The sequence below is a fragment of the Spea bombifrons genome, chromosome 12, assembly GCF_027358695.1.
Source record: "Spea bombifrons isolate aSpeBom1 chromosome 12, aSpeBom1.2.pri, whole genome shotgun sequence".
Classification (NCBI taxonomy): Eukaryota; Metazoa; Chordata; class Amphibia; order Anura; family Pelobatidae; genus Spea; species Spea bombifrons.
In genome coordinates, this window is record NC_071098.1 from 31,211,507 (window position 1) to 31,276,606 (window position 65,100).

The 65,100-nt window shown below is 44.0% G+C and overlaps 5 protein-coding genes across 9 annotated transcripts; 3 read left to right on the forward strand and 2 right to left on the reverse strand.

Annotated features, from left to right (window-relative positions):
• Window positions 1-12,644: 12,644 nt before the first annotated feature.
• MAG (myelin associated glycoprotein) lies at window positions 12,645-37,494 on the reverse strand. Of its 3 annotated transcripts, XM_053452230.1 has the most exons (12): window positions 37,443-37,494; window positions 25,711-25,758; window positions 20,403-20,475; window positions 19,840-20,208; window positions 19,422-19,718; window positions 18,768-19,025; window positions 18,066-18,326; window positions 17,372-17,659; window positions 17,141-17,237; window positions 15,484-15,571; window positions 14,625-14,664; window positions 12,979-13,116 (listed from the first exon to the last, which is right to left on the reverse strand). In XM_053452230.1, exons 3-11 carry the CDS (start codon window positions 20,449-20,451, stop codon window positions 14,626-14,628), a joined length of 1,746 nt encoding a protein of 581 aa, XP_053308205.1. In that variant the 5' UTR covers window positions 20,452-20,475; window positions 25,711-25,758; window positions 37,443-37,494; the 3' UTR covers window positions 12,979-13,116; window position 14,625. The 3 variants fall into 3 exon arrangements, with proteins under 3 accessions (XP_053308203.1, XP_053308204.1, XP_053308205.1); XM_053452228.1 differs by lacking the exon at window positions 14,625-14,664 and having other exon boundaries at window positions 12,645-13,116; XM_053452229.1 differs by lacking the exons at window positions 14,625-14,664; window positions 37,443-37,494 and adding an exon at window positions 25,963-26,072 and having other exon boundaries at window positions 12,645-13,116.
• A 1,891-nt stretch (window positions 37,495-39,385) lies between these two features.
• Window positions 39,386-41,163, reverse strand: LOC128470355 (protein FAM187B-like). Its single transcript, XM_053452231.1, has 2 exons — window positions 39,969-41,163; window positions 39,386-39,814 (listed from the first exon to the last, which is right to left on the reverse strand). Exons 1-2 carry the CDS (start codon window positions 40,787-40,789, stop codon window positions 39,481-39,483), a joined length of 1,155 nt encoding a protein of 384 aa, XP_053308206.1. The 5' UTR covers window positions 40,790-41,163; the 3' UTR covers window positions 39,386-39,480.
• A 507-nt stretch (window positions 41,164-41,670) lies between these two features.
• On the forward strand, window positions 41,671-49,229 carry LSR (lipolysis stimulated lipoprotein receptor). Of its 2 annotated transcripts, XM_053451976.1 has the most exons (10): window positions 41,671-41,870; window positions 43,652-43,993; window positions 44,499-44,618; window positions 45,719-45,775; window positions 46,671-46,817; window positions 47,078-47,263; window positions 47,485-47,541; window positions 47,787-47,915; window positions 48,003-48,667; window positions 48,997-49,229. In XM_053451976.1, exons 1-10 carry the CDS (start codon window positions 41,819-41,821, stop codon window positions 49,030-49,032), a joined length of 1,791 nt encoding a protein of 596 aa, XP_053307951.1. In that variant the 5' UTR covers window positions 41,671-41,818; the 3' UTR covers window positions 49,033-49,229. The 2 variants fall into 2 exon arrangements, with proteins under 2 accessions (XP_053307951.1, XP_053307952.1); XM_053451977.1 differs by lacking the exon at window positions 45,719-45,775 and having other exon boundaries at window positions 41,672-41,870.
• Window positions 49,230-51,136: 1,907 nt separating this feature from the next.
• LOC128469635 (cytochrome c oxidase subunit NDUFA4-like) lies at window positions 51,137-53,081 on the forward strand. Its single transcript, XM_053451454.1, has 4 exons — window positions 51,137-51,291; window positions 52,426-52,514; window positions 52,596-52,656; window positions 52,812-53,081. Exons 1-4 carry the CDS (start codon window positions 51,250-51,252, stop codon window positions 52,866-52,868), a joined length of 249 nt encoding a protein of 82 aa, XP_053307429.1. The 5' UTR covers window positions 51,137-51,249; the 3' UTR covers window positions 52,869-53,081.
• A 1,630-nt stretch (window positions 53,082-54,711) lies between these two features.
• FBL (fibrillarin) lies at window positions 54,712-58,097 on the forward strand. Of its 2 annotated transcripts, none has more exons than XM_053451453.1 (9): window positions 54,712-54,760; window positions 55,582-55,767; window positions 55,879-55,986; window positions 56,090-56,184; window positions 56,262-56,432; window positions 56,557-56,689; window positions 56,937-57,049; window positions 57,138-57,283; window positions 57,367-58,097. In XM_053451453.1, exons 1-9 carry the CDS (start codon window positions 54,751-54,753, stop codon window positions 57,389-57,391), a joined length of 987 nt encoding a protein of 328 aa, XP_053307428.1. In that variant the 5' UTR covers window positions 54,712-54,750; the 3' UTR covers window positions 57,392-58,097. The 2 variants fall into 2 exon arrangements, with proteins under 2 accessions (XP_053307428.1, XP_053307427.1); XM_053451452.1 differs by having other exon boundaries at window positions 54,736-54,760; window positions 55,582-55,776.
• Window positions 58,098-65,100: the final 7,003 nt, after the last annotated feature.

Below are 65,100 nucleotides of genomic sequence, written 5' to 3' on the forward strand. Positions count from 1 at the left end.
CTCCCTCCTCCTCCCCATCTGTCAACAGCCGCAAAATCAGTGGAGATAAGAAAATGGCTGAAGAAGGTAAGTGAGCAGGTGGGGGGTCAATTACAAGACAGAGGGGGGGGGGTGAAAGGGCACAGACAGGACTGGAAATATATAAATAGATTCAATATTTTACCCAAAAAAGATAATTTCTTTGTGATCCACATTTCCACAATTTCCACAGATTTGCCCGGATGAAATAACAAAACTTTTGTAAAGTAGATGAATATTTTACTAGGAAATGACAATGATTTGTTTTTTTCTTACCGATTTCATAGTATTGTGAAACCGTCAGGCAGGGCTGGTCGCCGCACTCAACCAGAGAGACTTCGCATGTCTTGGAATTCCGACCGTAGCCGGCGTAGCACTGGTAGCTGTGAGCTAAGATGTATAATCAAAGATTGTTTTTCTGTGTTAAACAACATGTGAGAAGAAACCATTCCAACAACTTGATGTAATCATTATTTTAAAACCTTTAAACAAGGCTAGACCCTCATGGAGGAACTAGTCAACGTCTTCCCACCATATTTCTTGTAACCAAGGCCAAGGACCAAGTGTGGTTTGATGCCAGGTAGAAGAGATGGTAGACTACGCAACGCAAAGGACTCTTATCCGCTGTCATAGTCTATGTTGCTATCCCTCTCTCCTGGCTGTTGACCATGATCATTGCCGTTGACCATGGTCTTTTGTTTTTTGTCTTTCCCCTTGTCCAAAAAACATCTACTTGACCATAAGAGAGAAAGCTCTACGATATGATCATTATAATATGTAGTTTCTCAAATCCAACATACCTGAGTCCAGCAGAGCCAACGAGATGAAAACAGCGATGGTCAACAAAGACATGGTGGTGGTAAAATGGAGCTTTGGCTGAGAAGATGCGTTCTAGCAGGAGAACTGAATGTTTCGCTTAAGTTAGAGCCATTTATATACAGTCTACTAGAGCGAGGCTAAGCCAAATTAATAAAATCTCAAGGTTGGTTTTATTTACTATCCCCTTAGGTATCCGGGCTATTTCTTATTTGGTTTGTAATTAAGTTAATTAGTTAGCTGTGAGTTTCATAATTAGTTTTCTCGCAACTTCCTTGCCAAAACCAGTCATTGTTATCGCCTTTGGCGTAAGGAAACTACTTAAGCTCGCGTAGTGGAGACGTTTTGTCCTATAGAATCTTTTGTGCTTCTTTTGTTTGTTTCAGTTGAGAATTCTATCGCATCATTGGGTTGAATTTTATGTAACTGTTCAAGGCGTCTTAGGATAGATGGCAAAGTGTCGATTTGCCAATCAACTTGCCAAGAACTCCCTGTGTAATCACCTTATTGGCTTTCAGCACCGCTGGTTGGAGAGCTCAGGGGTATAATTGTATGAAAAATAGTTCTTTATTTTTCACCTAAACAAGGCATCAAAAGTCAGGACAATATTAAAGATTCATTAAGGCGCCATGTTTCCTTCCCCCTGGTCTTACAGAGCCAGACCAGACCTAATGATGTTTCCAAACACCACAGTACAGTGTGAGTATGTGTTACAATATGGTCTATTCTGAAAGAGCTAGTATGGACTTCATACTGAATCGTAACTCTTTTCCAGTGCCTATGTCCGATGTCAATTAGGTCATAAAGTATAAATAGGTCCTGAAACTTTTGTCTAATTGACCTCAACTGATTTCTTGGCTTATAGTCGTTGGTAGAGTCCCACTCTTTATCAAACTACCCTGCCTTAAGGCATTTCTGGTAGAGGTGATTTATATTAGGGGCATTTATACTGTCGACGGGGATTGGTTGATTATTAAGCCTCCCTACCACTATTAAAAGGTGACCCTCAGAGTCAATAGTTTTATCTATTAGCTCAAATGGCCAGTCCTTTGGATCAACACAGAGACCCCTCTAGCTTTGCTTTGTTTGCCATAGAGGCGAGGTGAAATTAGTTTAATGAGAGCACGCAACTGCTACCATCTTCTTAATGCTTAAGGTCGTCTTTTATATGGGTAACTCTACTGGTCACCATTCTGGTACCAGCTTAGTAGAGTTCTTCTTTTGTGGAGATCAACTCCTTTAACCAATGGATAACCCACTTATGGACCCCTTCTTCTGAAGAGATCAAAACTCTAATGGAGCCCTCACAGGAAAAAATACATTTTGCCAGGAAGCCCCATCTGAGTGAAGGGGTTGAGTAACATCCCTCGGAGAACAGCAGTCGGTCATTATATCTCTCGCCATTATCATTCATTATTCTTTTTCTTGGTAGAGGTGAATTAAGGTCATCATATCTCCTTAATTAGAAGATGGCAGGTTTTGGGGTTTGGTAAGTCTATGTGATCTCAATATGATGTCTCCAAACTCATCAAGACCTCATGAAACATTCAAAGAGCAATGAACACTATGGGACGTCCTTCATATAATTCAAAAGAAAGCCCAAAGCTCTGTGGGAAGGACAGAGATGGGTAGAGGGTTTAACAAATCCAAACAGTATGGTTTATATGTCATGTTCGATGAGTGTCCAGTTCAGCACAATGAAGGACCTCATTAATGATGGACCGTGTTCAAAGGAAGAATAATAAGGGCAGTGAGTCCAGGCCGAAAAAAAACACAGAAAGGCTTTATTACAATAAGCCCAAAGTACCCCTATTAGGAGGACTAGTCTATGTTTGGACCCAAATCTCTGTATCCCACCATACTCCCCCGATGCCCCTCTTTCCTCCCCTGATGCCCCTCTTTTCTAGGAGGTCAGAATGTTTGCTGGGTATGAGGGGATCGCAGGGTTCTACAGCCCTAAACGCCCCAATAATAGAAACAGCAGGAATGGGTTAATAAATTACACTGAGACATAATTTAGCTTGAAGCTGTTTATTTTCTGTATAGTTTGATGATTAGATAAAGCTTGTTTAATGATTATTAGATGGCGGTGATGATCATATATCTAATTGCAGGTGCGTTGAATTATTTCATTGTAGCAGGGAGGTCTTCTTCAGTCGCGCAGAATGAATTCACCGAAGAAGAGGCAAACTCCTTGTTCTGCTATGGGGTGCATTCAAATTTAACGCGGTTCTTCTCTACGATACCAAAAAGAGCGCTAAAGCCGTAATCACAACCTAAGTTACTAATGCAGGCTTTAAGAGACTTATCAATCACTTGGAGATCTGGGGGAGAGAAGAAATGCATGGAGTTAAATCAGTAGTACGGTCAGCAATCACCCCAACCGCGTCTCCACCATGAAGATCCTCCAGCTATACAAAGAATGATGGCGGCCCAGAAATCCTGCAGCGCTCAGTCAAGGGGACGAGCAGCTGGCTGTGCATTACAGGGTTTGTAGTTCATCGGCAACCGAAAACCAGCACTTTTTACACGATTTCTGGTTCCCTGCATGGTCACTGATGCCCCATGTCTGGTCTGAGGGATCTCGACACGTCCACGAGAGACACTGACTGCGTAACGGCGAAATACATCGATGTTTTTCACGAATTGACCATAATTACCTTGCATCTCCGCAGTCCCAATATACTCCACACATTTCGTTTCTCCTCCCGTGCACATAATTGTCTTATCGGTCACGCACTCCTCCAGACTACCTTTCTTAAAGCAGGACGGGCAGACCACCCCGTTAGGCTCAGTGTTATCAGGGGGAACTGAGGAAAAAATATATACATGAAACAGACAATCTTAGATATAAATCTGCTTTCCGTAAAGATCCCTGTGGACCTAGAACTTCAGCACTGCCATAAAGCAATCTACAGGATGAGGTTTGGTGCTGGTGGGCGGCGCCTAAATGTCACATGATCACTGAAAATGGAGAGCCCCGTATCCACAATAACAGAAAGATTAATTTCACATTCAAAAACAAAATGCATCTTTGAAACACAACATTACTGAATTTCGCAATATTTTTACTTAAAATATATTTAATGGGCACATTTAATTTCATTCTCCGGGAATACGGGTTAATCAGTCACTCATACTGTTGTTATTATAAAATAAGACGTACTTGTATAAGCGTCGTCATTGCATTTGTCACCGGTGCAGCAGGCAAACGACACTCTAATTTTCACGCTATCCTGGGTAAGACTAAGCAAATCTCCGCAGGGTGCGCCGTTAGAACAATTTTTGTAGATTGTAGGATAAATCTTTCCTTCTGTAGTAAAAAAATGTAGAAACCAAAATGTTTGGGGGTGTTTTATTCAAACTAAAACATTTGACTTCTACTTCTTCAAACGCTAAGTTTCAAGCGCGTTCAAAAAAATATATATAAATATATATAAAATATAAACTGAAATCTAGTCATATTTAGCTGAAATCGGATTTTCCTCCTTAAAATCCTCCCTTGATAAATTTTGAATTCAAATCATGGCTTTTTAACAAAAATTGACTGTTTGCTGAGTACGAATCTCCAAAAACGAGGGCGATCACAGACAAAACAAATCGCAAAACCGCCGAACGTTCGTCAAATAAAATTTCAAGTCATCTCTCCCTCTCACATATTTTCTTGGACGTTTGCCAGTAATTAGGCTTAAACAAGGATTATTTTATAAATTAGAGTAGCTTTTTTCTATGCAGCAGGACACTGTCTCACATACTGACTCCCCCTCCCCCCTCCCGCTCCCTGGTAACATGGTCTCTGCCAAGAAATCAGTGAAGAAAACAGCTGGGGAAGCTAAGTGAGCAGGTGGGGTGGGGGTCATATACAAGGCGGGGGGGTGCAAGGGCACAGACAGGACTGGAAATATTATATAAATAGATTCAATTTAGCCAAAAATATATATTTTTTTATCCATAATTCAACAGTTTGTTGCACAGATTTAAAAAAAAAGTTGTATAGTTAAAAAAAAAAAAAAATCCCCAAAAATCCCAAAAAGAAGATTCACCTGAAACCGAATTCTCGCAAAGACAAACATTTCATTAGGAAATGACAATTACTTAATTTTTCTTACCCATTTCATAGTATTGTGAAACCGTCAGGCAGGGCTGGTCGCCGCACTCAACCAGAGAGACTTCGCATGTCTCGGAATTCCGACCGTAGCCGGCGTAGCACTGGTAGCTGTCAGCTAAGATGTATAATCAAAGATTGTTTTTCTGTGTTAAACAACATGTGAGAAGAAACCATTCCAACAACTTGATATAATCATCATTTTAAAACCTTTAAATAAGGCTAGACCCTCACGGAGGAACTAGTCAACGACTTCCCACCATATTTCTTGTAACCGAGGCCAAGGACCAAGTGTGGTTTGATGTCAGGTAGAAGAGATGGTAGACTACGCAACGCAAAGGACTCTTATCCGCTGTCATAGTCTATGTTGCTATCCCTCTCTCCTGGCTGTTGACCTTGATCGTTGCCGTTGACCATGGTCTTTTGTTTTTGTCTTTCCCCTTGTCCAAAAAACATCTACTTGACCATAAGAGAGAAAGCTCTACGATATGATCATTATAATATGTAGTTTCTGAAAGCCAACATACCTGAGTCCAGCAGAGCCAACGAGATGAAAAGAGCGATGGTCAACAAAGACATGGTGGTGGTAAAATGGAGCTTTGGCTGAGAAGATGCGTTCTAGCAGGAGAACTGAACGTCTCGCTTAAGTTAGAGCCATTTATATACATTTTCTACTAGAGAGGGGCGAAGCTAAACTGATGCCACGTCAAGGTTTTATTATCCCCTCAGGTACCAGTGATATAAAGTGTATATTGGCTATTTCTTATTTAGTTTGTCATTAAGTTATTTAGTTAGCTGACGGTTAGAGAGTCTCAACATCTTCGCCAAAACCGAGTCAGCGTGACCGCCTTTGGCGTAATGAAACTACTTGAGCTTGCGTAGTTGAAATGTGTTGTTTGTTTCAGTTGAGAATCTATCGCATCATTGGGTTGGATTTTATGTAACTTCTCAAGGCGTCTTAGGGAAGACAGCAACGTGTCAATTTGGCTGACCTTTCCCACTTCTTTCAAATATCCAGCTCCGTGTATCATCACCTTATGGACATCCCAAACTGCTGGTGAAGAGGGCTCATCATTTTTCACCATTTTTTTTTCCAAGGCATCAAAGTCTGGTCAATATTAAAGATTCATTAAGGCGCCATGTCTGATAATGACAGTTTATGAAAACTTCATCAGTCCTCTTGATATGTCTCTATGTATTAATGTGTATTTGTTATGTGTGTGTTAATTACCCCATTTACATTGTACAGCTCTGTGCAATTTGTTGGCCTTAAAAAGGTCTTTAAGCACCCAGTATGTCCCCTTTCCCTCTGATACTGGAGCCGACAGACTCTAGGGGTAACTCTACTGGTCGCCATTTTGGTACCAGCTTAGTAGCTTTCTTCTTTTGAGATCGACTCCCTTAACCAAGGGGGTTACCCACTCTCGTAGTTTATGGAGAGATCAAAACTTTAATGGAGCTCTCATAGGGAAAAAAAAAGTTTTGTTATATCTCCTGAAGTAGAATATGGCAGGATTTGGGGATGGCAGGTTTTTCGGGATTGAGAAGTCCATGTGATCTCAGTATGATGTCATATGTTTACTCTCAGCCCTCATCGAGCCCTCATAAAACAATGAAAAAGCAATGAACACAAAGCTCTGTGGGAAGGACAGAGATGGGTAGAGGGCTTCACAAATCCAGTATGGTTTATCTGTCAAGCTCAGTGAGTGTCCCTTTGACACGAGGCAATGAAGCACCTCATTAATGATGGGTCCATCAACCCTGAAAGAAAATATTTTTCGACATTAAAAAGACTGAGATATACCTTTGCTTAAAGCTGTTTATTTTTTCGTTTGATGATTAGATAAAGCTTGTTTAATGATTATTAGACCGCGGTGATGATCATATATCTAATTGCGGGTGCGTTGAATTGTTTCATTGTAGCAGAGAGGTCTTCTTCAGTCGCGCAGAATGAATTCACCGAAGAAGAGGCAAACTCCTTGTTCTGTTATGGGGTGCATTCAAATGTAACTTGCTTCTTCTCTATGACACCAGGAAGAGCGCTAAATCTGAAAATGCAGCCTAGCTCACTAACGCAGCCTTTGAGGGAATAATCTACCACCTTGAGTTCTGTGGGAGAGAAGAAATGCGTGGATTTTAGTCAATGGCACTAGGTTAGCATTCACCTCAACCGTGCTTAGATCATGAAGATGCTCCAGCTATGGTGGAAAGCGTGTCCCGCTAGATGATGGCGACCGAGAAATCCTGTAACTCTCAACAAGATGAGCAGCTGGCTGTGCGTTGTTGGGTTTTAGGTCCACTGCTGAAAGGCAGTGTTTCTTTTTTTTTTTTTTTACCTATTCCCGATGTTCAAGTTCCCTGCTTGGTCACTGATGCCCAAGGCGCCCTAGGTCCAAGCCAGGAGCGGCCATCTGGCACATCAGGCAAATGCTCGTTGGGCCACTGGCCCTCAACACCCCATATTCATCAAAATGTAGCGACGTAGCCGATGTAGCACTGGTGGCTGTGAGCTAAGATGGGGAGCCGGAGATTACTTTTCTAATGTTAAGTAATGCATGGAAAGGAACCATCCCTAAAAACTTGATATAATCATCATGTTAAGACATGGTTTTATTAAGTGTAACATTCGGAATTATCTAAAACCTTGAACTGTGGGGCGTTCCTCAGAAATTAGAATCATCATGATTATTATCTGATTATTATTTTTTACTATCTAGACCCTAATTGAATATCTAACCTACTTTTCCCACCGTAGCACTGTCAATCCTTGTAGCCAAAGCCAAAGACCAACAAAAGTTTGATGTCTTAGAACACAGGTAGAAAAATGGTAGACTACGCAACCCAAAGGACTCTTATCCACTGTCAAAGTCCACGTTCCCTTGGTCTGGCTGTTGACCTACGTTCCCTTGGTCTGGCTGTTGACCTACGTTCCCTTGGTCTGGCTGTTGACCTACGTTCCCTTGGTCTGGCTGTTGACCTACGTTCCCTTGGTCTGGCTGTTGACCTACGTTCCCTTGGTCTGGCTGTTGACCTACGTTCCCTTGGTCTGGCTGTTGACCTACGTTCCCTTGGTCTGGCTGTTGACCTACGCTCCCTTGGTCTGGCTGTTGACCTACGTTCCCTTGGTCTGGCTGTTGACCTACGTTCCTTTGGTCTAGATCATTGACCATTGTCCCATGAGATGAAAAGAGTGATGGCCAAAGGAGAAGTTCAATGTAGCTTGAAGATGGATGAGAAGATCTGTTCTAGCTGTAGTCTTGTTTATGCTAGACCCATTTCTATACATATTCTACTAGAGGGGAGAGAAGACAAATTAATGACATGTCAAGACTTTATGAAATATTCCCTCGGGCACTTTAATTAAAAACGAGGCAAAGATTATCTTGGCTGTACCTTATTGGAATTGTTATTGTAGTTCCATCATTTGTTCTAATTAACATTAGCCCCTCCGGGCCATTATGACTTTTGAGTTATATAATTAAATAAATTACTCTAATAATGTTGGCTTTGCAAGGACTCTTTGAGTTTGAGTCATTGCCCATAAGAACCATAAGTTAACTTTACACATCTATAGGCCCTATAGTATTATAAATGTCATTTATGTGATACCTTAAAACCAGTGGTGGATCCTCGCCTAGGTTGACTAGGAAGGAAGGTCCAGGAGGGGCGGAAGTCCTCAAGCTGCAAAACTCGGGGAGGGGGCAGATTGACCTATTAGGCGATCAGGACCCTCAAGTCCCACTACTCATTGGTCTGGTTTCAAGGAAAATCTTTGATCCCCCCAACTGGCCCATTTTCACTATGGAGGCTCAGCACAGCCTCCATTGGCTGCATTGGAAGGTCCTGCTCGCCTTTAATACATGGGGCGCTGGATATGATGGATTTTAATGTATTGAAAACGCCAATCATGGACGGGGCATCCAGGGGAGGCTGGGGTAAATACATCAGTGCTCATAACTCGATTCTATTTAGGTCACCATTAGAAAACATTATATTTTAGCCGGTACTGGAGGCCCAATATAGAATGTTAATTTCCTCTTGATGTATTATTGTCACAAAGTAGATCCATAGCCAGTATTGGGCTGAAATATCACGATTTTGTATTTGTTACAGGTACATATGCGCTTATGTTCTAAGATTTTGTAAAAAGCTACAACTAAACATAAGCTTGTCTGGAAAATAACATTTCACGCAGTCACCAAATCATCAAGAAAGAGTCAATTCTCACAAAGACAGCCAAATCCAGGACATTTTTCCTTAAACCTGCAAGTTTTGGGGAATTATTGGCCACCAACACATTATAGCCTAGTCTAGCACTCACGAGGTTAACCGGACGCTTGGAGAGGATGAGGAGTTACCAAATATGAAGTCATGTTGGATGCGACCCAGACTATAAACACCTGATGGGTAGAAGCATAGGGAACATATCTGTTTACCCAGCTGGAAAACGTCCATTAATTACCGTCTGTGCTTATTTAAGAGAAGAGGTCCAAAAGACAATGGCTTCGGATGCATCACTAATTAAATGTATTGTTTGTGCAATCATTAAAGTAATTGCTTTGTTATTTTGAAACTGCAAAGTTGATCAGACCATCGGGGGGAGTGGATTTCAACGATAATTTTCTGCAAAGGACCAAGGGGGGGGTCTTTAATAACATAAAGGGTTTTTCCAATTGAAATTTGAATTTGTGGGTTTTTTAGAACGTTTCCCTTTTTTTGTATTTTTTTGGGTCTTTTTCCAATGATTACCATGCGTCGTATCATTAAGGTCAAGGGGCAGGCCGGCAATTTTTGGACAAATAGAAAACCAAGCCTGGAAGCCATTGAGCAGTAAATTCACCTGAAGAGGACTCAAAAACTCATCACTGTCAGGAAGGAGTTAAAGGAACAAATTTACTAATGGAAAGGAACGTCCACAAATTCTATTTTACTTAAGCGTACCGACCCAAAGCTGCGTTGTCTCACCTTATCTTCTGGACCATACCATTCATAGACTGCAGCACCGTCGCTGGTCTTAAATATATAAATTTTTTTATTTAAATTTATTTTTATTTAAACTACGAAAAGCATGGCCAAAAAAAAAAAAAAAAAAGAATACCCAAAAATTTAAAAAAATGAATACCCAAAAAAAAAAATTCAAAAACTGATAGAGTCAGCCATGGAAAAAAATTTATTTCACTGAAATAGGAACATGTTAATGCATTACATTGTGAAAGAAGATTTACCAAAAAAAAAAATACATTTTTTTTTGTTGTTGAAATTCAGAGAAATACAGGTTTAACCCAGATTAACCCTATGGGTTCCAGATAGCAACACATTATAAAACAGTTGTTTGATCAGCCCCGGGATGCTCTGATTTATAATTAGTGATAAGACAGAGTCCCTGGCTGCGTTATCTTTGCGTCTCGGATATGATGGCCGAAAGAGGATGATGGGAGTTGTAGTTCAGTAACACCCAGGGACGTTGCCTGTTGACCCTCAATCGGGTATAAATGGGGTGAATACCGTGCTCCAGCATCACGTCGCAGGCTGTAAGGGTATAATATATATATATATATAGAATGTATACAAGGCAAACAAAGCGCCACCTACTGTACACTTAGAAGAAAGACAAAAAAGTATTATTGTACAGTTTTTTCAACTTTTTACACGTTACATAAATAACTTATCTTGAACTCTGACATTTAGTAACAAGCGACAAAGAGATACAATTCAATAAATAAAAATAAAAATTTACAGTTTAAAGTATGTTAAAATTCTAGAACAATATCTGAAACTTTATATAGCTGGGACTCTTTGAATAAAATGTTGTGAAAAGTCAGAAAAATATGTGTTTTTTGTTTTTTTAAAGAGGTTGCGGTGTATTTTTATTATTCTAAATATATTCATTGGGTAATCCTTTCGGAATTTCCCTCTCGATAGAATAAAATGCAAAAAATGATTACTCTTAAATAAAATTATTAACCGATGTCTCAACTGAATAAATCCCCCGGGTTCTAAGACTGTTTGAATTGGTAAGAAAATAGAAATTAATAGAGAATATAATTATTTTATTATACTTTGCAAGGGGTCTGAAACTCCCTTTTTTATAGGATACTATTAGAAAATATTATATTGTAGCTGGTACCGGAGGCCCGATATAGAATAATAAAATATCATGATTTTGTGTTTCTACACATATAATAATAATAATAAATAAAATGGACTATTAACCCCTTAATGACAACGCCCGTACATGTACGGGCTCAAAATGCATTGTTTTCAATGGGTTTAGGGACTGCCCATTGTCCTTAAGGGGTTAAAACACTAGAACGTTGAGGCCAGACATGGTGACATTCTACGGATGGAACCTCGGTGCTGGATAGCGTTTGAAGAACGCACAGAGCTATTTGTTGAAAGCTCAGATAAGACGCAGCTCTGACCCGAGGACGCATTTAGTTGGAGAAGGAACACGAGGAACGTCCACCTTCTCCAAACCTCTACGTGGACCTGAAGGCATCTCAATGGAGAACAAGTGAGAAGACTTTTCAAAGGGGCTCGTCTCTGCGACTAATACCAAAAAAAGTATCAACAAGAGACAGAAAAAACATTAGAAAAAGATAGAAAAATCTCTAAAATTAAATACATTTATTAGGCATTAAGTTTACCAAATCCATGTTCTTTAGGGGGGGGGGTATATGGCTTTCTTAATATATATAATATAGGAGCGCATGTGTGATCATCTCCGCGTGTATTTTGTAGGACACGCTTACATTTTGCGTGTAAGGTATAGGTTTGTTCATACAATGGCATACGTCTGCCTAATGGAGTAAGGGGGCCAAGTCGGTTCTCGTGATGCACTAAAGGGATGAAGCTATCATCCTCTCTAGGATCCTCTATAGAACTTCTATAATTCACTAGTAACAAAGTAACCTAGAGTGTTAATAAGCCAGATACTACCGTGAAGAACATCTTCTGGAGCCCTGTACTATGTATTAAAAAAAACTTTAATAATTTAACTTAATGTTTTAATTGGGATATTTGGGGGAATATGTGAATTCTACTGGAACGACATAGATTTCTAGTATAGAGACGCACGCACGTCAAATACAGGATACAGGCCGGTGGTCCTAAATATTTTCTGTGATGGCCTCTTACAACCCACGCACACACAGGTTAGATTAACCCCCTTGGCGAGGGTGCGTATCACATGAATAATGTTGCGAAAAGGTTGCTATCCCCCCTCTAGCCGCCGAGGATTAAATATCTCTACGCAAGCTATTGAGTTACTTGGCAAGAAGAAGGAGTTACGATTCCCAGCATGTAGGACTAAATATAACTCCAGTCCCAATCATTATGTTTTCCAGCAACTGAAGAATAGGAGAAAAGAGATCCTATAAGCTAGATACAGACAACATGTGGCTGTCAGGTCATTGTTGGTTGAGAAACGTAGGGGCTTGGGGTCAACTATGGGTGGAAAGTCATCGACTAACAGCACAAATCATTTCTACAGAGATCCATTCGCCATACATAACGAACCGGTGCGTCCAATTAAATGGTTGTTATGAGTGGAGAACACATCTGTCAGTCCCACATCAATAAACAAATGCAAGAAGATGTAATCGGTTGGGGTATTTTGGACTTATTGCTAAAATATAGAGTTTGCAGCTTGGTACCATGACATCATGACAATAAAGTCCCATTCCAGTCTTCCAAACTATTCACTAAGCTCTTGGACGTTGGAACCCAACAATCTAGAACTTTGCATCATCATGACGTGGATTCAGGTTGGTAACTTTGTAACACGGAATGGGAATATGTATCAAAGCTTTCCTTGGTGAAAGGTCTATGGCAGATAAGACCAGATGTATGGAATTTATAATGTATCCTTGCGTTGGTTTGTTTGTCACCAACAAAGCTTTGATACCTTCAACAATTTAAAAGGTTTTAGCGTAAGACATGCCACCTGCGTGATATTTCATGGCGGTAACAGAATGTGGGTAACAGATGTGTTTGTGCTGTTAGATAATGGGTTGTCATTTGACTCGAATCTCTGCGTATTCTGTAAGTTCTTCTGAGGTGAAGCCGTCTTTTACATTCTTCTTTGAAAAGTCAATGTTTGCATAGTCAGTGTCCACAGCCGGAGGTTGCTGTCTCTTGTTCAGCAGGACTCTTTCCGAAATGCTGAGGAACTGGTTCTAAAAAACAGAGGGAGAAAAATCAAATCTCAGACTGAGACAAAGAAATATAATACTCTCGGTGGCTTCTTGAAGCATTAAGCGGTGGCCTGTAAGGGCTCGTCATTCCATAGAGGAACATTCATTCTGTGAATGCATAAGGGATTCTAATTCAATGCCCCTTCCAAAGTTAGATAAAATCCTAATTAAGTGTTGGTGATAATCCCCGGGAGGTAAGGCGTCTCCAAGGGCTGGAGGTACCAATGTGTGGAAACCACAACCATAGTAAAGTTATTCTATAGAATGCATAGAGTACGTGTACTAAAAAAAGGAATATATGCTATATAAAATACCATGAGCTGGAGAGATGCTCTCTAATCTCAGAAAGAAAGAAAGAAAGAAAGAAAGAAAGAAAGAAAGAAAGAAAGAAAGAAAGAAAGAAAGAAAGAAAGAAAGAAAGAAAGAAAGAAAGAAAGAAAGAGAAAAAAGGAAGGAAGGAAAGAAAGAAAAACAAGGAAAGAGAAAGAAAGAAAGAAAGAAAGAAAGAAAGAAAGAAAGAAAGAAAGAAAGAAAGAAAGAAAGAAAGAAAGAAAGAGAAAGAAAAAAGGAAGGAAGGAAAGAAAGAAAAAGAAGGAAAGAGAAAAAGAAAAAGAGTAAAGGAAGAAAAGAAAGAGAATGGTAGAGAAACAGATAGGAAAAGCACGAGAAATAGAGAAAAGATGAGTGAAAGAGAGAAGCAACATTGAAAAGAGAGCGAGAGATGGGGAGAGGAGGTGGCTGCGCTGTCTTTAGTAATGTAAAGTGCAGCTATTATTGATTCTATGCCAATAAAGTTAGTTAATGTTGTGAGTGTACACTCACACTAATGTATCCTACAACGAAACACAGAAAATTTGGTGTTACTTCAATAATACATCATCTTTAACGTATATGTGTGAACACACTACACTAAAACACGCAACAAAACACCAACATGGAGACAGAGGTGCCACTAAAACGAATATTATATAGTCAAGAACATGCAACAAGGGAACAAACAACATGTCGTAACTACGAAGGAACCTATAGATCAACTAAGAAAAAGGGGACACGGTCTCAGGAACGTCCCAGGGGTATCCAGGGGTATGTGACACGGGGGGCAATTCACAGCCTGAAAGGAGAGGCTCTGGAGTAACATGGCTGTGGCTGGCCAACATAAACTACCTCCACGTGGTTAACTCTCTTACTACTGGTCAACTACAGGTCATGGAGATCCATGGAGTGGTTTCTGTGAACTACACAATGATATAATCAAGTAATAAAGTAATAAAAGCCACTAAATTCCAGGTCACGTGATAAGCCAAAGGTGCTCCATAGTCCCCATTCCATGTGAAGCCAACGAACCGCATTTGTTTGATGTAACGATCTCAGATCAATTTAACTTTGGTGCTTTTAAGAAACTTGCTGATTCTGGTGTTTTTTTTTTCCTGATACACGGGACAAATACTTCACAAATAAGACAAATGACACACAAATTGTTTGCTGCGTACCTTAGCGATCCGTTCCTTCCAACGAGCAAATCTCTCCTGACTATTGAAGAAGGAAGACCAGTCACTGACAAGTGGGGTTCCCAACTGGTCATGACATAACCTGACTATATATCTATACAAATCCGACCCAAATTGTAAAAAACTTAAATATAACAGAAAAAAAATTATAAACAATTTGAATTCCAATCCAGTCAGGAGTAAAAAAAATAATGGTCAACATCTCCATCAAACCTGACAGCCTTTTATCACTCTTAAGTTTTGTTATTTCTTTTTTTTTTTTGCTGATAATTTCAAATTTCATGTTATTTAAAAAAAATCAATACAGAAAAATATCTTTTTAATAATTAAAAAAAATGTAAAAATAGTAGTCAACATTTCAATATCATTGCATTTTTTATCATTATTATAAGAAGGTTTTGTTATTTCCTAGATGTCATTTCAGATTTTTTTTACATTTTTGCTGATAATTTCAAATAACATTTTATTAAAAAAAATTCTAATACAGGAAAATGTTTTTTTTTTTAAAAAAAGAATGAATTCCAGTCCAAATAGGACTGAAAAAAAAAAGCGTTCAACATTTCAATTAAATCTTGCATCTTTAATTATGATTATAATTAGGTTTTGTTATTCGCTAGTTATCATTTGTTTTCTTTTTTATATTTTTGCTGATAATTTCAAATCGACTGATTTTTTTTTTTTTTAAACTTAAATAAAGAATTATTTTTTTGTTTCCAAAAATTTAGACATTTCCAAAAATAGTAAATTAAAAGAGTAAATGAAAGACCACCCTTAAGGCGAAAATTATGTAGGTGGCCAGGTTCCCATCAAAAAAAGTTCTATGATATTAAGAAATTCCTACCTCTACTTTTCCAAGGTTTTTCTTGCTGGAAGAGGACATCGGAGAGGTCTCTGTCTGAATGAAACTAGAACTCTCAGGCATATTCTTTCTACAATAAAACACAAATTCCCAACGTTAGAGGAAAACATTTCTTTAGTGATAACATTTTTTGGACTCAAGCACGGAATTATCGGAGGGTTTCGTTCGGTTAGATTCCATTTCTAAGGTCCAAGAAACCAACGATTCCGAGCTCGTATGATAATACCGATACTCTTTCTGCATCCGGCCCCCTGCCCTGGCGTGGAATGCATTCTGGCAAGTGAGAAAATGATCTAAAATATGTTTTTTTTTAAGAAATATTTTTAAAATAATTTTAATATTGAGATTTAAGCTATTTTTTAAAATAATTATTTCTGCTGAAGGTTTAATTACATAAAATCAACACAGAAGTGTTTTCTGTTTCTATGGCAACAACCAATCAGATTCTGTTTTTTGTGTCACGTGACATATAAGCATTCCCTGAAAAATTTAAAATTAGGTTAAAAAAAGACTTTATATGATTAAAGTATTACTTGGGTAATCAAATATTTCTAGCAGTATCAGGACACGGAACCCCCCCAACACGAGAACGATGGAAAGATTAGTAGATTCAGGAGCCGTATGTCTATCCCATGCATGTTTAAATCCCCTCACTGTATCACCCTCTACCACTTCTACTGGGAGGCCGTTCCATTTATCTACCACCTTCTAAGTAAAGTAAAACTTCCTTCCATTCCATCTCAGTCTCCTCCTTTGAAAAAAAAGGATATTTTTTCACTGAGAATTAGGTTTTTACGCATAAACCAAAGATTTGTGGTTATTTGGCCGTTAGTAAAACAACCACAAAGGAACTTTAACAATGGTGACCTTGTCTAGCAGCTTCGTGCCGCCTCGTGCGGCTGAAACCCACAGGAAACAATCAGAAATGTCACGGCTGGTTGTAACCAAATAAACGTCTGTCACATGGAAAAGGGAATTGTCTTGTAAAAAAAAGGAACTTTTATTTACATTGCTTTCCTTTTTAACCCTTTCCTCTGATGCTTTCCAGCAATAGTTCTGCTAAAAAAAACCGCTATTCCCTTTATGACTTTGCTTCTGCATAGCTTTTACACAGACGTCAAAAAGTCCATACATATATATATATATATTAAAAACGAAAAAAAAAAAAAAAAAAAAAAAAAAGGTACAAACACACCCGATCCTCAAAGCAAAAAAAAAGGAAGAACCGTACATTGTTATTTACAATTTCATATCCTGGGGCCGTTTCATCAGACGCAGAAGAATTTTGGCCAAACAACAAAAACGGTGAAAAAAGTGAAAAGTCAAACCTGTTTTGTTTTTTTTGTCTGCATTTTTTTCCCCAATTAAGGTCTACCCTGGGCAGATGTGCATCTCTTTAACTTTCTTTTGGAATCTATTGGACAGTTTTGTTTTGAAAACGTTTCTGAACATTCCGAGGAGAGCCCTTCCCACGCAGGTTCAGAGCCGGGTCATTGACACTTGGAGGGGGCAGCCGAGGACAGTTGCTTCACGTTATCAGGTTATCCGACTATTTATACTGGCTGCGACCGTGAAGCTGCGCAATGTTTAATCATTTAGGTACTCGGGCCCTTGGCTTCAGCATCGGGCGTCCACTTACTTCTCTCTGGTTTTGATGAAGTAGCCACCAACGGCAACAAGAATTACAAAAACGACAACGGCTCCAACCGGTCCGATCTTGGCCCACACCAGCTTGTCTATAAGGACACGGAAAAAAAAACATAAACTTGGTGGGGAAAGAAGAACCAGAAGGCATCTATAAAAAGTCTAGTGGAAAAGTAGACTGTATGGGTCATATGGAATGGATATCGGTCCGTAGGGTCCTACTTACTGGTTTCCTGGAACGGCAGCTCCTCAGCCTTTCTGCCGTACAAGTTGCTCGCCGTGCAGAGGACCTCTTTGGGTATCTCTCGTTCTTTCTGTAGGGTCATAATAGTGCTCACCATGTACCCGTTCCTCTGAGAGAGTACAAACTCAGGGTCCATCTCGCCGATGGTCAAGTTCTTCTCCGGAATTTCAAATGTTATCACCGAGTCGGGGTTGGACTTCACCGTACAGATGCACTGAACGGTGTCCTTACTCACCGTGCACTTTGATTCCGGTAAAACAAACGGGGAGACTGGAAGAAAAGCAAAATGGTGAAAAAAACTACAGATAGCTGGCAAGGAATCAAATACCCCAAACAATGGCAGATTAATGAACTACAGAATGGACTGTCCATATGGTAACGGCCCCCGGTCTTTACGGAAAACAGACAGATTAGATGGGCCCAATGGGTCGATCTGCCTTCAAATTCTGTTCCTGTATATATTTGAGCCATGGCTCTTCTATGGGGTTAAAGGTTCCCTATAAGTGAGGTCCACTATGTGATGGCCAGGATTGGATAAAGTGGACTTTTCTTAAAGAAGTTCACGCAAAGCATTCTTAGATGCTACATTTTGACTCCCCCATAAGAACATGAAGTTGATATGTTAAAAGGCTGAGAAGGAAATGAGTCTAGCTTCAGCTCATGAGAAGATACTTACAAACAACGGTGAGGTTAAAAGAACTGTTGCTTTGGCCATATTGGTTTTCAGCGGTGCACCAGTATTCACCGTCGTGTTCATGGGAGACGGATGGAATTTCCAGTACAAGTTCATTTTCAAATATCACTGAATTCAGAACCTGTTTGTCTTTGATGATGGAGATGATGGGGGCCGGGTTTCCCTGCGTGTTGCACAAAATGGTAACGGATTCGCCCTCCATCGCAACCACCGAAGCATTCACCGATGGCTTCCATGGAGCATCTACAAGACGGGAAGTGTATGGCGTTAAAAACATCGTGGAGAACAAAACGAGTCATAATAATCAAAGTTGCTGACTTGTGGGCTCCGTGGCATCCATCTATAATAAACAGATGAGCATCTGCATAAAACTATTTCGCTTTTCTTGTACATCTAAAAGTTCTACCAACAGTATTCTCAAGGACACTTCCAGGTGGTCATCAGGCCAAAACTAAGAGTGTGAGTGAGCGATCATGATGGCCAATGACTTTTAAATAGTGTCCTTCAACCTGAAATGTTGGAGAACCGTTGTATTGGAAGGACCCAACGACTATCAAGAGAAACGCCATACAATTATTTAATTATGGAACGTGACCAACTAGATATGGATTCCATCGGAATTTTGACCCTTGTTATTGTTCTTCTTTATGAAGTCAGCTATATGATGTAGATTTTTTAGCTTACACATCACTGCAAGCCCCATGGACTTGTTGGTGGCGCCATGTTCGTTTTCGGCGGCGCAGACGTAAATCCCGTCATGATTGAATGTCACATACTCCAGTTCCAGAGTTAGGTTCCCCGCATAATCTTCCTTTAAGAGAGTGTCCTCTTTGAACCACATGATGCGCGATACAGGGTTACTGTCCACCACGCACACAATGGCCACCTGCGTGCCCTCCGTGGTCTCCGTGGATGAATTAATATCCACGATTCTCGGGGCATCTGAAATAGACGGAGAACGTGTTATGACAATCCTCCAATATTAAACCCTTTCTAAAAAAAAAAAATAGAATAAAATGTAAAAAATATTTTTTATTACCATCAAATCTTTAGTTTTGTTATATGTTTAATGTTTTTTTTTTATTTTTTCTGCCCTCAGATAGATTAAGATGTCATTTTTATCTGCTGAACAAAAGGACCCCCCCCAGAAAAAAAAAATATAAAAAACTAATAACCTACGTTTTAAGGAAAAGCCGGTATTAAAACCTCCAGAATACACAAAAGAGATTTTTTTTAAAATGAAAGATGATTGGATGTGTAATGCATTTATCGGCCAATCAGAAGAAAGCTACATTTGAATCTCATTTTCAAGTAACGTTAGATTCTGAAACCGCTTACACTTCACGTCCATTGTCACGTATCCTTTGTATTCCAGTTCGGTGTCGGGAAAGGTGACTTTGCAGCCGAGCCGCTGACCGTTATTTTTATGGGAAGGAAGAAACTTGAGAGATGAGATGTGTGTCCAAGCAGAACTGCTCTCCTCAAGCCGGGCATACACCGTATGGTGCTCCAAACCCTCAATATCCAACCAGGTGACGCTAGGCTTCATGTCTGGACAGTTGTCCGGAACCAGACACGTCAGCTCGGTTTCCGAGCCCGATACGATTTCTTGAGGGGACACAACAAAGGGCTCATCTATAAGACAAAAAAAAGACGAGGGGACATGTTAACCAAAGCAAAGCATATAGGCCATTGGGTCAAACATGGTCTTCAATGGTCAACGTGGTTCTCCAATGGAACGCGACATAAAAGTTACCTAATACGTATAGGTTGGCGTGTTCCGAGAAGGTGTACTGATTGTATCCACCAAGGTCGGTCCTGAAGTAATATTTTCCTTGGAGGTCCGGGTTGAGACTGTCGATCTGTAGGGTACAGTTCTTCTCCTGTAGTTCCCCCAGCATCTTCGTGCGACCCGTGTAAATCTCGTGAGCGGTGTTGGTCTTCGTCTTTAACACCACTGGAGGGAAGTTTTTAGGATACGGGCTGTTGAAGTACCAAATTCCGTGGACCGTGGAAGGTCGTATGTCTTCGGGGAAGTCGAAGGTACACGGAATGGCCACGCAGGTCTCCCTGAAGGCTGAAACTGTCTGTGGCATCCACGCTGCCCAATGTCTACTAAAAGCCCCTGGAAGAAGCACAAATATTTGTCAGGGAATGGATATTCTATATTTACATTTAATAGGAAACGAAGGGATCTGCATTTCAACCCTCGTTTAATAAACACAATTTAAAAAAAATAATAAACACTGACTTCAGTCAGTGTTCTAAAAAATGTTAAACCCCTACTGACTTCTCCAGCCGGAATGGATTTTTTTTTACCTTCGATAAGGATCCAGAGTATAGGAAGAGCGTCCCACCTCCACGCCATCGTATTGGGTTGATTTCTTGATAACTGCAAAATAATTCAAAGATTGTCATTTTTAGAATTTTTTTGTTTGTTTGTAGATCGAGATATAATAGAACTGAAGTTATTGACGTCAATGAAAATAAAACCCCCTGTATTGGCGATGCAGAAAGTGAAACGAACGGTTATCGGAACTTATTTTAATAGTAAATAGTAACATTGTTGTATATTGTATATTAACCCCTTAATGACAAAGCCATGACAAAGCCCATTGTCCTTAAGGGGTTAATATATTTGGTCTTGGTGTCTGGTTAACTACAGCGCAATGTGTATAGGTTACAATTGGACGACTACAATTCCCATGATCCTCCCTGCAGCCAGATGGCGGACTTGACAATGCTTTGACTTCAAAAGCTCATGTTCTCTCTGGCTTCTCTTGAGGAATGAACTCATCGTCTGAAAAAGAGATCATAAAGCTTCTTCTACTTTTTTGTTGAGCTTCTGCTTGTGGTTGTCCCTACAAGCCTCCTTTGTCCAACTTTGAGTAATTACCTAAAAGAACTGAGCTTGGGGCAAACATTTGCCCCTGTTTGCTCACCTATATACCTGTTCAGGATGCATTGGGGGGAAATGGAAAGGCTCGGTGTTTGGTGACCATCAGCCAGACGTAGACTAAAGATCTCTAAAAAAATGGAAAGAGCGAGGGAATTCTGAAGAGCAGCTCCTTTGAGGTTCAGGTATCTCAGGATCTGGAAACCGCGTCATGTCAAAAATGAAATACACAACCATCGGAGGATATTATTACTGTGAAAAGTGTGAAAGAATGAACGTGCTGAGTGACATCCCCAAGTAATTTGTACAAACCGGCTAAAACAATATTTAAGTTGGGGCTTCATATTTTGGCTTCTTTCCAAAGTTGTCAAGACAGAAAATATGTACACCACTTTACCGTGTTTAGGTTAAAAGAATGTGCCCCCCGGGGGTAATAGTTTAACGTCTACAAGGCCGTGTATCTGCTACTGCAGCCATTTTGATACTTGAGCACCACCTAGTGGTTACTTGAGGTTCTACAAGAATTGTTAATCGCATCCTATTGTTTCCACGCTACATTGTTATTATCTACCAGGCTATGAATGCGTCATTTAACCCCTTAATGACAAAGCCTGTACGGGCTCAAAATGCATTGTTTTCAATGGTTTTAGGGACCGCCGATTGTCCTTAAGGGGTTAAAGATAATAAAGGTATTGCGCTAATTTAGGCGCCGCCACCAAGCAGAGGCATGATAACATTGAAAGTTCCAACATTGATGGGGGGGAGGAAAACTCCAAGTAGCTTAATTAGAAATGTTTAATTCAATAGGAATCCCACCTGGTATTCTGATGGCAAAAACCAACAGAAAGTCCTAAAACATAGGCAATACTGAATTGTCGGGGTCCTACTGTGCCAAACATAAAATTGAAGGAGGAAATTGAGCTTTCTGATAGCAGACATATTGTGTGCAAATTTCCAGATTACCACTAGGTGGCGCTGCGTTCAAAGCTTCAGCTTCAGCAAATAATGCACCGGGAAGCTTAATAATAATAATAATAAATAATAATAAATAATAAACTTACTAGTCCACAAGTTACCTGTTTATAGAATATACAAATAGTCACATGTTGACTGACGAGACCAACGACTGATTAAGGTTTGAGTCTTTACAGCAGTAGAAACGGACAGACTAGACGAGGGCCGAATGGGGCCGATCTGCCATTAAATTCCCTGTGTCTATGTACACTGAGCTGCGGTACACGGTGTGGCATATGATAGACTTTGTATCATTATTATACAGATACACTGAGCGGGCGCTAAGAATGTTTTGCACATTGTGGGTTTTTATTGGTGGAACCTTTACAAGCTAAAAGCAGCAGAAATAAAAACACTTTATGACAGCAACGCCATAAAGAGGCAGTAAATCGAACACAGAGAGAAAGAGCTGCCAACCCAGCACCAGCCCTCGCACCCCTCGTAACCTAGTTACACAAGTTTATTATATTTTTAATAAACTGTTTTCCTTCAATGTGCTGATATAAGAACACAAAATCTGCCGGCAGATCGGCCCCCATCCGGCCCCCGTCTAGTCTCCCTGTTTCTCCTGCTGTAATGACTCAAACCTTAATCAGTCGTTGGTCTCGTCTTAGATTCAGGAGCCGTACGCCTACCCTACGCATGTTCAAATTCCCTCTACCACCTCTGCTGGGAGGCCGTCCCACTTATCCACCACCTTCTTGGTAAAGTAAAACATCCTCCCATCCCATCTCAGCCTCTGATCCTCTAGTTTTAGATTTTAACATCTCTTCTCCTTTGAAATAAACGTCCCTCCTGTGCTTTCCGTATTCAATATTGTGATCTCGGTCTGGAGCTCGAAGAGTTAATTGACGTCCCCTGCGTCCTGTGCCACCCTGTGCTGGTTGCACAAAAGGGACGGAGGGGCCGCCGCGTTACCCCCACATGTCACTCCACCTCTTGGACAGAGGCCAGATTGTTGCGTACACAATGAAGCCCGTTGTGCCCTGCGGCCATTGAACCGACGGCGGCGGCCGCTGCGATCCCACGGCTGGACGCGGGGCGCTGCGCCGAGCCAATGGCTGATTCACTTCCACACGCGGGAGGATTTGGGGTGGGAGCCAAAGTGGGAAGAACGGCATCATCTGTTCCCTCTGGATCTCGTCTTTGTTATTTTTCTTACAGTTTAACCCCTTCTGTGCCGGAACGCTCAGCTCTGATAAGCGAAATAAACGTCAAGGGGTAAAAAGTTGGGGTTTCTCATCGCGTTTTCCAGGGCTGGTCGTCCCACCAGACTTAGATATCATGTAAAGAAGGTTTACTTTACTGAGAGGGTAGTAGTTACGTGGAACAGCCCCCCAGCAGAAGTGGTAGAGGGTAATACAGTGAGGGTATTAAACATGCATGGGGTAGACATACAGCTCCTGAATCTAAGATGAGACCAACGACTGATTAAGGTGGAATGGGGCCTGCTCCATCCTCTATGATACAAACAGATGACCTGAGCGTTAGAGCTTACAATCTAATTGTATGCTCTAATGATACGTTTAGTTGTTCTGGGAATGCCGGGTCTGTGAATTCAGACAAATCTCCAGCTCTGTTCCGTGACATTTGTTCCTTGTCGTGTCTGGATCCGTCTCCGCTAATGAACTGGCTTTTTCTCTTGGCCAAGAAGCTGCTAATTATCCGCCGCCGGCAGCGCGCCGCGCCGAATCCCAACCATTTATGCAGATAGAGGAGCGGGAAGACAAAATAAACAGATTGCCTCCCAGTGACTGACACCGGGTTCAGAAGGAAGCAGATTGTGCCGCTTGTCACCGGCTCTGTGACATGGGGCTCACAACCTCCGTGTACATTGGAGACCACCCCCACCGGATAGCAGCTTCACTGATCTACTGACTTTTACAGTCTCCAACGTATAAATATTATAACCGACGGCTTTGAGATCACTGGAGGTGTCGTTTCAAAACGTTATCCCTTCTAATGGGACACGGTACAGAGAGCTGACCCTTCTATTTTCTGCAAATCACATGAAATCAGTTAATGATGATGACGAGATATGATGTCATATGGCTGGTTTATCTTCTACGTTAAGAGTAGGCTGACATGACGGAGCAGGGGAAGGGAGAATGGTGCCAAGTAACAGGCTGGGGCAAAGGGCTCAACAAGGGTTGGCCACTTCATTTCTCCACCGGCGGGATCATCAGACGCCATCTTGGCCATCATCATCATCGTTTTCCATAGCCAGGAACATCATATCGTTTGCTTCCTATGAGCTTTGGAATTAAAGAAACGCTGGAAACAATTATTTGCCACAAATACGCTACATTTCCCAAAAAGTTCATGGTTTTCATGGTGAAATCACACCCCGTCTGACCCCAGCTTGGCTCCTTCTATGCCACCCACCAGGTTGTCCACCTCTTCCACCACACCTCATATTCATAAGGTCTTATATCTTGCCATAGGTCCAAACCGGTGCCCCCCCCGGCCAAACATCCACATTGCTCATTGGATATATTACAGCCCCGAGTCCCGAATTTCTTTCCAGCGGGACTGTCCCTTTAACCCCTTAATGACAAAAGCCCATACATGTCCGGGCTCAAAATGCATTGTTTGCAATGGGTTTAGGGACCGCCCATCGTCCTTAAGGGGTTAAATCTTTTTAACCTTTAGCGACGGCCTTCGCCCCCGGGACATTAACGCGCGCCCTTCATCCCGATCAGCGATCAGCGGCAACCAGAAAACGCCCGCGGACAGAAATAGTCTTTATTACACGCATTCAAGTCTTCCAACAAAAGCCGGACAAATACCAGCGAAACGCGTCTCCGCAAAACACGGTGATTACTGGAGTTAATTACCCCGCTGGGGGGTATTTATAACATGCGAGTCAGTTTGGTGAATTTAATTACTGTCCTCGGCAGCACAGCAGACACTTTAATGGCTTTAAAGTTAAATTTAGAACTTCTTTTTGTACAAAAAAAAAAAAACAATGTTTCCAAAAATATATCTTTTTTGCGTCGAAATGCAGCATTAAGTCACGTGGCAGAAAATGCGATATTTCTTATAGAAATAATATTTTTTATTCTTTATGATCATTTCCTCCCTGGTAATTATTTATGTAAATGCTTTGATTTTTTTGGGGCGGAACAAAGCGATTTGATTAATTAAAAAAAATATATATTTATGAGAAGTAAGAAAAATTTTACGGAATTGGTGTTTAAATTTGCATAAAAAATGTAATTGAGTCAAATTAGCCAAATATACAATATTCTCTGAAACGAGGATTTTTTTTTTACTGGAAATGACATGAATTCTCTATTTATTCATATATTTTATATACAAATCAATCAATAAATATAATAAATTCGGCATCACATATATATCATGGTTATTTAACCCTTTACATATATATTATATTCATACCTGGGAACTCTCTGGGTTTGACTTGGGGTCTCTGAGATTTTCGCCCCAGTCTCAGGGTGAAGGGGCAGTTTTTTTTAAGGGTCTGGCGGTGACTACCCCGCTGTTTGTTATGGCTGATATCCCTGCTTGAATGCAGGTGACTCCGTGAAGTGTATCTTTAAATAATGAAGAGTGAAGGTTTCCACGACGACCGTGTAACACAATTGATGGCTCGCTGCATGGAATCCTCCCGCTGGGCTATGAAAGGGTTAATAATCCAGGGGGCTCTCAGCTCTCATCACGTTAAGGCATGCTTTACATGAAATAGAGCCTTACCTTTACTTTCTCGTCTTCTGGCCAATCAAAAACGCTTATCTGCCGGATCTAAGGAACAGAATATTATAAGATCAGATAGAGAATACGGGGAGGAAAAAAAATATATAGCATAAAAATATATAGCATATATATATAAATAAATAAATATATATATACGCCCGGCATATCTCCAGCGATACCCATCACACCGAGCCGTGCAATCAACCGGACCACAGAGCTCACACTCACTCAGCTCACCAAAGTTGCAGTTACCTGGACTAATTCTCTCCCGGAGCCCCTTATGGTTTTCCTCCCCAATATGAAAAGCCAGCCCGGGGGGTTCTTCTGCTGCCCGCGTTTCTCGGTCTCCGTGGTTCGGAGCGGGGTTCTTGTTTCAGGAAGAAGCGAGGACTCCGCTCGGAGTTTTCTGAAATGCACTTTGTGAGCCCACACAGAAATTCCCGTGCGTGCGCGGCGGAGCCCCCCCCCCTCTCTCTCTCTCCCAGCTGCAGAGCGACGGCAGGGAACGTGTTACTCGGCGCTGCGCCGCTGTCTCAGTGCTCTGTGTAGGTGTCGCGGTGGGTGTGCAATCTGTGCCGATGCTGGCAGCGTCGGGGAGCATCACTCATTCCGCGTACGTATCGGTGACCGCCATCTCCCGGGGCTGTCAGCGAGGCAGGCGTTCCGGCGCCTTCCGTCATATTCCCTAATTAACCCCCCCCCCGGGGCACTGGAACCTTTTAACGGCACTTAAGGGGTTAATCCAAAGACCCGTCCAGCTTGGCCGTAGCCTTTTAGGCGTAAAGGACGCTGCCTTTCGTCGCAGGGTTCGTTTATTTGGCGCCCGTCTGACGCGTTTCGCGTTTTTTTAATAGATCGGCGCTAAATAAACCTAAAACGAATTATATTTTAAAATATCCATTTCCTGTTCTCGGGATTTGCATGATTATTCCTCCCCGTTGATAATGGGATTATAGAAATAGTAAAATCCAAAACTTGTCCTATTTTAATAAAATTTCATACAAGGAAATATACGTATTCAGCACGCAGAGCCGTTACAATATGACATCATCGTTTCTATGACATCATCGCGTCCGCCTGCTGTCTACGTGTATTTCTACGCTCGTCACGTATGTCTCGGCTGTTAACGTTCCAGTCGTTGCTTCCCGTGATGTCTTTAAACAAGTCGCGTTGACGTCGGCCCGTCGGATGGAAGCGGGTGGAGCGAGCAATATGGCCGCCTGTTCATCAGGGAGAAAGCCGTCTGGTCAAACACCAAACGTTGCTACGGGAAACACGGCTGGCCGTTAATAATAATAATAACGGCGCCCAATTAAGAGTCTGATGGCAGATCGGGGTCCGGGATTTCGGCCCGAAATATATCAGAGGGATATTTGAAGGGAAATTACTGATGTTTTGGGTTTTTTTGTACTCAATAATGTGAAATGTCCGCGGGTTAAAAACTTCTCGAAGGGGGTCGCCCATTTTTCCCCAAATCCCGCATAAATAATCCAATGTGACGATATTTACGGGGTAAAATAAGCGATATATTGCGCTAGTACCCCACTTATATGTACGGTATCGGGGTAACCATCTTGGCTTCCTGTTTTGGGTGTCCGTATAAAAATGTCTTCCCCCATAAACAAACCCCTCCCCTTCTGTAAAGTTGCTGTTGCCCCGGGTTCTGGCACACCCACATCATGCCTCGTGTTAGGGGGCGCGGCAAGAAGTGGGAGGGGTCAGTCCAGGAAGTGTCGGCATTTGTTTACCAATCAGGGAAACATAGCCACCCCCACACACGCGCTTACACCCGCCGACAAGGTCGACCGCGGCCAGGCGAGGCCTCCTTCAACTCAGACCCTGATTGGTTGTTGCCATAGGAACTGGAAACAAAAGCCTCTTAGGGTTGTTTTATGCGATTAAACCAGAGGGAGCAATTCATGAATGAGTGGAACTGTAGCTTTAACGATGGAGGGGCTTTATAACGGAGGGGCTTTGACATCGTGTCGTCTCCTTGTGTCTTATTGTGCGAAGGAAATGTCATCGGCCCTCGTGGGCCGCGAATAATGAGCCAGCGTAGGGCCCCCGTTACAATAAGCGTATATATTTATCCACGGGAGGGGCCGGCGTAAGTCGCGCAGGCATTTATCATTCATACTCAATGGATCCTTGCACTCGCTCCAAATGCTTATCATGCCTTTAAAACATTCTCCCGCACACGTCACACCTACACTGGGGAGGAAAAAATTACGTGGCGCACAAAAGCTTAGTGTGCTGTGGGTGAGCGGATCTGCCTCTTCATATTAACATCCAGACGCTTCGGTTTAAAGAGACACAAAGCCGCCTCTCGGAGCGGAGGGCAGAAATCTGCATTTTATAGACGGAAAAATTTCAGGATTTTTTAAAAAAAATTTAAATAGAATCCCGAGATTCTGGGACTGGGGTAAAAAAACTCGGGGGGGGGATTTTAATTCAGCCAAAGCGTGCGCCATCTGGGAATAACATGACTCATAAATCCCGAGAAGGTTACGGAAAGACAATAATAATCCGACTCATCGTTTGTGATCTTTTATTCTCCAAAACACGGAGATCTATTTTACGCTCGCTTAATTATATTTCTGATGGAATCTCGCCAACAGAAGGCTATTGACAATGTGTGTTGTTCATACGGGTGAAAGAGCGTGTCATTTATCCCGCCCCAACACTCAGAAGTTTTAATTTACTGGGAAGGTGGTAGGTAAGTGGAACAGCCTCCCAGCAGAGGTGGTAGAGGGAAATACAGTGAGGGGATTAAACATGCATGGGAAATGCCTACTTTTTTAATACTCAATGTTTAAAAATGATCAGTTATCGTAAAAATGTGGTTAAATGCAATAATACGAGAGCCGCTCGGAGCATAAAACCTGGAGATGAATCTAGAAAGGACTTTGGTGAATAAAGCGACAGATGGATGGAAGTTAATCATCGGCGTTCGTAGTGAACTCCATTCCTTCCTTCTGGAAGAAGAAGGTTAATTAGGTTGGAAGGAAGATGGTTTCTATTAGAAACATAAAGACGTAAAAACATGGAGCCTGCCGGCAGATCGGCCCCCATCGGCCCCTTTAGTCGCCTGCCACAAAGACTCAAACCTTAATCAGTCATCATTCTCGTCTTAGATTCAGGAGCATATCCCCTCCCTGTTTTACCCTCTACCACTTCTACTGGGAGGCTGTTCCACTTATCTACTACCCTCTCAGTAAAGTAAACATTCCTTACATTCCATCTCAGCCTCTGACCCTCTAGTGCTGGATTACAACCTCTGGTTCTAACTTTTCTCCTCCTTTGAAATAACGAACAACAACCGCATCAAGACCCACAGACTTGACGACGTAGAGTTAAAACTAAAACATGTGAATGGTTAACGTAAAACTCCAGGGATTCCGCTGCACGGTGATTCTCACCGCATTGTAACGATGTCACTTCACAGAACATCCAGCCGGTGGCAGCGTGTAAATGATTTCTGCAAAACCTAAACAAAGTCACCGTCTTAACCTTAGTTGGCATTTAGGGGGTTAAATATGCATGCTGTTCAATTCAAACCCCCCCCCCCCCAGAGGAAACCCCAAGTAGGAAACAAGTGCCTTAAATAATTCAATGTAAGCTGATGAGCAGGGGCAAAGAAACGTGGCATACAGGCGACAATTTAACTCCTTGAATGCCAACACCAGAACTGCAGAATAAAACAAGTGACTGATCTATCCCTAAAATAATGCCAGAGAATGAGGAGTTAAACATATTTATTTATTTAAAAAAAACAAATCCACAGCCCATAGGGAAGGCCTCTTATCCAACAATAAATTATATATATATTGTCATCAATGTTAACACTGGTTTTTGCCACAACAGAAGCTCATTATAGATATGCATATATATACATACATACCTATAATGAGCTTCTGTTGTGGCAAAAACCATTGTTAACATTGATGAGAGTTTTCCATTGATCTTATTAATGGTGTGATTCTGGATTTTAGTCCTGGGAGTTAAAATCCACATGATTATAACGTACAATTACTCTCCACAGAAGTCCACATTTTAGACGGTCACCGAATCGGGGTAAATCAGCTAAAATTGCCAACCTATTATATTTTTTTATTATTATTTTTTGATCATTTTTGCTTCATTATTATTTCAAAAGTTTTGGTTTATTTACAAAATGATAGATTTTTTTAGCACTTTGGAAATTTCAGGAAATTTCCTCTCCAACTGAAAAAAAAATGCTGGTTTATTTTTTTGTTTATTTTTTTCTTTTTATTTAGATTTTTATTATCTTGAAGACCCCGAAATTATTCTTGAAGCCCAGGACCCCATTAGGGGCTCAGAGCCGACGCAGCCAGGGCCTGGGGGCGCGCGTCTTTCTTTAAAAAGTTCCGAATACCCTTTATTTTGAAAACGCTTGCAATTATTTTATTTTTTTTTATTTTTTTTACATACATTTTCAGCGGATATTAGGGAGAGAAGAACGAGCCATCTGGATTATGAAAATAAACAGACGTAACAGCATGCTTCCAGTCTAGCAAAAAAACTCCAAATCATCACAAAATGTGTTTTTCTTTGTATCCCCACCCCCCACCAACGATGAATTATTTATTCTGGAACCCTCCGGAAATCCATACACCTCCATTCACATAATAAACACAATGTAGGTGGGAAAAAGACTCATCAAGTTCAATCTTACCATTGATCCAATAAAAAAAAAAAGAATAATAAAATAATTTTTATTTTAAATTTTTTAAATTTTTTAAAAATATTTTTAATTTTATTTACTTTTTTTCTTTTTTTTCTGGATTCAATTTAATGAAATATTTCGTATGCTCAGAAAGCAACCCTATTGATTTTAATGATTTCCGATTTCAGGTCAGGAAGGAGGAGGCAGCTGCAGCTCCAGGGCTGCAGTTTCCACATCATGTTTTTTTTTTTCCTTCTCTTTCTGAAGAATGATTATTAAAGCACTCTTTGGACGCTAAACCGTCATAAAAAATGAAAATAATCTTGTAAGGAATCAAAAATATTCGATTTTTAGGTCACACGGCGCTGAAAATAGTGAATTTTAATTTGTCGACCCGGTGGTGATATCATCGATTTTAATAGGAGGAGAATCTTTCCAACGCTCCCCGTAGATGAGACGCGAGTGACGCCGCCACGGCCCTTCCCGGTTAATCATTAGTAATATATTTACTAAGTCAGAGATACGGCTTCGGATCCCGGTCCTGATCAGAGGTCACTTTCTAATATTTAAACATCAGGAACCAGAGAGCGAAATTCAGGCAGCCAATTAAAAGCACACTGAGACATAGACCCCGCCTCTTAAAGGGACAGTCATAAAAAAAGATTTTTTTACATGGTAAAATAGCAACAAAAATTCTACAAACAAATCCTAAACTTTACTTTTTATCGTTTTATACTTGGATTGGTTTCACCATAGAAACGCTGAATTTGCCGGCAGATTGGCCCTATTCGGCCCCCGTCTAGTCCCCCCGTTTCTCCTGTTGTAAAGACTCAAACCTTAATCAGTCGTTGGTCTCATCTTAGATTCAGGAGCCGTATGCCTATCCCATGCATGTTTAAATCCCCTCACTGTACTACCTTCCACCACCTTGGCTGGGAGGCTGCTCCACTTATCTACCACCCTCTCAGTAAAGTAAACCTTCCTTCCGTGACATCTAAGCCTCTGACCACCTGGTTTTAGATTTCAAGGCAAACCGCTAAAGGGTTAATATAGTAGAATGTGGGAACATCACAGCCTCCCGGGGACTCCCGCTGCGTTCCAATAACAAACTTTTGTGGCCCAAATAAAAAAAATTGTTATTAAAATGCACAGCGAGGCGCGCGGAAGAAAGCCGTATCGGGTGCATTCCCGACATTCCCAACAGAGGCTCGTCTGCCTTGGAAGACATTCAAGAACCTGTTTATGACCCAAAATGTTAACTCTGGGTAGAGTAACAGAAAATAAATATTTTGTATCTTTTTCACACTAAATATTTTTAAACATTTCACTATGTGGACTAATGTTCCAGCAGAGGTGGTAGAGGAAAAATTGCGGGGATACTTATCATACAAAGTGATTAAATCAGGCAAGGTATTCTAGTGTTTTGGTTACAGTTGGGACACCTGTGTCGGGGAGTGTGGCAAGAGGTGGCGAGGGGTGGGGCCAGCTCCATAGGTGGGTGTGGCTAGTGCTGGGAGTAGCCACCCACTTTACACAAAGAGCCACCTTGGAGCGCTTAGCTGCATGACATATGAGGGGGCAACTTGGGAGCTGCGAAGGAGGTCTGTTGATGTTACGGCTACCTGAGCTGGTCAGAGGATCTCCTCAACCACTCCATGATCCCCATTTGTCGGAACAGAGGAGCAACTACCAATTCCCCGAAAAGCAGGACTGTCCTATAAAAACTGGGACTGTTGGTAAGCATGTTGTAGGTAGTATTTTCGCATCCTAGAATTACTTATGACATTGGATTTGGATTTCAGGCAGGTCTGGTTCCTAAACCTCCTCGTAGAAACCTCTTCCCTCTGACACAACCAAAACCCACCCCAGATCCGCAGAGGCTACCCAGCCGAGACGTCTCCCTCTCCTGCCTCCTCGAGCGCAGCTGCCTGCACGCCAGAACCGGCCGCCGTTATCATGTGTCTGGCCTGGCGCTAATCACTCGCCGTAATTACATAGATTTCCAAAAGACGTGACGGGGAAGAGCAGAAGCCCAACTTTATTCTGTGAAAACATCTCAGAACTTGTCTGGTGACCTCAGGAATGCGGGGAACGTTCCTTCCTGCCGATACCTGCTACGGAAAGCAAAGACCTCGCAGCCGCCAGAAAGTATCAACTTAATGTTTTAATAAAATCATGACTTCACGTAGTGGCTTTTTCACAGGTGCAGAGAGAGTGATGAGGTTCTGATCTACGGAGAGGTCCACCAGGAACAAGGACCAACAGCCCGTGGCTTTACAAACAGCAGACGACGACAAGAACCGTCAAAATACAAGCCAGTAAAACATGGAGGGATGAGTCTTGGGATCCCCAAATGCATTGGGTTGGGACCAAAAGCGGGGTCCTGGCTGGTTTAGGACTGGTTAGGCAGGAAACCCTTCAGCCTTGGAGCTTGGCCAGGAGAAGGGCCTGAAGTGATACAAAGTATTTTAAGAAGATACATCGGATCCGCGGCTCCTGTAAACAAAGACTATTCTAAGTCAACGTACCATGGAGTTCTAGAGCGCGCTTCAATTGTAATTTGGTAATGTGATACGTCAACGTTTTTTTCCCCTCCCATGGGTGGAGAAGCTATGGTTACCTTCACAGTATACAAAGCAGTCACAGGTATTAGAGGTTCCTGTAACGTTACGGGAGCCATGGGGCTTGACACAAAGTATCAGAGTTTGTGATGGTCTTCATTCAGAATTAAGACTAGAATGGCTTCAGAACACATCGTCCAAAATGGATCTTTCCAACCAAATTCCACCTCTTCGTTTTATAGCGAGCGGCCACGATCTGAAGTCCTTACGCCGGTTACAATGTTTCAGTTTATGCCTTGTGGAAAGGAACGCAAGAGATAAGAATCATCTGGTCTGCTCATTAGTCTTCCTTCTCTAAGACCTCCAACTTCACTTGGTCCTTGTTCTTGGCTGATGATCATGATGGTCTTGAGTCCTGGGGGATTCCATAACGTGACGTTTCATGGACCTCATGATTTGAGTGACCCTAGAGGGGGCGGTTTTAATTTGGGTCCATCGCCAAGGACAAGGGGGCTTATTGAGAGGTTCCTTGTGCAGTTCGACAATTCAAATAAGCTCGCCAACAAGTCGAGAGTCAAGTGAACCTGCCAGATCCTCAAGATCTAACTCGCTACAAGAAGCCCTCCACACTTCCGAGGTTGTGACGCTTTACTCATGATGGTGGAAATGCTCTCTGGAGCGGAGCCGCTTTGGTTTCCACCATTTAGTGAATCTCCGTTTGTTTTGTTTCAGCCACAACGAGCGCGGTGCGTTGGTTTCACTTTCTGATGAACGAGTTTCACCTGAGAACACCCAGGCTGGCCTCACGAACACATCATCACCTCTGAGTCACGACAGCCCGGAACATGTATGTTCTCATGGCTCTCTGCTTCAAGACACCGGCATCGCAGCTCTACACGTATAACAACGGGCTATTCATCCTCTTAAAAGGACACGCCAGCCATCAGATAGCTGATATCTAGATGGTCAGAGGCTTAGATGGAACCACTTTATCGAGAGGGTGGTAGATAAGTGGAACAGCCTCCCAGCAGAAGTGGTAGAGGGTAATACAATGAGGGGATTTAAACATGCATGGGATAGACATACGGCTCCTGAATCTAAGACGAGACCGACGACTGATTAAGGTTTTACAGTAGGGAAAGCGGGCAGACCAGATGGGCCAAATGGGGCCGATCTGCCGGCAGATTCTATTCTTCTTTCAATGACTCTATAGAGAGGAGCAAGGGGATTATTCGCAAGCCATTACCCACAATGCCTTTGATGTGTGTGTAACCTGACACTGCGTAGGAAAACAAGTTACTCGCTGGTCTGGGAGATTTCAAGGAAACTCGGAGCTCTTTAAAGCCGTCACCTTGAAATCCTTCCCACGGCGACGTTTTTACAAACATTAAATGGGCATCTATCAAACCCAATCATCAGGGAGAGAGAATTCTCCGGCTAGCTGTGACGACGGCTCTAAAAAAAAAAGATAATCAAAATCCACGATTTCTGGTAACGGAAAAATAAATGTAACAATTTAAGGAGAAAAACAAAAAACGTCAGCCCGATGAGTAATTGGTAACATTCCACGGACTCGAGATTAGCTGGAAAGAGCAGGAATCGCGCTGGCGACATTCTGTAAAATGTTTTTCTGATTGTGGTAGAAAATCCTTGTGCGGATTGGGGTAAAAACTGATTAAAACCTAAATTATAACCCAAGTATAAAATAATATATTTTTATATATATATATTTTTTTTATATATATATATATTTTATATTTTAAAATAATATAATGTATGTCAATTTAAATGAATATAATTCATTTTGATTTAAAATAATATAATTTGTATTTTAAATAATATAATTTGTGTTAATTTAAAATCAATTATGTACCGTAAATATAAAAAAATCTAATTTATTATATGTATTATTTATGTAAATGTAAAAAAAATATAATTTATTTTTTTACAATAAATAGAATAATAATAGAAATAATAATAATGATAATAAATCTGAATATTAAGAATAAATAATTAGATGGACAGAAATAGATTGTTATTCCTGATCATTCTAACACATCCATGCAGAGAACCACATTCCAATAACAAAACACTAAAAAACACAGGATTTTCCATTATTTTGTAATTCTATGGTACATTACATAAGAATGTGTTTAATTATAAATAATATTATATACAATTTATCCCCACAGTGATGAGCAACAAATAATATACGGCCGGCGTTGCTTCTCGGTCAAGATTTCATTAACCACAAAAGTTTAGTTTATAGCAAAATCGAAACGTCATTAAACACAATTTTTCTGAAATAATGCAGCATTAGAAATAATGACTTAATCGTGTAAAAATGTCCCTCATTCACAATTTTTGCAGGGAACACTTAATTGTCACGTGACACAAAAGCTGACACTGATAGGTAGTTGCCATAGAAACGTAAAAAGCTTCTGGAGGAAAAATAAAATGACAGATCTGCTAATATGCATGTGCTTAACAAGGTAGGGTGTGCAATAAATATTTGGTCTAAGTGGAACAGCATCTTTAATTATCCCTGCCCATTTTTTTCAATTTTTTTTCCTAATATTATTTAATATTATTTACTGGAAAGAATTTTTGTAAAACAAAATTTTTTTTTAAATGAAAATAAATAATAATAATAGAAAAAAACATCCATGAGCCAGAGTAAGAAATATTGGGTAAAAGGGGGCAGAAATAGTACTTGTAATAATGTACAAATTATGGCCCATTTCTAAACCTTTGCACCCAATATTTATTTATTTTTGGTTATTTTGGTTATTTTTACAAAAACTCTTTCCAGTAAATTACCGTATTTGCTCGATTATAAGACGACCCTGATTATAAGACGACCCCCCAAAATCTGAATATTAACTTAAGAAAAAAAGAAAAAGCCTGAATATAAGACGACCCCAAAGGAAAAAAGTTTTACCAGTAAATGTTAATTCATGTAAACTATTTTTTTTAATAAAAGCTATGATTGAGAAAAAGATTTTTTTTGTTTTTATTTCTTGTATTTTCCAACCTGCCCCCCTGTTACGCACATCTGCCCCCAGGCTTGCCACTCCAATATGGCACTGTGGCCCATGATATGCCTTTTAACCCTCTATATGCCACTGTGCCCCATGGTATGCCTTTTGACCCCCTATGTGCCACTCTGCCTCCAGAAATGCCTTATACCCCTATATCCCATTCTGGCATTTAGGGGGTTAAAATGCATATTATGGGGCAGAGTGGCATATAGGGAGGTATAAGGCATTTCAGGAGGCAGAGTGGCATTAAGGGAGTTAAAAGGCATTGTATAGAGCACTCTGCCTCCAGAAATGCCTTATACCCCTATATGCCACTCTGCCATTTAGGGGGTTAAAAGTCATATTATGGGGCAGAGTGGCATATAGGGAGGTATAAGGCATTTCAGGAGGCAGAGTGCTCTATTAAATGCCCCCTTAACGCCACTCCAGAAATGCCCTATGCCCCCATTTAACACACACACACACCCTATACCCCCATTTAACTAACTAACACACACACACTCTCTCATCCCCCTTCCCCCGCTCTCCCCCCTCTCTTACCGGTGCTTCCAGCCGGGGCAGCGGGTTGACGTCGCCTTCTGCTGCAGCCGGAAGGAGGTGTGGCTAGCAGCGGGGGTTTGTATGCGTCCGTCGCGTATACTTTCCCCGGCTGTCAGAGATCAGCTCTCTGATCTCTGACAGTCGGGGAAGGTCTATGCGACGGACGCAGACAACCCCCGCTGCTAGCCACACCTCCTTCCGGCTGCAGCGGACGTTGTCTACGCGGATCGTGTAGACGTCAACCCGCTGCCCCGGCAACACAGAGGAAGCAAGGAAGCACCGGTAAGTGTGTGTATGATGGGGGGGGGGGTCGGGTGAGACAGGAGGATCCAGGTCCCCTGCAGCGGTGCGGGGGATCTGGATCTCAGTCTCCTAATCAGACCTCTATTTGAGGTCTGATTAGAAGACGACCCCGATTAGAAGACGAGGGGTATTTTTCAGAGCATTTGCTCTGAAAAAAACCTCGTCTTATAATCGAGCAAATACGGTATATAGAAAAAAAATTAAAAAAAATAAAATAAAATCCCATTCCCATAACTCGTACGATCGGCTTTTGATTTGCAGCCCAGAACACATTGTGTTCATCGTTTAATTTACTGTTGATTCGTAAATAATCCATTTAACACTTTGAGATCATTTTTGGGAGTGAGCCGATCCCCTCACGGGAGGGGATCGCTCATCCTCCAGCACCCAAAGGGTTAACAAATAAATAATAACAATAATAATAATAAATATAATAAATATAATAAAAACATTAAGATTGTAACGGTAAAATAAGCACGTTTGACATTGCGACATCATCACAAGCTACCAGGCATGACTAATTCTGCTAAATGCAAATATTTTAGCAAATTCTTATAGATAACATTTATTTAGGGTTTATTTTGTATGAGAAATACATACCGAGAGCCTCGGAGATCCGCTCGTCCTACCCTCTTCATCCGGAGAGATGTGTCTGTTTGTGTTCGGTTCGCACACACCAGCAGTACCATCTAATGCCACCCCCGGTGTGGGACAAAGGACAGACGGCCAAAGAATTGGCCAAGTGTCACTCACAAGTAGAGCTTTGTTGAAGCTGTCGTGGACCTTCTAACCCTTTGGCTTCCGAGCATGTCCAAGGACACACTGGAGACCGCTTACCCCGCAAACGGGGTTAAATAACATAAATTTAGTGTAAAAAAAAAAAAACCATAGGAATTTGTAGAATTCTAGAACTGTGAAACAATATTCTTTTCTTCGAAGAATTATGTATTAGGGCATTGTGGGTCACGTATAAAGAACAGTATGAAGTAGAGTTCTAGGCTTGGAGCAATCACCATGGAAATCAACAGAATGTTCCTACGGTGGTTGTTCCATATTTATGCGTACTGATCTTTGAACAAAATCTGGGTTCCAACTTTTTTCAAGTGGGGTGGTGGTATATTACAAGGGGTTTTTTGGCCTGCGCTTGCTTAGACAGCTAACTGCCCCCTGCATCTTCTGTTGTAGCCCAGCCTTGAGAACATGCCGTAGATCCACCACAACTTCCATAAAACGTCTCGACCGTCCCCAACCGCAGACCAGTCTCATGCCATTTTGGGGTCGGAAGGGTTCCTTGGGTATAACTCATCGTGGAACGGTAAATTAAGTCACAAAACGTAAATGGGAGAGATTAACTAAACTGCGAGCTTTGGAGCGTTTGCACTGGCCATGATGCTCACATAGACCTTCAGTATATTGCTTGATTGGCGAAAGGACAATGCAGCCTTGTGGGCACCAGCAGGGATGATATAGTCTACCGATTATGTTCCTATAAGCGTTTGCCTCACAATGAGTAATGCCACCGGGGTTTATCTGTGACTCATGGACGGTAATAAGTTGGCCCATTGTTCGTGAAATACTAATCTTTGCTCTAGACTCTGCAGTGACACACAGAGCCATCACTAACGAACCAAACCCCCCAACAAGAAACGCGGAAGAACAGCTAAAAAATTTGAGGGAATTGCATAAATATGTCTAATTTCCTACTTTACGGGTGTATACGTTCCATTCATTCGTATTATAAAGGAAATCGGGGCAGATTGTTTAAACAAAGGGGCTGTTATGACCTCTGGTCAAGGTTGAGCTTGATGGACTTTCTCAACCTAAATGACTATGCGATGCACAATAAAGTTCAGTTTCATGAAACGTTTCCATATCTATGGGTCACACAGACTAATGGGTCTGTTCACCAAAATATTGAGTTGATTCAAGATGGCAGCTCAGTTGATGAAGCCAACTGATGAAAAGTTGGCTCACATGGGGCAAATTCATCATTTAACCGACGCTGACTGGGCTGGCAAGATTCAAGTCAACTTCATGTTGTCAAGTTGCAATGTAATGAATATGAGGAAAAAAAATTCTTCCATTGAGGAAAACAAGTTGACCCACCAGTGGTCAAACTCCTCGAGAAATCAAGGAGTTCAAGTCAACTCAATTCCTGTAGAGAATGCCTCGTCACTTCTCAACGGCATTGTGACGTCTACGAAGTGGAAGCCGGCTCAACACGACGGGAAACACAAGGTTTCAGACTAAACAGGTTGAGGCTCATCTTGAAATACAACTCAACTTCTGATGAACAGTCAACCTGGACTTGCAATTGGAATGAATCGAATGTTGTTGTGTGGGTTCTGTAATCGGACTGAGACTTCTAGCCTCTCGTCTCTAGGATGAGCATCATTCAGAAGACACACAGATCTTTGGGACAGTCGTGTTGCTGATTTAGAAGGAAAGGACTGTTACAATGTTTATGCTGAGTAGACAATATTTTTGAGGGACATCAAAACATCTTCATCAACCCCGATAATATAATTACATGACGCATTACATTCGCCTCCAAAATCATGTCTTTTATTTCCAGTTGGTAACAATCGTAAAGGTGATGACAGATAGACATGAGGCTGAACACATTCACTCCGGTAACTTAGTGAATGGTACCTTTACAAGTTTTCCTGCAAGCTATGGCGATGCTTAGAACAGCCAGGAAGACTAAGCCTAAGACGACCCCAATCATCATTTTGTCCATAGGGTCGTCAAACAAGGCCTCTGGGTTGTAGTGCATCTCGTTGAAGATCACGTTAAACCTCCCGGCGAGGCGGTGGTCCACGAAACATTTGTAAATTCCGGTATCTGATTGGTTGAGAATTGGAATAAACAAGGATCCCCCGCCGGTGGTGTTATCCAACATATACGGGCCGCTGCCACGGAGCTGTTGTAGACGTGATATCATCACATTTCCACGTTCCCAGTAAACAGGTCTGCAAAGCAATGCATAGAAAGAGAAAATAAATATCCTTCATTCCATTTTAGTTCCCAGTCAATACAATGCTGGGGGGTTATTACTGTATACAGCTCTGGGGGGTTATTACTCTATACAGCACTGGGGCTTCATAATGAGATGTAGATTCTTACCTGTAAATGGAGGCCGTGGGGCATTTAAGTAATGCGTCGCCGTGGAGGTTGGTGTAGTAGTTGTCTACAAGAAGAAGCTCAACCTCATTTTTGGAAGATGTTGGTTCCTTGCAGCTGTCTTCACACATCTCTATCCTGAGTTCAGGTTTGTGAGTGGACGGAAGATCTTTGAAGACGGCTCTCAGGAGGCCGCACGGCCCAACCTTCTCTTCCAGATCCAAGCTGCTGTTGATCCTGGCGTAGCAAAACCCAAGCTTCTTCCTCTCTCCTTGAACCCCGCACCTGTCACAGGGCTGCCATTCCTCCCAAACCGTGAACATTTCCCCCGAACCCTTATCTCCAAGGTCAAAAGTGGTATTAGGTTGCACCATCTGCCCCAGACTTGCATGAGAAATGTAAATGTCTTCTGCATTCTGGACATCTAGCGTGTAATGAGCTAGAAGCGCCCCTCGAGCTCTGCAGGTGTAGACTCCGGTGTTCTTCACCTCCGGGGAGAGAATCTTCAGATCGCCGGATATCAGCGTCGGGCGTTGCATCAGCTCCAGAAGCTTTGTCGGGATGGTGGAGATGGAACCTTGACTTTGGACGAGGGTAACGGGTTTAGCGCTGGGATTGGACAAATCCCGATACTGCCAATAAATGGAAGCGTCCGTGGGCCTGTTCACACAGGTTAGGGTGATGGGATTATGGGAGGCAACAGCTATTTTACAGGGATTGTAAGCAGCGCAGGCCACAGTGATCCCTTCCTCACCAAGTGAGATAGTGGCTTGTGCTAGAAGCACCAAGCCCATCACAAACGTGATGCGTGACACCCGAATCATGGTGTCACCCGATAGTTCGTTTTCTTGTTTCTTTCTCGAAAGAAGAACCGCAGAAAAAATTCAGACCAACTCCTAGACTCCTCTCGCTTGTCTGGTGAGCAGTTTTTCAATTACCTGGGTAGTTATAGACTAAGCCAATGATGTCATAAACAACACAAACATTCTAGAATGTTACCCTCGGTGATGTCATAAACAATACACGTCACTCTACAATGTTACCATCTATGAAGATGTAAAAAATACACATTATGACAATCTTAATGTTCCCATCTATGACATCACCTGTATGCAGGAATTCCAGCTGTGATATCGCAGGGAGAGAAGCACCAGTCTGGAGGGTCAGATATCATTCAGAGAAGAATACGATGTTTTTGTTTAATAAACATGTTATTTTGCAAAATGAACGAATAGAAATGCTTTAATAGATGTTCAGAAACTGGGGGCTGGCAGAGGTCAGTGTACAGGGGCCACACAGGACAGAGGGTGTTGGGTGAGGGAATAGAGAGAGGGTAGGGATAGGGTGTGGGGAACAGGGAGAGACACTGGAGGGTGTATGCAGAAGAGGTGGTAGAGGGGCAGTAGATCAGGGCAGTGCAGGGGGTAGAGGGGCAGTAGATCAGGGCAGTGCAGGGGTAGAGGGGCAGTAGATCAGGGCAGTGCAGGTGGCAGTAGATGAGGGCAGTTCAGGTGGTAGATGGGCAGTAGATGAGGGCAGTGCAGGTGGTAGAGGGGCAGTAGATGAAGGCAGTTCCGGTGGCAGAGGGGCAGTAGATCAGGGTACATCAGGGCAGATCCCCCCCCTTACTCTGTAGCTTTTGTTGTGAAAGCTATAGGTAGGCGGAGCTTTACCTGGATCAGACGCCTCCTCCAGCCCGCAGGGGTCACGCCCCCTCTCCTGTTAGCGAGCGCGCGGACACACCCAGCGCACACTCGCAGAGGACCCGCTCCCCCTCGAACTTTGGCCGGTTTATCCCGGGACCCCTCCGCAGCCGGCCAGGTAGTACCGGCCGCTGTACCTGGGACACCGTCATGGCCGCCGCCAGCAGCCTCCGCGTCCTGCTCGGCCTCCTGCTCTTCTCAGGTAAGTCCCGGGGCAACAGGTGGGGGCTGGCTGAGTACCCGGGGCAACAGGTGGGGGCTGGCTGAGTACCCGGGGCCCCAAACAGCGCACTGACCGGGGTAATGGGAGCGGGGCAGCCGGGAGAACACTTCACAGAGTTTTAGGGGTGAGCGGTAGGTGCAGGGCGCCTCTTCCCAACTGTCAGGGGGCCCTGCGTCATTAATAGGAATGACCTGGTAACACTGCGGTGAGTGGGGTCACCGGCCCTAGGGTGGTACATAGCAGTGACTGGTGGGCGGGAAAGGGAATTATTTCCCCCAAAATGCCATCGACCCCCCCCCAGTAGCGGTTGTGGGGGAGGAGCTATTGGTTGTGCTGGGAGGAGGGGCCGGAAGCTGACTCATTGGCAGGTGAATGGGATGACTGGAGTGAACTGGAAACTACCCCAATATGGAGGGGGAAGGAGCAGTCTGGGTGATGCCCCCACTGCCCCCTGCTATTCCTTACAGAAGGACCGATACTGATGGGTACAGAGGGCTCGACACATGAGCTTACAATCTAGATGATTGTGAAAAATGTGCCTTATCTACTAACTCAGAGCTGCCGGGTTCTCCGTGGCCTGCGGTCTCGGCACAGGAGCTGCACCCGGGGGGGGGGTCCTTTTTTGGGCCAAATCAGCGCAGTTCCTCTCGTTTTCCGCCTGTTCCTCGCCGAGGTGTATGATAGTCGGACACGCGCTCCTTTACTGTCAGCAAATACAAGTAGGAGGAAAGTAATCAAATAAACACTTTACTGTAACAAATTAAACAAACAAACAAAACCAAACTCCGCTATAAAACCTGGGAACGGAGCCAATATTGACCAGAAGAAGCAATTTTATGCTGTAATAAAGTATATTTAGTGGCGAGTAGAAACTGCCCGGTGTGAACAGTGACCCCACTCCCCTTTAACCAAGCAATATGTCCCACAGTGCCAACTTTGCCCCCAAAACAGCCTCCCTGTGCCGTTTTAGCCCCCCCGAACACAGCCTGCCTGTGCCGTTTTAGCCCCCCCGAACACAGCCTGCCTGTGCCGTTTTAGCCCCCCCGAACACAGCCTGCCTGTGCCGTTTTAGCCCCCCCGAACACAGCCTGCCTGTGCCGTTTTAGCCCCCGAACACAGCCTGCCTGTGTCGTTTTGGCCCCCCAAAACAGCCTGTCTGTGTCGGTTTAGCCCCCCAAAACAGCCTGCCTGTGCCGTTTTAGCCCCCTGAACACAGCCTGCCTGTGCAGGGAGAGAGTGATCAACAAATCTGAGGATCTGTACGCTCTCGTGCGACTTTTAGAGGGGCAGCCATGGTTGTGACACCCCTGCTCTAAATACTGACATCAAAACAACTCTATGGCAACAGCCTATCAGTGTCTGTGTTTGTGCCACGTGACCGTTATGTTCCCATCTAAAAAAAAAAATGTGCACAAGATCTTCTTTTGTGGAGTTTGGTTATTCGCCAGAACCGGGAATGACGTTTCTCACATTAGATTTAGTTACAGAAGTGATCTATCTGCTATAATGCGGCCCCCGCCCCATGTTTTTGGGGCAAATCCGACATTTCTGAGCTTCCCGGGGGGGTCTGAGGCTTTTGGCTCCCTGGGTTCCTTGGCTTTTGTTTATTGACTTGGTTGGACCGATCCTTGTCGTGTGTCTCCAGTCCTAGAGGTCAGGCAGCAGCGTGTAGGAAAGTTATCCCTGGTTTTGATTGTTATTTGTTGTTTTGTGTATTTTTTTTTCCCCTTTTTGATTTAATTTCTGTTACTGACCCTCAGGGTTCTGCTCCGGGATCCAAGTGACTGTTCAGAACCCGTTCAACGTCGTCATCTTGTTCCAGCCGATCACGTTGAAGTGCAGCTATCAGACGACGTCGCTGCAGCCGCCTATCGTCGTGTGGAAGTACAAGTCGTTCTGCCGGGATCGCATCACCGACGCCTTCAGCGCCAACAGCCAAGACGCTCAGATCAACTCCCAGCTGCAGCAGGCCAACCCCGGCTACAACCCGTACGTGGAGTGCCAGGACAGCGTCCGCACCGTCAGGATCGTGGCCACAAAACAGGGCAACACGGTCACGCTGGGAGACTTCTACCAGGGCCGGCGGATCACCATCTCCAACTGTACGTGTACAAAGAGCCAAAACCTCCTTCCGTGGCTTGCTACACACTAGATGAGCTCCAGATAGACCTCTCCGGCTCCAGCCGCCACGAATCCCCTGTCCCACCGTAATTAGTTGGGTTTTATGAATTCTCCCAGCTGTATAAACCCTAAAAGTATTTTTTTTTAGGCTGGTTAGCGCTCTCTCATCTAGCTTCAGAATTGTTGGTCTTCAAAAGAAGCCAACCCGTCCAAAGAGGTCTTCTGAGCTCTCCAGAATGGAAGAACGACCATTCACATCCATGTAGGCTGCTAGATGTCTAGTTCTGGAGGACCTCGTTCACGTTGTGTTTGGATCACATGGCTGAGCTCGGTCTAAGTGGAAAGCAGAATTTTCGCCGTGCCGGCCAGCTGCTTTTCTATACACAAACGCACGTAGCGGGTGTGGGCCAGGGTTGCCTTTTCCGTGAATTTGTTGTCCCACTCGCAGTCCTGTAATTCGCGTTCTCCTCTCTCTCTCTGTCCCAGTGGCCGACCTCACCATCGAGCAGACGGCGTGGGGCGACGGCGGGGTCTATTACTGCTCCGTCCAATCGTCTCAGGACCTTAGCGGGAACAACGAGGGTTACGCAGAGCTTTTGGTGCTGGGTAAGAATATCATGCCTGTGGCCTGTGTATTATTGATGTATATTTATTATTTCTTATTATAAATTGGATTTCTAGCTTCCTGCTGCTCTGAGCGCTAATTGGATTCCGGGGGGGATTTTTTTTTTTAATTATTTTTTTAAGCCAGCGTCTCAACTCAAGTAGAAGTCTGTGAGAGCGGCGTTACCGGGAAGAGCTCACGTGAAGAGCAAATGCCGGCATGTAGTAATATTTTTCGAAGCTAAACATTAGTCGGAATTACTTTGCATTTACATGTCGGCAGCGACGCTGGAATTAACTATCCGTTGGATGTACATGCGCTTACTGATCGCATTACCAGCCAATCATCTCCAAGCGTGGAGAGACATCTAGTGGCCAGCGGGGATCATGGCGTTAGCTGAGCAGTAATTGTGGACCCCGTCCCGTGGGGCCGTAGGCACGTCTGTTAAGATTACTCTGGGTTAATGACTCCGTTCCATCTACCTAAAGATATCGTCCGAGCTCCGCGGTCCCGGGGCTCTTATATATCCCCAATGGGCGTAGCTGCCGATGGCGATTGAATCTAAAGAAGTCCCAGAACGTTGCTGAGGGTACTTTTCTGCTGTTAGATACTTGTGTCTGAGTCTGGAACAGACGTTGTTAGACCGTCCGGCTCCATGGGGCTTCCAGGAGACGGGTGAAGGAACAGAGTAGACGGTTGGTCTGAACTCTTGGTCGGCTGTCGGTGTTCTCTTGCGCTTTCCTTTTCGTACGTAAATCCGAGCCGGTAAGGCGTGTTTGGCTGCGGGATTCTGAAAATGGCTCGCGTCGGAGGCTGTTACGTCTTCGGATTTACCGTCGTCCCGCGAGCTTCACGTCTGATGTCTTCAAGCGGATATTTTGTATGTTTACTTATTTTTTATTATTGTTTCTGTTAATTATGCCTGGAGCGGAGATTTTATTTTTGCCCGTCCTCGGAATTAACCCTTTATCGGTGTCCAACCTTCCCTACCTTACAGTTAGTAGCGCTGATTTGTCTCGTGATTAACACTCGCCGCGCCTAATGCCCTCTCCCCACCCGGTCCGAGCCTCATTTAGTAATTTCTTTCTCTTTTATCCTCTAGGTAAGACTTCAGTGGTGTCTGAGCTATTACCAGACTTTCATATAAGGGACATGGAAGGTAATGGTTCCATGACCAGCGGCCCCTTACAGATCTGACACTTCTCTATAGGTCGTGACCTTGCCATAGCTGAAGATATATATATCTATATATCACGCACACTACCCCATACACTTCACTTATTGCCCTATTTCCCTTTAAATTATAGTTTTAAAAGACCCTTAGCAGAGAAGCAGAGATGGTATTTGTTTTATGTCGCCATCATATTCCGCAGCGCTGTACAATGGCTATTGAGATGAAACATGATGTATGTGTGTGTTATATTCGGTTTATCTTATGGCTCGATCATTGCACGAGTCGGTGTTAGTGCGATACTTTAGTCCTTTGGGCTTCGATGCGTTTTATTGCGTTTCTCGGTTACGGAGTAAGATGATGAGGTGACCGTCTCGTTTATGTTCGGTTTTCTCATATGAAGCTCCCGGCGATGTGCTCTACACGTGTGACTCTTCCTGCTGGCATTTAAGTGGTTAAACGTGCATTTTGTTCCCTTATTTCCTGGAATTTCACGGTGCTTTGTAACTTAAGGCTTTTCTGTAAAGTCCAAAACGTATGGTTTTTTTTTCCCCCCAAAATGGAGCTGCAATCCCTGTCTGTTTTTTTTTTTTTTTGTTTGTTTGGCAAAAGGTCTAAAATAAAACAAAAAAGCCTTATTTTCTGTTTGGGGACTATTTCTTTTATTTTTTTTGTTATAAGCAAAACGTGTTGCCGCATGAATTAACTCCAAGTGATGGTCGTGTATAAGACCTCCTTGGACAGAAGTCTTTGGTCAGGGCTGGGGGTCCGCTCTGATTGTCCGCCTGCTTCTCTCGCCCCCTGCATGTCCCGTAATTCTGTGTTCTGCGTGGGGGGGGGGGTGCATCGTGTTTGCTGACGCGTTTTTGATTTTGTTTTGCAGACTGGCTGTTTGTGGTTCTTGTTGTCCTTGGCGGATTCCTCTTTTTCCTCCTCATCGGTATCTGTTGGTGCCAGTGCTGCCCACACACCTGCTGCTGCTACGTGCGATGCCCGTGCTGTCCGGAGAAATGCTGCTGCCCTCGTGCCTGTAAGTTCCCCCCCCAAATCATAGACGGCGTTATACGCGATGGAGCACCGTCTGTAGGGTCTATAATCGCAATTCCACCTCCTCCGTCACAATAAACCTGGCGCCGTAGCGTGGAAAATGAATCCTCTTCCAAGCTTCTCCCTCCCCTCCTGGCCAAGGACCCCCATAGGGGCTGAATCGGACTCGGAGACCTGTGATCCTGATATTTGGGATTGGGGGGGCTGTAATACCATTGGGTAATCTCTTCTCTTCCCTTACAGTGTATGAAGCGGGAAAGGCAGCGACCATGGGCGTCCCGAGCGTCTACGCCCCCAGCGTGTACGCGCCCTCCGTTTACTCCCACCCCAGCCAGATGAAGGTCCCTCCGCCGGGCTCTGTCATCCAGATGGGTCCGGTGCCCCCCATGTACAATGGCTACGGGGTGGAGTATGATGCCGCCAGCTCGGGTAACTATGCAATAACGGGAGCCTTTCTGTGCGTTGCTGAAGGGGTTAATGTTACCGGGCAGGGGGGCAATGGAAGATCCCAGTAATGTCGCTCTTGAAAAAGTATCTTAGGATCTGCGTTATCGGCACCTTGTGTAATAACTAAAATAAATAATAGCATAATTTTAAAAAACTAAATTGTAACTATTTGGTCAAATTCTTTATTTTTATTTTTTGCGCAGTGGGGGGCCACAGTTCCCAAGCTCCGCTTCTCCGAGAGAATGATGTAGCCAACTCAGGTAAGCCAAAATCCTTTTTACATTTTTTGTAATTATTATTATTATTATTTTTTTTAATCGTTTATGGTTTGTGTTTTTGGAGGACTTTAGATATTGTATCCCCCCCCCCCCCAAAGTCCACAGGAGAAAAGCAAAAAGATTAGTTCTCTACTTTACATACTGGAGCAATTGACCCAAATAAAGGATATTTAACCCAAACGTGCTGGTAAGGTTATGTTTTTGCTTTTTTTTTTTTTTCCTCGAAGTCCGGAGTGGTTATCGGATTCAGGCCAACCAGCAGGACGATTCCATGAGGGTTCTTTATTACATGGAAAAGGAGCTGGCGAACTTTGACCCCACGAGACCTGGAGATCCGAATACCAGATTCGAACAAGGTAATCTCCCCCCCCCCACGATGCTACGCGTGTAAAGAGCGGGCGCTCGTCCGTGAGACTAACGTGGCTTCGCGTTTTGTTTTGTAGCGTCTGCAATGAGCGAGATCAGCTCCTTACACGAGACGGATCCCAGAAATAACCTGAGGAACGGCTTAAGTCACCTGCGGAATCAGGCCATGACCCCGATACGGGACGTGGAGGAGGAGAGCCTTTTAGGGAGCGACTTCAGGCGTGCGCCACCACCGAGGAGGGATCCTTACCGGGACGATCGATTCCATGATGGTCCGATCATGGATAGGCGTGCTCGTGCCCACTCCATGGACGACTTGGATGACTTTAATAGACGCGATCGGCACCAATACCGTGACCCGCCGCCCGACAACCGCGGTAGGGAAAGGAGAAGCTCAGACGATGACCATAGCAGCAGAGGGTATAGCAGAAGCCGCGGCGACCGTTCACCTGAGCTACGGAGCGACTACTACCAAGGGAGAAGAAGCCGGAGCAGGGATGACCTGCGCGATTATGGCCGCCCCCGTCACGAGCCGGAGTACGACGATCGATTCTTAGAAGATGTTTTGAAGAAGAAGCAACAACGAGCGGGAAGTAGAGATGGTCTGGAGAGCAGCGGGAATTCTGCGCGGCCCGATGCGAGACGGAACAGACGCGATGATGATGATGATGACTTCCCGCCTCCTCCCCCTCCATACACCGAGACGGAATCGCTCTCTTCCAGAGGCAAAAAAATGAAAAAGGTTAGTGATTTAACAGAAAAGTTACAAGAGGGTGAGAGGCTTAGATGGAACGTTTCTGAGAGGGCAGTGGATAAGTGGAACAGCCTCCCAGCAGAAGTGGTAGCGGGTAATACAGTGAGGGGATTTAAACATGCACGGGATAGACATACGGCTCCTGAATCTAAGACCAGACCAGGGAGTTCACCGCAGGGAAAACCGGCGGGCCGAATGGGGCCGATGTTTTTATGACCATCCGAATTCCACCTGTTTTATCTTAAAATAAATAAATAAATAGATTTTTGAGAATCGGTTCCTCGACTTACCTGCTTTTTTTTCTTTTTCCTAAACAGAGTGAAGCTTTGAGTCGGGACAGTTTGGTCGTTTGAATTCATGTGGATTTTTTTTTTTTTTTTACACATCCTGGATAAATGGCAGGAATTTGTCTCTTTTGTATATTTTTTTTTTTAATCATGCTTGAATTTTGGACTGTAAATGAAATATTAAAAAACCCCCAAAAAACTATAAGCATTTCTAGGGTTAATCACCAGTAAATAGAGAGTGAAATACTTTTTATTTTATTTTTTTTAAGCATTTGTACTTTTTGTAATTTTCTATCCTAGCGACAAAAAAAAAAGTGCATTTTATAAAAGAAAACCGTTTTAGAAAAAAAATCTGTTTCCAAAATTGAGTCTCCAGCCGGGCATTTGTTTTGTAAATACGCATTAATCGCTTCCGTTTCGTGTTTGTAAATATTGTTTGTATCTTTCAACAGTGCCTAGATTATAAGACTGTGATGATGATGTCATAATTACATTTGCGTACGCCCAGACCTTAACAGAAACCGTGAATTCATTGGTTATTAGTGCTGCGCATTTTTTTATTTTTTAAAGATGTTTTTAGTTGTCAGAGTCCAGTCTCCACTACTGAATAAATTTGAAAGGATTTGCTCTGGATCGTTCCTGAGTTATCTTGTGGGGGTTTTCTCTCTCGGCGATTGCTTACCCCGGGGGGGTCTGGTTTTGTGTCTGGGGCGCACCCTAAATCAGATGCTACCCCCACATTTGGGTCTTGAAGATAAGTTGTAGGGTTCCATACCTGCCAACCTCTACACCCTGCAAGTCATGATGTGGGGGGGGGGGGCTCTTGGGAGGTAGAATGTCACACAGGGGCAGTATCCAGACTGTCCCTCGCAAAGCGGTTTAGTTGGGAGGCATGGGGTTCACGGGCCTGTCTGGGGTACGTGGGGATCACTACTGGTAAGGGGGAGGATAATTGTACTACTGGTCATCTGATGGGGCATTTAAACAGATCATAGAGGAGCCACTTTGATTAAACGGCTGCTGCCATACACAGTGCTGCGCTGAAGGTGGATACGGAAGCTTTCAGATACATTGATTGGCTGATGAACATTATCCTCTATACCATGACTTTATAAGGACCAGATATACCCCTTTTCACGGAGCTCAGTGTAATCTGCATCCATCACCAACCAAGAGGGGTTAATTCTCTGAAACTGCTCATGTCTGTTACTAGAGGGGTTAATTCTCTGAGGCTGCTCATGTCTGTTACTAGAGGGGTTAATTCTCTGAAACTGCTCATGTCTGTTACTAGAGGGGTTAATTCTCTGAAACTGCTCACGTCTGTTACTAGAGGGGTTAATTCTCTGAGACTGCTCATGTCTGTATGTGTATTATAAATATATTATTAAATCTGAAGTTTCTGTGTATGTGATGGTGTGCATATGTGAATCAGTGTATAAACCTCCTCCCCACAACGAAGAATGTACTAATAAAAAGCATCGTGGGCGGCGGGTGGCCAGAAAGTGGACCTTGGGCCAAAAGTAGTCGAGTTCCCATTGAGACGCATCCGGTGCTGACCGTAACCTCGCCGTTGCCACGGGCCGATCCTGCCGTGCAGAAAAGCCAGTTCTGAATGAGACTCCGATGGACCCGAGCCCCTGTGACAAGATGTTCGGGGGGTAAACGGAAAAGACAGCACGGAAGGATAATCAAAGCGTGTCCCCGGGGCTATTTGTGGGCATGCGCTAGTAGACGGGGTATGATGACTGTGGGGTGACCGCATCAGCCATGCTTTCCAAATCACACGCAAAGTTCACGGGTACGGTGCTGCCCCCCCCCCGCGATCTGTGGGGGGAATAACCGAGTCCCTTCATCCCACACCCGGCAGGGGGCTGCACGCTACATGAGGTGTGTCCTGGAAAACATGGCCGATGGGGTCACCCTACATGACACCCAGACCATGCTGCCCCCAACTGCCCCAGGGTGACCTCTGCAGCGTTACAGGTCCTCATTATTAATATTCACTTTAGTCTCGCTATTGTCGTTAATATGTAGCACTCATTGCCCATCGGTCCCTAACACCGAGAGGCTCCTGTAGGCAGCGTCCGGACTGCCCCGGCTCAGGACCCCGTTCTCAGGCAGTGTCAGGGCAGCCCCGTCTCAGGCCCCTGCTCACAGGCAGTGTCAGGGCAGCCTCGGCTCAGGTCCCCAGTGACGTATTAGGGTCCTCGCGCGTGTTCTTGGTGACATTGTATCGCAGTGAAGGAATCCGAGCAGTCAGTGAGCCGCCCGACCGCCGCCATCATGTTCCGTACTATGATCACCCATGCCAAGAAGCACCCCAGCGTGAGTGTCTAGGGACAGCCCCACGGGGGGTCCTCAGCTCCGGGACCCGCACTCTCAGGTCACCCCCTAAGGGACGCCTGCTTTTTAACTGGGGAGGGGTAACTAGGCCTGGGTGCCTGTGGCGCAGTTCAGCCATTGGGGGTAGGGGGGCTCTTTCAGCCTCTGTTACCGTAATGGGGGTTCAGTCCCTGCTGGGGCTGCAACCCCCACATATACCCCACTCATGCTGCGGGGCCAGAGGAGGTCCGTGGCAGGGTGGGCTTAGCTTTAGAAGCCAGTTATACTCATAGGACTTAATTTATTTTGGGGGCCAGGTGTGAGGTTTTAGTAGCCACAGACCCCTGCGGGGTGGCCTGTCCAGCTCTGGCCCTGGGGGGTGTTTTTTTTTAACACAGTGCGAATAACTGATGCACCTGGCAGGTATAACCCTAACGTGAAGGGAGGCGGTGGGGTCTATCAGCAAGGGGGGGGGGGTGACATTTAAAATATACCCTTGGGGGCCACTATAATTAATGCTAAAGATCGTCCCCAAAGTTATTTGGCCATTCTGTGGTCCGAGGAAGTCATGTAGTTGATCGGTATTAATATATATATTTTTCCTTCCTGAAGCCCCATTGGCTGGCGCAGGTTTTTTTCCGCCCCTCTCCTGTAACTTCCTGTATCCTTGGTCTCACCTGGGCACGCTCGCTGCTGCACGTAGCTCGGGGGAGGCTGTTTGCAGCCGCTCTGTGGCAGAGCTGTGCCGCAGGAAGCACTCGCGAGTCCTCGGCCGGTGACATTTCTGGCCTCTAACACGACTGCTTTTTATTACGGGTGATCCGCCTCGTCAAGGTCAGCGAAGTGACCGATCAGCTCGCCGGCAGACGCTTACAGATCCCGTCTGGCCCCTGGTGGCCCTTTAAATATGCTCTGCCTTGATTGCAGAAAATAGACTATCGCGCTTTTTTCTTTTTCGTGAAGTTATTAGGTCGGTGGTAAAGTTCCCTGTTTTGTGTGGATGCGACATGCTTTGTGCGCAGTAGTAGTAGTTACCTGTCTCATCCCACCGGCTTCTCTCCTTTTCGCGGGCATTAGCTCTTGTTGGAAGTGTGTGGATTTGCTGGTTTATATATCTGGCGATCTTCTCTCTTTTAGTTGATCCCTCTGTTTGCTTTCGTGGGACTCGGGGGTGTCGGATGCGTCTTCTACGCCCTGCGGGTGGCGACGCGCAGTCCAGAAGTGAGGTGGGTTAATGGCTGCGTGATTCGTGATAACGGGCTGTTAAATCTGCTTTCATTTTAATTTGTTTCCCTCCCCCCCCTTAGCTGGGACAGGAAGAATAACCCAAATCCCTGGAACAAGAACAGCCCCAACTACCAGTACAAGGTAAGTAGTCACAACAGCCGCCCAGCAGAAGTGGTAGAGGCTAATGCAGCGAGGAGAATTTAACTCCTGCACACTTAATAGCTGTATCCTGTCCTGTACATTGTGTCGACGGTCGCTATGCCAACCACATAATGTACATTAACTCTTTCCTGCAGTTCTACAATGAAACCATTGACTACAAAAACCTGAAGAAGGAGGGACCCGACTTCTAAGGAGGTCTCGTCGCGTTCAGTGATTTGGAGAAGCCGCCTGCGTCGTTTCTTTTTTTTTTTTTTTTATTATTGTTGCCGTTCAGTCCTGGAATTCTGATTGGATTCCCTCCTATTTAATCAGATAAGACGTGTTTATTGCGTTACCCGGCTCTGCTGTGCTGTTAATGTATTTAGTCGGGTCTCTAATACGATTAAACGAGAGTCTGATTCCGAGGCCGCTTCTAATGAGTCTTTTATCCGGCGTCTGTGCTGCGCCTGGCCGCGTCCTGGCAGCTCATGAAACTCGCCGGGGCTGCCGGCAAATGATTGACGGCTCGTTATCTCCAGCTGCTGCGATTCTGTGGTTAATGCGTTGGTTGGACGCCTGGTTTAAACCAGCTTTCTTAAAAAAAAAAAATAAAAAAAAAATAACACAATCCAGAGTGCCGTCTGCTGCTCTGATCTTACGAGAAACCGGAGAGTGCAGGTAAGTAGCGAGAGGGTCAGTGGGTCGCGCCCGAGTCGTGTAAATATCTAAAAGGCTTCTGGGTAACACATAGTTTTTGGTGGTTGATCAGAATCCTTTGAAAGAACCCGATCTTCCTACCCACCTCCCCCCCAGGACAGGTAACGTCACCTGCAGCCAGGGTAGCTTCAGCCATTTAGGTGTAAAACGTGGCATTTACTGAAAGGGTTAGTAAGGCAGCGAATACTTTAAGGATCCGAAACCTGATAGGAAAGAATTACTGGTGTAAAATCCTTTTAATGATCTTTAAAAATCTATAAAAAAGGGATTTTACACCGTACGCTGATGGGTCACACACAGCACTTTAGATATATTGCACTATCCCCCCCCCCCCCCCGCCATGTATGTACTTGCGCCCCAACTATCTATATATTGGTCTATCCACGCTTTGAGGAAGAGTGTTTTTGGGCTGCGGCAGTCATCTGGGAAGTAAGTTTTTAACTTAATTTTTTACATTCACTTGGAAGCACGAGAATTGGGCTGTTTAAGTAAGAATTACTGGTGCAAAGCTGGAAAGAAGTGAGTATGTCGCCATAGCAACTGAGGGAAAGGACCTATCAGCACGTACATTCCACTCGCTTATTTTGTGATATGAACTTTATTTAAAGCGACAGAGCACGAGGCCGCAACCGAGCCGACGAGGGCTGGTTAGAAAAACAGCCCCTGGCGAGTCCGCGTGTGATGTCACGGCGAGTCCGCGTGTGATGTCACGGCGAGTCCGCGTGTGATGTCACGGCGGACAGAAGGTTCTCGATCCGTAACGTGGGGAAAGTCCATCCGGAGTGGATGTTTTGGTTTCTCTTTCAGCTAAAGTCTGAAAACAAAGGTGGTGTTACCATAGCAACCAGTGGAATGTACCTGCTGCTTGGAACTGTCCTGTTGCCATAGTGATCAGACTGATTGTAAAACTGCTGAAGTCTCTTTTCATAGATTAAAACCACATAAAAATACATAAAAAGCTGCTATGGTTGAATCAGCAGGAATAATCCATTGGTTGCTGTGGTTCATGTTCATAAATTGCTCTTTATGCATAATTACGAATAATATATATATACAATGTGTGTGTGAAAGTGTTAAATAATCTCAAGAAATGCAGAGGGGTAGTTCGCGTTACTGTGGTAATTGCAACCTTAGAGCATTGCTCCATTGCTACGGAAGTAGGGCTAGTGGGCATGACAGAGGCACTAACCTGCCCTAACTAAAAATGGCCGCCGTACCGTTTCCGGCGCCAAAAATGCTCCACCTCATCGGCACGCCTGCGTGACTCCTCCTCCTCCTCTGCACGCACAGCCTGCTGGGATTATTCCCCGTCGCCTGGACACGTGCTCCCAGTTCCTGCACTGAGCGCTCGCAGCGAGAGGACGGAGAGACTTCGCCATGAGGCCAGGTGACTATAAACTAGAGGCCCCCTAGGACTAGGAGAGCCACTGGGGCCCTTTAGCCCACTGCCTCCCCAAGGGGTACTTTGGGTGCGAGAAACCTGTATTTATACCCCGTAAAGGGTACTGCGCGGCTCCCACGTGAGCCCAGGGTATCCGAGGCCTGCTGATCCATGGGGCCCCGGCATGCTTCCAATTGATCTCCGGGGGCCCTAGGTGGGTAGATAGAGCCTTTGGAACGGGGGGCTGCGTTCTGGCCCATATGGGATGGGGAGGGTAGAACATGTGAAGGGGGCACGTGCGGCATGGAGCCGAGCCTTTCCTGCCTCATCTGCCCCACAAACAGGGGCATCGTGTGGTGGCAGCCGCTGTACCAGGGGGGCAATGGTGCTGAATAACAAAAAAAAGCTAATTTTGCAATTATTGCCCCAATTGATGGGGGTATTTACTTAAATCATTCAGTGAGGAAATCAGAAGCGCAGGCTGCAGATACCGTATGAAGCATGCTGTCTGCTCCTAGGAGCCCCTCGGGGCCATCACTGGAACTCTTACCTCCCCAAACTACACATTTAACCCTAAAAGTCACTTTTGTTGCAGACAGCTGATCCCTAGTGACTAAATAAGTTTTTTTTTTTTACACGGTTTTCCACAATGGAGATATTTTATTTCCCTCGGTGCCCCCCGGGAGCCGTGCCGAGGACCCCGCTTCTCAAACTATTTGATCTCCGTGGTTGTTGCCCCCAAACCCCCCCGGCATCAGTCTCTTGAATTTGATTTGTCGTTACCCCGACCGCACACCGCGTTTTATTAACTCTTTGTGTTCTTGTAGGATTCAGCCCTAGAGGAGGATTCGGTGACCGAGGAGGTGGAAGAGGAGGATTCGGTGACCGAGGCGGTGGAAGAGGGGGATTCGGAGGGGGTGGTAGAGGATTCGGAGGGGGAGGCCGAGGAGGATTCGGAGGCCGTGGAAGAGGTAGCTTTGGAGACCGCGGAGGAGGCTTTGGAGGCCGGGGAGGTTCCAGGGGTAAGTTGTCACGCGGAAAAGGGAAATAAATCCTGAAGCGGGTCTGCATTAAGGAAGCGTGACGGGGGCTTCAGGGTAATAATATATATTTCTAATTCTCAGGTGGCTTTAGAGGTGGTCCCCGTGGTGGGGGCAGAGGAGGCGCACGAGGCGGCAGAGGTGGTTTTGGAGCAGGACGAAAAGTAATCGTAGAACCTCACAGACATGAAGGTAATACTAAGGAGGAGACTGTTGGGGGTCCTGAGATCACCGGTCCCTGGTGGGGGGGTACAGGACAGGATGTGACGAGGCTCCAATGCTTGGTGTTTTGTAGGAGTCTTTATCTGCCGGGGGAAAGAAGATGCCCTGGTGACGAAGAACCTCGTGCCCGGAGAGTCTGTGTACGGAGAGAAGAGGATGTCTGTTGAGGTGAATACTTTTCCTCGATCACGATCTCGATGTCTCTGCGCCTCGGCGGTCTCGTGTTTACCCTGTTTGTCTCGTAGGAGGGAGAGATTAAAACTGAGTACAGAGCGTGGAACCCCTTCAGGTCGAAGCTCGCAGCCGCCATTCTAGGAGGAGTGGATCAAATTCACATCAAGCCCGGGGCTAAAGTCCTGTATCTGGGGGCCGCGTCTGGCACCACCGTGTCGCACGTCTCAGATTTAGTTGGTCCGGTGAGTATTTACATTCCTGCCGTTTAGCCCCAAATCGCTTTTCTCTCGCTGCTTCCACGGTTGTCACGTAAACACCGCCGTCTCCGATAGCGCCTGATGTATGTTTTGTTTTTCTCTCTCGCAGGAAGGCTTGGTTTACGCCGTCGAGTTCTCGCACAGATCCGGCCGTGACCTCATCAACGTGGCAAAGAAACGCACGAATATCATTCCCGTGATCGAAGACGCCAGACACCCCCACAAGTACCGCATGTTAATAGGTAATTGTACCCGGGGTACCGAGTTCATCTCTAGGGGCTATAATCTCTATACCCCCCCTTCTTTGCCCCATCAAGTTGCCTGTTTGCCCCCGTCTAGTCGCCCGTTTCTCCTGCTGTGAAGACTCAAACCCTAATCAGTCGTTGGTCTTGTGTTTGATTCTGGAGCCATATGCCTCCCCATAGTCGGCCCCTTTATATCACGTGATGGTGACAGCCAATAATACGCACTCGTGGCTTCTGTTTGCAGGCATGGTAGATGTCATCTTTGCTGACGTAGCGCAGCCGGATCAGACCAGAATCGTTGCCCTCAACGCTCACAACTTCCTGAAGAACGGCGGCCACTTTGTCATCTCTATAAAGGTTGGTGTCGAGCTCGGGGAGTATCTTCGTTCCTGGGGGTTGGGATTATCTCATGCCTCATGCCATTTACATGCGTGTCTTTCTACAGGCTAACTGCATCGACTCCACGGCAGCTCCCGAGGCCGTCTTTGCTGCGGAAATCAAGAAAATGCAACAGGAGAACATGAAACCACAAGAGCAGCTGACGCTGGAACCCTACGAAAGAGACCACGCGGTGGTGGTCGGGATCTACAGGTGAGCGCAGGCGCCGAGTATCATGACTTAGTTCAGGTGTCTTCTCCTGGAACGTCTTATAACCGATCTGTCTTCTCCTCCAGACCGCCCCCGAAGCAGAAGAAATGAACGGATGATACAATCTAGGACTTTAACAAAACATCCAGAACTTCAACAGACCAAAAAAGTCAGGTTTTTTTTCCTCTTGCACCCCACCAAGCCTGGAGGAAAGGAACGGTGGGGGGGGCCTGGATTTCTGGACAAGAATGGGGTGTACGGGGACTTATTTTTAGCGTTTTTCTTTTTCTCCCTTAAAATCAGTAATTTAGTCGTTTTCGATGAGATGCGCATGTCTGCAGATTGATAAATGAGTCGTATTTTTCTATTGATGTGGTTCTCGGCCCGATCCTCAGGCTTCATTCCTGTGCGAGCTCTAGAACGCTTAGTAAGTATAAGGAACCCGTCCTAACCTAAAAAAAAAAAATGGTGGACGTCCATCTGCTGAACGGTCCCCTAACCCCCAAGGTCTCGGGTCACAGCTCTCCATTTGTCTTTTTTTTTATAAGCGTTCTTAAATTCGACTTGATTTTAAGGTTTTTGGGTTCGTAGTGCCTGTCCTAGAACGTGTCTGTTCTAGAGCCCGGTTCTGTATTCTGGATTCTATTTGTTTTCTTTGATGATGAGGATCGGGTGGGAGCCGCCGAACGGGGACATAGTGTGGGGTTTGGACTTTGTTTTTTTGCAGAGATAAACATTTAACTTCTGTGATCATTTATCTGCCCCCACGTGTGACCTGTATGTATTTTTTTTATTAAAACTTTATACAACTAAACAAGGTGTACAGATCGATCTATGTACAGGTGTGTGTGTGTGTGATGGCTGCTTCCTAAACGCATTTAGTTTTTCTTTCATGCTCTTCTCTGCCGACCATTTCCGTGTCCTGTCTCCTTTTAGTTTCCTCTCCTCCTTTTCTTCTGTCTTTGGCTCCTTGTCCCTAGACATGGACCATTTTTTATCCTAATCTCTCTTTTGTACACTTGATGCAGACAGTTTTTTTTCTGTGGGGTACGATCTAAATGGGTGGGTTTTTTTTTTTCTCAGTTACAACTGCAATGGAAACCACTAGTAAAGGAAAGGTGTTTATATGGCGCTAACAGATTCCATGGTGGTGTTCAATGGGCTCTCTGATGGGGGGAATGAACCCAGTAATGGAATAAAAAAAGTTTGCGTGTGCCTTCTGAACCACAAGTGTTAAGTATGTTCTTTCAAGGGCCGGGTCGTGCATTCAGCCTCTTGGTGGACACGTGGACTGTTTTCATTGGGTTGACTTCAGCACCGTCACCACTTCTGTTAGATGGGTGAAGGGCCGAGTGTTACGGATGGTGATGAACTTTAAATAGTTTGTACAATTTCTAGACCCATGGTAGAAAACACATGGTAGTTTCTCTGAGGAACAGACCCCCGCGGCCCTAAAAGCTCTACGTGACTTCACACCTTGTTGACTAAGCACTCCACGTTCTTATAGGACGATTCACCTGTGGTTACCTTAAAGCAGGGGTGTCCGACGTGGAGCCCGCAGGGCCTCGAGGTGCAGCCCGCGTGAGATCGGCAGACAGGGCAACCACAGGAGCCCTGCTGCTTACCTGCAGAGAGGAAGCGGAACCCAGCAGAGTTCACGTGACATCACATGACTCTGCTCCAGTCCTGCTTCCTCTGTGCAATACAAGAGAACGCAGAGGGAGGCCGCGCCTCCTGCTGAAGTCTGAGCGGCGTCGTGGGAGCTGCAGTGCAGGTGGGGGAGGGTGTTTGAATGAGTATACATGATTGAGGGAATTAATCTGTGAATGAATGTGTGCGCGATAGCATGGATGTGTAAGTGCTGGAACCTAAGCATGATGGGACTGTGATTGCTGTTAGCAATTACACTCCTATCATGCCAAGTCGGCCAGTACATGCTGAAATGTGGCTAGCTGCCCCCCCTTGTGTATTGATGCTGCCAGCAGTATGGGGTCTGCACATTACTTACAGCCACCCTGTACCAGCATGTACTGGCTGACTTGGCATGATAGGAGTGTAATTGCTAACAACAATCACAGTCCCATCATGCCTAGGTTCCAGCATTTACTGGTTGCCTGGATATAAAAGGAGTGTGATTGCTGTTAACAATCACACTCCTATCATGCCAAGTCATATTGAATTGTTTTTGTCCAATTGTGGTGAATTACTTACTTTTAATAAGTGTGGTTAACACACCAAAATTGTACAAAAAAAATACAATATTTATATATAATTGTTGACAGCATTAACACTCCTATCACGCCCAGCCAACCAGTACATGCTGGAATCTGGGTATGCCCGAGATCGCTGTTATAATAAATTATATATATATCCAGAATCCTGAATTTGTAGTCACAAAACTTTCTAGGCCCAGAAATCAGTGAGAGGAAAAGTAAAGGTTTTGTGTCATTTACTTTATTTTAATCTGCATATTTTATTAAAGGCTATATTTTCTCACAGTGAAAAATGAGTGCAGCCCTCGCACGTATACAATTCTGATGAAGTGGCCCCCTGCAGAAAAAATGTGGACACCCCTGCCTTAAAGTCTAGGAAACTGCGCTTGTATTTCTCTCTGTGAAATGGTCAACCGAGCGCTTTAACAGGATGTCCCAGCGCAACATACATTTCTTAACATCTCTCTGAGGTCTATTCTACACAAGTAACACGCCATAAACATACAACACAAGTGCTCCTTTAAAATGTGGTTTCAAGTCAACTTCCATGGAATTGGGGGGCAGTTAATAAATGAGGGGGGTAAATTAGCTTTCATGGGGTGGGGAGTACAGACAGCAGGTTGAGGAATAACTGTGGCTGCTTAGGGCCCAATGACCAGTAGATGGCGCCATAGGAGAGCGTTCCATAACCCGGTCCCTGCAGACCATCGCAGGTAAGGGACTGCAGCACAGTGTTTGGGCTGCCCGTAGGAACCTGAGGGGAGCGGCTGCTGATTGGTCCATTTCACTGGTTTCTATGGTAATAAGACCACTTTTTAATGTTTGCACCAGTCACTTTATACATAAAACCCAACGGTCCTCTCAGCGATCAGAGGACCAGCCTTGGGACGGTCCTCTCAATCGCTACATCCCGTACATTATCTACGGAGCACAACCCGAACGCACCGTCCGGCCGAGACATGGAAAGAAGGCTTTTTACAACTAAATATTTTTTAAAATATAAATAAAAATACCTACTGAGCCAATCAGAAGAAAAAAAAAAAGTATTTGGTGAAATTAATTGGAAAAATATCAGCTTCGATAACTGGGGGTTACGTTAATGTTTATGGCTCCAGCGAACGGTACATTCCTGCACAAGGCCTATGGGCAAATGGGGAGTGAGATGGGAGCCCCAGGTTCTTAAGCTTCATTGTTTAAGAATATGTTACCTCTGGGTTCCAAACGGTGTTCAGACGCCCAGGGCCGGGTTCGGTGGGGGCTGGCGGCATGAACGGTTAAAGTTCTTCGCAGCAGTACATTGGTCAAGAAACACAACAACGATAAGAAGTGTGAACTCCAAAGCCTACCCTTTGCTTTTGATCTATACGTTTATTTACTTAAGCAGGAGATGGCGGTTCCAACTCCCCACATTTATTAAGTATCATGAAGGGCCAACCCAGTGAGCTTCTCCTTCCAGCAGGGTAGAGACGGCCCTGTATAATGCATGGGTACGGACTGATATTTCACATGCATTATGCAGGGCCGCTAGTGGCAGGAAGAGGCCGCTGTGATTGGTTCTTCAGGCTGCCTGGTGTAGTTGGAGAGGTTGAACCGCATCTCTGCTGCGTTAGTGAATAAAACCCAGAGCATCTCTAATCTCAGCACTTCCCGTGACGAGGTGGTTAACAAGCATACATGTATGAGATCAAAGAACACGTGAGGAACCACCAGAGAAATACATACTGTCTGCATCCACAGCACAGTCTCAAGTGCAGTAGAGACTTAAACCTGACCCCCTTGGGATGGACCCCAGTTACCACGGTCCACAGCGGAGAACATTACTTGGATGCCTCTTTCGCTTACCTTGGGGCTTCCAATTCTGGCAACGGACCTCGAAAAGCTGCCATCTTTACAACGCACCAGAAGACCGGCGCTCTTAGGTTCTCCTGTACTCCCAGCGAAGCCGATTGGTTCTGAACGGGTCTCTGCAGGCAGGGTCCCTGCTCAGGTAAAAAAATACCCCCAATATTTCAAGGTTAAAAAAAACCTTATTTACAGACTAAAAAAAATTGAAAATGGCCAGCTAGGAATTAGACCAACGGACACAAGAGCCGCGATAACTTCATGACAGTCCCCCCCCGTTCAGATAAAACTAAAGCAGACAAGAAGCTCGATCGCAATAGATTTGTAGCTCCAACGGCCGCTATTGTCACAGAAATCGATGAAGTCGCTCTCCTCGGATGCGTTAAGTCATACGGGTCTATTCATGAAGACAGCCGTAACTCGAGTTACAGATGGAACCGCCATCAGCATCTCCAAACCGCCGTCAGCTACATCCAACAGGAACCCGACAGTCCCAGAACTTTGAGGTGGGTATCGAGTCTCTAGCTTGGCGTAGAAAATTCAACTTGATCGCTGCCGAGACGAATATCGACTCAGCAGAGCCGGTGGTCGTCCCGCTGAGGTTCACCTTCGTCTGTTTGGAGCTCTTTTTTTGACTCGCTGAGAACCGGCAGACTGCGGTCCAATGTCAAGGCAAGGAGCCGGTCAACTTTACACGTCAGCCCTTGAATAGAACCCCAAGTAGCAAGTAACGCACTATACAACCCCCGCTACTCTCATTCAATCGCGCTACTCTCATTCATGAGTCTTTACAGCAGGGAAAATGGGCAGACAGGGTCTGATCAGCCGGAAGATTCTAGGATCAGCAACCAGATAATGTATTACGACAGACAAACTAGAGCAACAAGTACAGAAGACGTGTCCAAAGTAAACTGGTGGAGCGCAAACCTAAAAGCATTTAAGTGTCTACAGAGATAAAGCAGCCTAAAGAGGCTCCAGTAAAGCCCAGGCGGGTCCTCCGTTACCCCTCGCTAAACTGGGGAGGTTCCTTCACGAATTTAAGTGCGGCTACATTATAATATATATTATATCTATCTATATAATAATTCCGCCTCTCACAGGCAAAGCTCTGAGCTCTTCATATTACATTACATATGTTTGAAGTCATTTAGTAAAATGCCCCCCCAACATGTAAAACATTCAAAACATATGAAAAACAATTGATTTCAGCCACTAATAATAATAAAGATGGTAAATTTTACTATTTTTCAAATTGGCTAAACTGGCAAATTTTGGTATATTTAACTCTGATGGACCCCCCATCAAAGACAGGATCCGGAGCACTTGGGTGGATCCAAATCACGTACGGGGGGGGGAAATCTGCTTAAATACTCATCAGATCCAGGAGGATTCCACATGAACCACAATTACAGACATAGGTTTACGTTCCTTTAGATCCTTAGACTGAATTCTAATAAATTTACACCCTTCGGCTGCAACAAGGATTTGCCGGACCGCTTCACCATCTCGTCGGAAGCCCCCCCATATAAAGCACAAATTTCCAATAAAAATGATAAAAAATAAAAAAAAAATAACCCCCTTCCCGACACAGCCGGAATAAATTTTAGTTGCAAATGCACAAGATCCAAAGTTATCGCCTTCATTTATTGATCGCTTGTGCCGTACAAACCTGCTCTGTACTTTATAACAGTAGGGACTCGAAAGACACAGAAGTAGATAGGCGAGAAGAAGAAAAATAAAATAACGATCTCATACTTTTCATGGAAATTTCATAGAAACAGCAAAAAAAAAAAAACGTATTTATAGTTCTGAAAGGAAGAGGTTAATCGCTTCGGCAAGTTACACAAAACGGTGAGAAAACAAAACAAAAGTCTTTAGATTTAGAAACCTCTAAACAAATTAGCATTTACCCTGTTAACGCTGCACCATTTTATTCCAGGCCTGCCCACCCCTCCTCCCCCAAAAACCTATACATTATTATATAATGTAATATATAATATATATATCACACCGCTATAAAAATGTTAAAATTAGAGGCTTTAAGAAAATCGTCTTTACTAGCGTAAGTGTGCATAAACATTAATAAAACTCTGATATACAAAAGCAGAAAAAAAGAAAAAAAAAAACACAAAATAAAATAAACAGCATACTAAATGTATGGATAACAAGCATGCCGGACAGTACACAATTCCTAGAGGTTTGGCATACATCGATTCGGAAATGTCAATGCGTGATCTGAATTTCTTCATAATTACACCCACCAAAAATGGGGGAAAAACCCAAAAAGATGCGTTCATCACAGCGACCTACTTGCTTTTTTTTTTTGTTTGTTTGTTTTTGTTTTTTTGGAGGGCTGCGAGAACATCGTATAACGTGGGGGGGTGGGGGTAACGCTTTACTCCGTATAAGATGCTTCCGAAGTTTCCACACACAATCAGACTGACCTCTTTTCTCGTCTGGAGCGGTTCTATGACTTTATTTTTTTAGGATCCTCCAAAACACCCACAATACTCGAAACAAACATGGATGTGAAAGGCTTTGGAGTCCAAACAGCAACTACACATGATTCAGAATTTTAAGCCCAATTAAACACATAAGAACAGAAAAAAGGAAACATTTAAAAAGACAATCATTGTACATGTCTGATATTTTTTTCTTTTTTTTTTTCTCTCTTTTTTTTTAAAGTGATGCCTCAATACCATCTTTGGTACAATAAATAAAAAAAAAAAATTAAAAAAATAAAAACAGTACGTTACTATCCACAGATATATGAAAAAAGGACAGGTTTTGTCTTTACATTTTTTTTTTTGAAAGCCTTGGGGGAAAGAAAGAAAAAAAAAAAAAAAAAAAAAAAACTACCGCTACAGCACCTAGCGCTGTAAGCGACTGGTTTTAATACTGAAGCAAGGGCTTAGCATTTTACATGAAGTCATGGAGGTGCGCCGTTACTGGTCACATTGAACTTAAGAGGCCAGGGAGGATTCTGTAAATACATTTTAAAAGGGAAAAGAAAAAAAAAAGAAACAAAAGGGAGAAGAGAAAAACGACAAAGGGAGAAGAGAAAAACGACAAAGGGATAAGAGAAAAACGACAAAGGGGAAAAAAGAAAAATGACAAAGGGAGAAGAGAAAAACGACAAAGGGAGGAGAGAAAAACGACAAAGGAAGGAAAGAAAAACGACAAAGGAAGGAAAGAAAAACGACAAAGGGGAAAAAAGAAAAACGACAAAGGAAGGAAAGAAAAACGACAAAGGAAGGAAAGAAAAACGACAAAAAGGGAAAATTGTAGTGTTGAAACCAGAAATCAGTGCACGGGGGAGAACAAAATAAAAAGTGGATTTGGGGTTCACTAAAAACAGGGCAGGAGGAAAAAGATTACACTGAACTTCTGCAGCATTAGACTGTAAAATAAAAAAGAAAAAAAAAAAAAGAGGAAAAGGAAAACGGCTCCTAAAAATCTTTCCTGAAACAGCTAAAACCGACCGAGTATGAAGTCATAAATAAAATACACGGGAAACCTTTAGGTTTTATAAAGCAAACTGTTAGAGTTTTAGCAGCAATTCCAGTTGAGAGAGTGGAGTTAGCAGCCAAGGATATTCCAGTGAAGTGCGTTACTTGCACCCTAGCAAAAGGTTGGTAATAAAGTGGGGGGAGGGGCGGGGGGGCAACCCAGGAACCTGTACGAATGGTAAGATGGCAGCGAAAGGGCGACTGGCACGGACAGTGTTTGCAGAGTGACGTTTGGCCTGTAAACGAGTTCACCGAC

Coding starts and splice junctions, on each gene's coding strand:
- MAG (XM_053452228.1), bottom strand. CDS start 20,451: ATGGCGTGGAGGTGGGACGCTCTTCCTATACTCTGGATCCTTATCGAA. Junction 20,209..20,402: donor ACTCTGGATCCTTATCGAAG/GTAAAAAAAAAT, acceptor TGCTTCTTCCAG/GGGCTTTTAGTAGACATTGG. Junction 19,026..19,421: donor CGTGACAATGGACGTGAAGT/GTAAGCGGTTTC, acceptor CGTCTATTTCAG/ATGCCCCGAGAATCGTGGAT.
- LOC128470355 (XM_053452231.1), bottom strand. CDS start 40,789: ATGATTCGGGTGTCACGCATCACGTTTGTGATGGGCTTGGTGCTTCTA. Junction 39,815..39,968: donor CCCACGGCCTCCATTTACAG/GTAAGAATCTAC, acceptor ATTGCTTTGCAG/ACCTGTTTACTGGGAACGTG.
- LSR (XM_053451976.1), top strand. CDS start 41,819: ATGGCCGCCGCCAGCAGCCTCCGCGTCCTGCTCGGCCTCCTGCTCTTC. Junction 41,871..43,651: donor CGGCCTCCTGCTCTTCTCAG/GTAAGTCCCGGG, acceptor ACTGACCCTCAG/GGTTCTGCTCCGGGATCCAA. Junction 47,916..48,002: donor GAATACCAGATTCGAACAAG/GTAATCTCCCCC, acceptor TTTGTTTTGTAG/CGTCTGCAATGAGCGAGATC.
- LOC128469635 (XM_053451454.1), top strand. CDS start 51,250: ATGTTCCGTACTATGATCACCCATGCCAAGAAGCACCCCAGC. Junction 51,292..52,425: donor ATGCCAAGAAGCACCCCAGC/GTGAGTGTCTAG, acceptor TCTCTCTTTTAG/TTGATCCCTCTGTTTGCTTT. Junction 52,657..52,811: donor GCCCCAACTACCAGTACAAG/GTAAGTAGTCAC, acceptor TCTTTCCTGCAG/TTCTACAATGAAACCATTGA.
- FBL (XM_053451452.1), top strand. Junction 55,777..55,878: donor AGGCCGGGGAGGTTCCAGGG/GTAAGTTGTCAC, acceptor TCTAATTCTCAG/GTGGCTTTAGAGGTGGTCCC. Junction 56,185..56,261: donor AGAAGAGGATGTCTGTTGAG/GTGAATACTTTT, acceptor TTTGTCTCGTAG/GAGGGAGAGATTAAAACTGA.